General features: G+C 42.2%; 3 protein-coding genes and 1 pseudogene across 3 annotated transcripts; all 4 read right to left on the reverse strand.

Annotated features, from left to right (window-relative positions):
• Positions 1-13,294: 13,294 nt before the first annotated feature.
• On the reverse strand, positions 13,295-14,266 carry LOC148101024 (odorant receptor 131-2-like; annotated as a pseudogene).
• A 4,598-nt stretch (positions 14,267-18,864) lies between these two features.
• LOC148101025 (uncharacterized) lies at positions 18,865-19,895 on the reverse strand. Its single transcript, XM_087846752.1, has 2 exons — positions 19,102-19,895; positions 18,865-18,988 (listed from the first exon to the last, which is right to left on the reverse strand). Exons 1-2 carry the CDS (start codon positions 19,893-19,895, stop codon positions 18,865-18,867), a joined length of 918 nt encoding a protein of 305 aa, XP_087702878.1.
• Positions 19,896-24,756: 4,861 nt separating this feature from the next.
• LOC148101026 (odorant receptor 131-2-like) lies at positions 24,757-25,695 on the reverse strand. The gene has a single exon (XM_087847623.1). It carries the CDS (start codon positions 25,693-25,695, stop codon positions 24,757-24,759), a length of 939 nt encoding a protein of 312 aa, XP_087703749.1.
• Positions 25,696-51,869: 26,174 nt separating this feature from the next.
• On the reverse strand, positions 51,870-52,841 carry LOC148101027 (odorant receptor 131-2-like). The gene has a single exon (XM_087847614.1). It carries the CDS (start codon positions 52,839-52,841, stop codon positions 51,870-51,872), a length of 972 nt encoding a protein of 323 aa, XP_087703740.1.
• Positions 52,842-53,889: the final 1,048 nt, after the last annotated feature.

The following is a 53,889-nucleotide window of genomic DNA, read 5'->3' on the forward strand; positions in this document are numbered from 1 at the left end:
TATGTGTATGACATTGCCCCCAAAATTTTTCGCAATCTGTGTATAACTCTATGTTGCCCCCTAGTGGAAGTGTGTGAAATTGCAAAAATTTCCACTGTCCCCAAAAGTGACATTTCTTGGATTTTTTTGTGTGTGTATTACCTCTCCCTAACCCTTATATTATTATAATGTAAGATTTCTTTTAATATACTGATCTTTTTTTGAAAATCTTATTCAACATTCTTTTCTATGAATGGTTTTATATAAACAAACATTTGTTCTCTTGACTAAATAATAGAAATCAGTAGACTATTTGTTAGAAAGTAGATTATATTTTCAAAGGGTAAAGAAGACACTAGAAAATACAAAAGAGTCATATTTCACATAATTATGATATAAATAGTTTTAATATTTTTTAAAGAATTATTTGGCATGATGTGAAGTAGATGGTGAAGCAGCATGAAATAATGGAGCACTTTAGGTTCATATTTGCTTTCTGAACTGCAGCTTGACATATATTACTCTAAATTCTTGATACTTGTATTGCAACATTTTTAAGATGTTTCTTGAATTCCTGTTGAATGGTGCAGGGATCCAAAATTTGGTGAAACAGCTGAGCTAAATTTAAATTTCAATGTTAATACCTCTTAGGCAGTATGTAAAATACTGCTTAAAAAGCATAAAAAGTCACAAGCATATGGCATAAAACTTAATTCTCACCAAAGTCTCTTTAAGAGCTGATCAAAAACTGTGTAAGACTATGGTCATTGAATATGGATCATGACAGAAAAAAAATTATATCCTGGATACAAGCGGGAAAGATTAGCTTCTGTAGCATGGTTGACTGGGCCTTAGAGATATGTGCAGAGTTTGACTCAAGTCAAATTCAAAGTCAGCTTTATTGTGAAAACCCATATGTACAGATGTTATACAGGAATTTTAAATTGTAATGCTTCCACCGTCTACAGTGTACAGTGAACAACTTAAAGATAAAAACAAAACAAAAGTCCTATGTACAACATAATACAATAAACACTAGTGTCATAAAATCAGAGTACTTTCGGGAAAGAGTTTGTGTGCAAATGGGGGTGGGGCAGTCAGTCAAAGGGCGATGTTTAGAGTTTTGTATGTCTGTCAGGTGGGGGGGATCAGAGGAAAGAGATGAATGCAGGTCTGGAGTTCGTGTGTTTGAGAGTGAAGAGGGACAACGCAGGGACAGCCTAAAGGTAGGGGAGGTGAGGTAAGACCTCTATGTCACCATAGGCCTTGATTGCAGCCATGGAGGTGTGTGCAAGCAGCAGCATGTAGAGCAGCTTTAAAGGTATGAAAAGTGATTAAAACTTTTTTAGTTTCTTATACCTATATCTTAAGGTTTCTGCTGAAATGTTTCAGCATTTTCTGTTTGAATGTAAGAAAGTTATTTAGTAATAAATGCTAATACTGGTTTGCTAGATGTGCCCTTGATAATTTGGAAAAAAAGACTTGAGCTAATTAGCCCGAAAAGGCTAGCCACGTATAAATTACACATTCAGAGATGTCTTGGATAAAAAATCAAGGCATGTTTGAATGAACCAAACTTTCAATATTTTAGGGGATTTCATTTTTTTTAATGCTTTTATGATTCTAAAATAAAAAAGGATGTTTATTAGCATCCTTAAGTTTTTCATGTGCAAGCTAACAATGAGGATTATCTTGTTAATTAAGAGAGGCTAATGAAATGGAAAACAATAAATAAGCTTCATAAAGAGGAATATTATGTTATTTGTTTAATTAATTTATTTATTATTCTGAAACAAAGAAACATAAATAAGCTGCAGGATTTTGAATGTCCCCATTTAGGTTAAAGTGGAGTGTATTTGTGTTAGAAACATCCCCAAAAGTCTTAAGAATATGGCATACTAGTGACTATAGTTGGATATGGTTTTGTATTTTTTTTTAAAAATTGGTATCATGTCCCTATTTTCTGTATAAACCTACCCATGAAGTCGAGAACAATTTATCAATGATTCCCACACTCAAGTAAGGGTTATGTTGTAAAATCCTTCATTATGTCTAAGATTTGGAAATATGAAACAAATACCAATCAGAATGAGAACTAAGATAAAGCAATCCATCCCCCAAATCATTACACATACCTCAACATATGCATATGTTTAATAATCAGAGTTCATTGTATTTACCAGTTCCCTAAGGAAAGTTTCCCATTGAATGTCCCCATTTAGGTTAAAGCGGAGTGTATTTGTGTTAGAAACGTCCCCAAAAGTCATAAGTGTATGGCATACTAATGACTATAGTTGGATTTTATTTTTTGGATTTTCTTTCTAAAAATATTATCATGTCCCTTTTTCAGTATAAATCTATCCATGAAGTCTGTAAACAATTTATCAATGATCCCCACACTCAAGCAAGGGTTATGTTAAAAAAAAACCCTTCATTATGTCTAAGATTTAAAAATACAGAACAAATACCAATCAGAATTAGGACTAAGATAAAGAAATCCATCCGAAAAGTAGTTACACATACCTTAACATATGCAGATGTTTAATAATCCGAGTTCATTGTATTTACCAGTTCCCTAACGAAAGTTTCCAAATGAATGTCCCCATTTAGGTTAAAGCGGAGTGTATTTGTGTTAGAAACATCCCCAAAAGTCATAAGTATATGGCATACCTATGACTATAGTTGGATATGTTTTTGTATTGTTTTTTTAAAAATAGTGTCATGTCCCTTTTTCAGTATAACTCCATACATGAAGTTCGAGAACAATTTATCAGTGATCACCACACTCAAGTAAGAGTTATGTTGTAAAATCCTTCATTATGTCTGGGATTTGGAAATATGAAACAAATACCAATCAGAATGAGGACTAAGATAAAGCAATCCATCCCCCAAATCATTACACATACTTTAACATAAGCAAATATTTAATAATCAGAGTTCATTGTATTTACCAGTTCCCTAAGGAAAGTTTCTCATTGAATGTCCCCATTTAGGTTAAAGCGGAGTGTATTTGTGTTAGAAACATCCCCAAAAGTCTTAAGAATATGGCATACTAGTGACTATAGTTGGATATGGTTTTGTATTTTTTTTTAAAAATTGGTATCATGTCCCTATTTTCTGTATAAACCTACCCATGAAGTCGAGAACAATTTATCAATGATTCCCACACTCAAGTAAGGGTTATGTTGTAAAATCCTTCATTATGTCTAAGATTTGGAAATATGAAACAAATACCAATCAGAATGAGAACTAAGATAAAGCAATCCATCCCCCAAATCATTACACATACCTCAACATATGCATATGTTTAATAATCAGAGTTCATTGTATTTACCAGTTCCCTAAGGAAAGTTTCCCATTGAATGTCCCCATTTAGGTTAAAGCGGAGTGTATTTGTGTTAGAAACGTCCCCAAAAGTCATAAGTGTATGGCATACTAATGACTATAGTTGGATTTTATTTTTTGGATTTTCTTTCTAAAAATATTATCATGTCCCTTTTTCAGTATAAATCTATCCATGAAGTCTGTAAACAATTTATCAATGATCCCCACACTCAAGCAAGGGTTATGTTAAAAAAAAACCCTTCATTATGTCTAAGATTTAAAAATACAGAACAAATACCAATCAGAATTAGGACTAAGATAAAGAAATCCATCCGAAAAGTAGTTACACATACCTTAACATATGCAGATGTTTAATAATCCGAGTTCATTGTATTTACCAGTTCCCTAACGAAAGTTTCCAAATGAATGTCCCCATTTAGGTTAAAGCGGAGTGTATTTGTGTTAGAAACATCCCCAAAAGTCATAAGTATATGGCATACCTATGACTATAGTTGGATATGTTTTTGTATTGTTTTTTTAAAAATAGTGTCATGTCCCTTTTTCAGTATAACTCCATACATGAAGTTCGAGAACAATTTATCAGTGATCACCACACTCAAGTAAGAGTTATGTTGTAAAATCCTTCATTATGTCTGGGATTTGGAAATATGAAACAAATACCAATCAGAATGAGGACTAAGATAAAGCAATCCATCCCCCAAATCATTACACATACTTTAACATAAGCAAATATTTAATAATCAGAGTTCATTGTATTTACCAGTTCCCTAAGGAAAGTTTCTCATTGAATGTCCCCATTTAGGTTAAAGCGGAGTGTATTTGTGTTAGAAACATCCCCAAAAGTCATAAGAATATGGCATACCTATGACTATAGTTGGATATGTTTTGGGATTATTTTTCTAAATGTAGTGAAGTAGATTCTGGGGTAGGATTGTACATGATGTCCATGAATGCGCCACTAACATCCACACCTTCCCAGTTGACAATTAGCAGACTTATAAGAAACAGCTGCGCTTCACTACCAGAAGGAGGCATTTGGCAGTCTTGTCCATCCAAGGTGGCTGAGAGTATTAGGCAGCTAAGCACTTCAGATCTCTCCAGGAAAGCTACTCAGTTTAGTATTGCCCTTTAGAGAGTTTTAAGTGGGACTCTTGCGTTCATCATAACGTGGCATAGTAGGGTGGACTTGACGACTGTTTGCCTCTTTTGTTGCAGGATTGTGCTATACTGCTGCTGTCTTGTGTTATGCTGTTTTGTTTGTTATGCGATGCTTTTATAAAGAACAGTAATTTGGGGTGTATTTGTTTTATGTAGATCTTTTACTAATTTGTTTAACGTTTTATGCTTTGTTTTATTGCTTTAGTGGAGGTGCGGCCGCTTGTTGAGGGGCTAGGCACGTGAGGTGGAATCCCCTCCCCGATGCATGCGAGTGTACACACCGGGCATAGGTAGATTGCACCATTTAGAGCAGGGGTGGGCAATCTCAGTCCACGAGGGCCGGTGTCCCTGCAGGTTTTAGATCTCACCTTGGGTCAACACACCTGAATCACATCATTAGTTCGTTACCAGGCCTCTGGAGAACTTCAGGACATGTTGAGGAGCTAATTTAGCCATTTAAATCAGCTGTGTTGGTTCGAGGACACATCTAAAACCTGCAGGGACACCGGCCCTCGTGGACTGAGATTGCCCACCCCTGATTTAGAGTTTAGTGTGAGTGACAGTGAGGTCTGCAGTGAAATTACACGGGTGAGTAATTGGTGGCACCCTTGGGCACTCCTCCCTGTAGGTTGCCTCCTCAAGTGGGCCGGTCTCCACTATTTTGTTTAGTTATTCTTTTATCATGCTGTGATTGTTTTAGGGTAGCATTGTGGTAGGGAGTCTGGTCGTTTTAATCATCTGTTGTTAATTAACTATTTTGCCGTCTCAACCTTGCTACCTTAGGTGCCTTTTCGATTTTATAATTCTATGTTTTTAGTAGTTCTTCTTAATAAACTTTGATTTGTAAAATTCATCTGTCTCACCTCTACCGTTAATAACCAGTTTGTGGGCTTTGGTAGCCAGTGTAACACTTACATTGGCTAGAGAAATCTTTCCTGGGGTGTAACTCCCTCCCCCAGGTGGTGTTGTCAACATCTAAGTTACCGTCCCCGGTTACCCCTCATTCGCGCCACCACATAAAAATAGTATCATGTTCCTTTTTCAGTATAAATCTATCCATGAAGTCTGTAAACAATTTATCAATGATCCCCACACTCAAGCAAGGGTTATGTTAAAAAAAAAAAAACCTTCATTATGTCTAAGATTTAAAAATACAGAACAAATACCAATCAGAATGAGGACTAAGATAAAGAAATCCATCACCCAAATCATTACAAATACTTTAACAAATGCAAATATTTAATAATCAGAGTTAATTGTATTTACCAGTTCCCTAAGGAAAGTTTCCCATTGAATGTCCCCATTTAGGTTAAATCGGAGTGTATTTGTGTTAGAAACGTCCCCAAAAGTCATAAGAGTCAGGTGTACCAATAACTATAGTTGGATATGTTTTTGCAATTTTTAAATGGAGGTATATTTCTGTATTTAGTATTAATCGACCCTTGAAATCAGTGAAAAAACCGCTAATGGTCACTGATCGTTAATGACGATCAGTTAATGATCACTGTACTCTGGTACTATATCAATTCAATTCAATTTCATTTATGTATATCCTTTTGATTGTCCTCATTCAGGTTAACACAGTGCATTTTTTTTTTTAGAAATGTCCCCGGAAGTCATAAGAGTCATCTTTTTTTGCAGTTTTTAATTGTCTCTTGTCTATTTCTTATTCATGTTAAATGTACTCGTAACATCAGTGAAAACTAAACTTAAGATATCCATTCTAAAATCGTACAGCTTGTCTTATCACTCACAGATCTTTAATACTGTACTTATTGGTGCCCTGAGGTAAAGGATAATTTGATTGGTTCTAATGTAGGTTAAAGCAGTGTTTATTAATAATTAAATTAAATCTTTTATGATAGGTTTGCTTCAAAGTTTGGATAGTTTCTGCAAATCAAATGAACCCTTAGTAATTGTGTACAAATTATCTGTGTTAACAATTCATAGTTGAAATTAGAAATTTCTTTTTTAGTTTAAATAGAATATAAAAACTAGGTTAACTGTCTAATGTTTGCCCATTTAACTTATGTTTATCTACTCAAGACTAACCAAACTGAAGCAGCATCATGAGAAATGCCTGAAACGTAAAAAAAAAATTGATCTGCAAAATCTGGATTCCTCAAGCAATGAGATTGAGTCTCTTCTTTCAGGTATGGAGACAACAAAAACACAATATAATAAGAAAACAGATTAAGATGAAGACAGGGGACCAGGGACTTCTTCCCAGTGAACATATTTGGAAGCAAAGTTCTTGCCTTACAATTTGCTGGTAACAAACACTCAATAGTACAGATGATTTTTTTTTATCAAAGTTTCTCTGCATTAATGATGTGCATATAAACTCCCAAAACAACACAGTAGTAATAAATGCAGTCAAAAATGTAAATTGTTCTGTGGCCGAGACGTTGGACATAGTTTTGATTTCTTCAAGATAAACGGAGACCTTAATTATTGTTTAGATTATTGTTAGATTGGGTAGTTAACCTTACATTGTACTTTGAAGGAATTGCCTTTAAGGGAAGTATGGTCCCCAAAACTGACATAAAATAACTTGTGTGTGTTGCTGAAGACCCCAAATGGAAGTAAGGTCCCCAAAAGTGGCATAAAATAGTTTATCTGTGTATTGCTGAAGACTCTACTCATTAAACATTCCCAGTCCCCAATGGGAAGGTAAAAATACTGTCTGAACAAATGTTGCTTAAAATGAAAATCTCAAGTGATTTTTTTTTTAATTTTCTTTCTGTGGTCTTGGAGGAGTAAAACTGAGTTGCCAGCTTGCTTCTAAACCATACAGAAAGTGGTGTCCCCAAAGTGTGGGAGTTGAGATATGCGACCCCAAATGGGACTTAAGCGGGTGTGTGTGTGTGTCTGTGCGTGTGTGAGGGTGTGCGTGTGCGTGTGTGTGTGTGAGGGTGTGCGTGTGTGTGTGTGAGGGTGTGTGTGCATTGAATAGTCCATTTTCTCGGTCGTCCATGTGAGTGAAGTTGCACCTTCCTTAATTGATAAATCAATCATCCACCCCTAGTCTATACCACACCACTGTTTGTTTGTCAAACTTAGATTCAGGAGGAACAATGCGGTTTTTGTCTTGGGTCTAGATGCTGAGACCAGAGAGTTTCTCTCTGAGCCTTTTAGATTCAGAGAAGGCATTTTACTGCATCCCTCAGGGGATCCTTTGGTGTGTCTTTTGGAAATATTGGGTTGTTAGACTTTTTCTGCGAGGAGGTCGAAGGTCAAGATGGCGCCTGTGTTTGGCTGTGCCGCTGGCTTCGTCCGTGTGTTTGTTTATTTTTTATGCTATTCATGTGTTTTTGTTACAGTTTTTTCTGGTGTCACCTCCCTTCGGATTTATGATCGTCATGCGTTGCTAGCGATCAAATCTGCAATGGATAGCCTTCAGAGTCAACGAAACGAGGCTGTTTTCCTACCGCCGTTAGAGCGCGACGCAGCACCAGGTCTACCTCCACTCTTGCCGGTCAGCTCACTTTTGCTTCAGAGGCCTCGTCGGAGAAAGCGAGGGAAGCGAGCCGGCTTTTACGTCCTGCTCCGTCGTCTTCGGAAAGAGATGGACCTTCGGGGGCTTAATTCCTGGGTCGCTACCGGTGAGATTCGGCTGGAACTTGTCGGAACTGGATTAATCCCCACAGCCCACTATGTTTACCACCCAGGCTGTCATCTGAAAGCTTGGAAAGCCAAGCCTCATCGCAGCAGGAACCCTGCTTTGCTGCGCGGCTTACCGCATAGCGCGGACTCTGTCCTTGGAAACTCTACCCCTGTCCTGGTGAGTCGCAGCCTTAAATGGATGTTAATTAATGCCCGCTCAATCACCAATAAGTCCTATATTTTAAATGACTTGTTCTGCTCTGAGAAGCTTGACTTCATGTTTATCTCTGAGACGTGGCAGCGTGAGAATGAAGTCTCACATCTTTTAGAGCTTTGTCCCGCTGACTGCTCATTTCTCTGTGCACCTCGGATATCTGGACGAGGAGGTGGAACAGCTGTAATTTTTAAAAATACTTTTTTATGCCAGATGATTTCTTCAAGCTGCTACAACTCCTTTGAGATGCTTATGATAAAAATTGGAAGAGAACAGCCCATATACGGCATTCTTATTTATCGTCCACCTGGGTCTGCTGCATCTTTTTTGTCAGACCTACAAGACTTTTTAACTTCCACTATTAAAATGGGCAAGGTCATCATTGTTGGAGATTTCAACATTCATGTGGATGACTTAACAAACAGTACCACTAAGGAGTTCCTGAGCATTATGGACTCTTTCAACTTTGTTCAGCATGTAGCAGGGCCTACTCATACGGCTGGGCACACTCTGGACTTGGTCTTCACCTATGGTGTTTCCCTTGACCACATGAATTTAAATGAAGTTGTTTTTAGTGACCATAAGTCAGTTTCCTTTACTGTATCTGTTAATTCAGAGTCCCATCCTTAAGGTTCTACTAGGCGCAGGCGCTTTATTGATGACTCTGTCATTTTAAAGTTTTCTTCTCTTTTTAATTTTAAAAGTTCCTCTAACGAGGTTGAGCTTTTAACTAATTATTTTAATGAACACTGTCTTGCCATTCTAAATCAGGTTGCTCCTCTCAAAACCAGTTATTGCTCTGTTAATTCCCGGACACCATGGTTAGATAATCAGACTCGTGGTCTTCGACGCTCCTATCGAAAAGCAGAGCGTCTGTGGAAGTCCACCGGTCTGACTGTCCATCGTGATCACTTCAAAGAACTACTTTACCTATATAATGAATCAGTCAAAGAGGCCAGATCCTCTTACTTCAATAAGCTTATAAATCGTCACAAAAATAATTCAAGAATTCTATTTGATACCATCAACAGTATTGTTTCTCCTCCAACCCAGCATGCTCTGTTGCTTTCTGATGAAGATTGTAATACTTTCCTTAATTACTTTGTAAATAAGGTGATGGACTTGAAATCCAAAATTTCCTCCAATGCCTCCCCTTATGAAGATACCCCTTGCTGTCTTGGATCATTTACCTCCTTTTCTCAAATCACACTAAATGACCTAATTATAGTTTTAGGTAAAATGAAATCCTCATCATGCTCTGTAGATATATTACCTCCCTCTGTCCTGTCTGGGTCTATCACCAGCATTGGTCCTACATTACTATCCATCATCAACAGTTCACTGAGGCAAGGCTGTGTTCCATCTTATTTTAAACATGCTGAGGTAACTCCTCTGTTAAAAAAACAGAATCTTGATCCTACCTCTGCTAGTAATTACCGACCTATTTCAAAATTGCCATTTGTAAGTAAAGTACTTGAAAAAATTGTTGAAAATCAGTTCAGGTCTCTATTATGTAAATCACACATCCTTGACCCTTTTCAGTCTGGCTTTCAAAAGCAGCACTCTACAGAGACCGCTCTCTTAAGAGTCTATAATGATCTGTTAATGGCATCTGACGCAGGGAACTGTTCTGTGATCATTTTGCTTGATCTCAGCGCTGCCTTTGACACCATCGACCACAAAATCCTACTTAACAGGCTCAAGGTTTTGGCTGGTATATCTGGCTCTGCCCTAGACTGGTTTTCTTCATATTTATCAGACAGGACCTTTTCTGTTAGGACTGATAGGTTCTCCTCTAACACTGCTGCCCTGACCTGTGGTGTCCCACAGGGCTCAGTTTTAGGTCCATTACTATTTTCTTTTTATATGCTTCCTTTAGCTGGTATCATTCAATCTTTTAGCGACCTGTCTTATCATTTTTATGCTGATGACATTCAGCTCCATGTGTCCTTTAAGCCTCATCAGCTGGATAGGCTGTCCACCCTAGTCCAGTGCTTAACCCAGGTTTCTGATTGGCTTTCAAGCAACTACCTCGTTCTAAATACTAACAAGACCGAGACTATGATCATAGCTCCTCCTGAGCTACATTCTAAAATCAGTCAGGTTCTTGCCTCTTTCTGTCCATCTGTCAAGTCAAATATTCGAAATCTCGGTGTAATATTTGACTCTTCTCTGGGCCTTGACTCTCATGTAAAATCTTTGTCTCGTTCCTGTTTCTATCATTTAAGAAACATATCTAAACTGCGACACATGGTTTCCTCAGCTGAATTGGAAAAACTCATTCATGCTTTTGTGTCATCACGCTTAGACTACTGTAATTCCCTGTTTACTAGCTTGGATAAATCATCTCTTTCTCGCCTCCAAGCCATACAAAACGCAGCAGCCAGATTACTGACTCGCTCTACCAAGCGTGTTCACATTACTCCCATCTTATATTCTTTACATTGGCTCCCAATAGAGTTTAGAATTCACTTTAAAATTCTTGTTTTAACATACAGAGCATTAAATGGCCAGGCTCCAGATTACTTATCCAAGCTTCTTATAAAATACACTGCTGCTCGTCATCTTCGCTCACAGACTCAGAGTCTCTTAGTTGTTCCCTGTACACGACTGAAGACAAAAGGGGACAGAGCCTTTCAGTCTGTTGCACCAAGGCTGTGGAACAGTTTGCCACTACAATTACGTTTGCTTGACTCTGTGGATTCTTTCAAAAAACAGTTAAAAACTCTTCTGTTCAAACAAGCCTTTTGTTGATCTACATATTTTATATTTTTACATTATTTACATTTGATCTTTTACATTGTATATAATGTTTACTGATTTTACTGTTTATTTTAATATTTGTGTACAGCGCTTTGTGATTGTCTGTCTGCGAAAAGCGCTTAATAAATAAAGTTTACTTACTTACTTACTTACTATTAAAGCTGTTTTAGGTTATTAGCTCCCTAGAGAACCACAATGAGACCTTAGTTTGCATTGCTGGCAATAAGTCAGATTCATTCCTGGTGGGTATCTGCCAGTGCTGTCCCGTTGTGATTGTTAATTATTTCCTTGTCTAGAATCCGGCCCAGGCGTAAATGGTGTTTAGCTTTACGACCTCAGGATTTTGTCTCTGCTTTTTGCAGGGGTTGTTGACTTTCTTAATAATGCCCTCCAGTTTTATCTAGGGCAATTTTAAGCCAATGTAAAGCAGCTGGAACAGGAATTGGGACCTGTGGGTCTGAGGCCATGGTTCTCATTTGAAAAAGAGTAGAGTGTGTACTTTGTGATGGGAATGAGTTTCTATAGGACAGGGTTGTCCAATCCCAGTCCTCAAGAGCTGCCTTCCTGCAGCTTTTAGATGTATCCTTGTTCCGACTCACCTGAATCAAATGAATGGCTTGTTATCAGGCCTTTGCCAAACTTGATGGCATGCTGAAGAGATAATTTGATTCAGCTGTGTTGGAGTAGGGCTGCATCTTAAAGCTGCAGAATTGTAGATCTCGAGGACTGGGATTGGACACCCCCACTCAGTTTTATTTAGGCAGTACGAAATGACAACAAGAGTTGGCTCAAGGCAATTCATATTGAAAGGTAAAGGCCTGACAATGATACAGTGAAAACATAAAAAGACCAACAGCTGTATGACCCCCTTTGAGCAAGTTCTTTGGTAACAGGGAGAACCTAAAAAGAAATAAGAATGACAAATGATTGTTTTAAAACTCATGTAATGAGTTTCATAATTTCTATTTTCTGTCCTATTCATCACATATTTCACAATATAAGCTTATATAAGCAGAGAGAGAAGATATGGAAACTGTGGAAAACTTTAGAAAAGGACTGTGCTGTAACTCAGATGGTGGATACATTATTGAAATCTAATAGGTAACATTATTGTAATGTTGTAAATGTAATTAAGTTATGTACCATCATTATTTAATGTGAACATATGTTAAGCCCTGCAAAGTTAGCACATTATAACTTAATTTTCCACCTCATCCAATGGCAGCAACCTTTCTCTCGTTGTTTGTTTGTTTTTGTTTTGTTTTTCAATGTTGAATCCATAGTTTTCATTCACATGACTGACTCACACATGGACTGTCCAGTAGAATAAAAATCTCACCTGTCCTGAATCAAGACCACTCAGATCATCTGTTCATGGAAAAAAGCTACGATATAAGGAGAAACAACACATTTTGGGGACTCGTGATCCATATTCTCCCCCAGCCCCTGTTTGGTGACATCTACATGTATCTTGCAGAGAATCCTTCACCTCACGCTGCTGCCTGAATAAAAGCTTTCAACTGCAGACCTGTAAAGCTGGGTTATTTAAGGTATGCTCACATTTTGCCAGTATGCCATTTTGGCAGCTGTAAAAAAGCAAAGTGCAGCTATATATATATCACAAAGTCACAAAAGTCACCTCAAGGCGACTTATGTAATGGGGTGAACACCATACAATATACAAAAAGTCTGTGATCAAACTATTTAAGACTTTTTGTTGATATAAAATTCACCAAATGATTCAAGACTGATAGCAGAAAACAACTTCACCAACACAAAGCACCTTTAGTTTTCCAAAGTGCTGAATTTATTTGCACAACTTGGAACGCAAAGAAAACCCTCTAGGACACCTACAGTAATTCCAAGGCTAAACTGCAGGTTTAGAAGTAGCACAAATGTAGGCCAATTACATCTAATTAAAAATTGCTGCAATGTTTTTGCCCGAGCAGTGCTTGAGATAGAGTGGCTGTACACACATTACGGGGTTAAACAAATGTGACGCTCTTTCCTGTTTTACCAAAGCATGTAATAATTTGAGAGAATTATAAAGAATTATGTTCCTTTGGTAAACAGCAGCAAATAATTCCTCACTTGTGTCATTTGACAACTGTATGGTTTTCAATAAAAATTCAAAAGTCAAGTCAGTAACAGAAGGAGTTATCCAGAATTGCAGTACGGTACTTTGAGGTTTGTATGCTTGTAAGCGTGGTGTATACTCTGACTAACACTCTATTTCACAGCCTTCAGTCTCGGCTGCATGACTGAGTATTTCAGTCGACAGCAAAGATAATATATGAGCACAGTTCTGATGCTTTGATCTCTGATACCATAAATCAGTGAACTCAGACATCTGGGGAAAATGAAAATACAAACATAAAAAACAACCTGGATGCGCACAAACACTATCCTTGTTAAAACTCTTGCAAGTGCTGTGAGTAGTGGGTTAAAAATGGTTGAAGAAAGACTGAGACCCAGCTGCACCAGATGTAGCAGCAGTGTGTTACAAGCCTTACGGGTTGAAGCTTTATCTGTGGAGGCCGACCTGGCTGCTACTATAACACCAATATAAGAGCATGTGATTGCCACACTTGCTGAAATAAACAGAACACATGTGAAGGCTTTGTTGTAATCATCAGACATAGACCCACCAGACATTGCTATTTCAGAGCAAAAGTCTTTCATCTGCAGACTATCAAGGGCTTCAAAAGGAAACTCTAACAGCAGAAGAACTCGAGTCAATATATTTAGTGAACCGATGGCCCAAATCACAATGATGGCCACACCTGTGTTGGTGATAGTGATGATGCTAGCATGCCTCAGTGGGTAGCACACAGCGACATATCTCTCCAGAGACATCACCACCAGCGTGACAGGAGAGACCACAGTTGTAAGATTGGCAAGCATGGTGAGAAAACCACATACAGGATATGTTAGTGTCATCCTACAAGCAGCAATAATATACAATAACTGACTCAGTGCCATCTGTACTGTGTCTGCAAACAGAAGGTTATACAGGAGAATGTATCGCGACGTCTCACAGAACAAAGCTTTACTCCTTAAAGTAAAAAGCATGATTCCATTAATGAAGAGAAATAAACAACATGGCAGTGTAGTCAGAGTGGAAAATAAAACTCAATCCAAAACCCCTCGATACTGCTGGTTAGCAGCAACATTGGTCAGAGACAGATTTGCAAGTAACATTTCAATAAAGAAATTCAGTTTTTAACATCTTCAGATTAAAATAAAACACAAAAAAGTATTCCAACATTTAAAACAGAAAGACTCACAAAGCTCTTTTAAGCTCATCCTCCTCCTGCAGGAAATTAATAGGTTAGAGGGCTGTGGTTGTGTATATACGCTCTGTAGTCACACCTTTTCATGTGACTATCACATGTCTGCATTATTTTTTTCCAATTTACTTACAACCCCCCTCCTCGCCCCAGGGACATTATAACTTGAACATTATAGTATAGGAGTAATACATTAATAGCCTATAGTTGATTCCATATTGTTTAAAGTCAAAGGAGCTTGCAAAGAAAAGCGTCTGGACTTCTTTAAGTTGCTTGAAGACGTTTCACCTCTCATCCAAGAAGCTTCTTCAGTTCACTGGTGGAGAGTCCCAGATTTAAACTCAGTGGGTGTTTCCCCCCAAAGAGGGACAAAGGACCCCCTGATGATCCTCTAATCACATGAGCCGAGGTGTGGAACTGGGTATGGGTCCCAATCAGCCAGGGTTTCAGGTGAGTTCATTGTGAAACCTGGCCCCACCCTATCATGCGAATTCCTGAGGTCAGGTGGCCCAGGATGTGAGTGGGCGTTAAGGCGTCTGGGGAGGGAACTCAAAACTGGATTATAGATGGCAGACAGTTGGTGTCGTAAACCACCGCCTCTGTTCAAAGATGGTCGCTCACAGTGGACATAGATGCTTCTTTCACTCCTCTTTCAAACCATCTGTCCTCTCTGTCCAAAATGTGAACATTGGCATCCTCGAAAGAGTGACCTTTGACCTTTAGATGCAGATGGACTGCTGAGTCTCTTCCTGTGGAGGTGGCTCTTCTATGCTGTGCCATGCGCTTGTGAAGTGGCTGTTTGGTCTCTCCAATGTAGAGGTCTGGGCATCCCTCGCTGCACTGTACAGCAAACACCACATTGTTAAGTCTGTGTTTTGGAGTTTTGTCTTTCGGGTGAATCAGTTTGTGTCTGAGTGTGTTGCTGGGTCTGAAATGCACCGGGATGTCATGCTTGGAGAAAACTCTCCTGAGTTTTTCCTGATACACCGGCTACATAGGGGATGATAATGTTGTTGCGTCTGTCCTTCTTATTCTCCCTCACTGTTGGACAAATTTTCATGGAAACATAATATTGCCTTCCATTGCTATGCAGATGATATCCAAATCTATTTCCCCCTGAATTTGGATCTCCAGTCCCCTCTATTGCTTTTGCTAAACTGCCTGTGTGATGTTAAAGACTTGCTACTGCACAACTCTCTCACCCTTAATGAAAACAAAACAGAAATTAGCATTTTTGACAGTCACATCCCCGTGGAACAGCTATCGGATATCCTGGGATCCTATACCAGTCATCTTTCCTTTACTGTTAGAAACCTTGGAGTAGTGCTGGATAGTTCCCTCAAATTAGACAAGCAAGTGTCTGCAGTGGTGAAAACCATATTTTACCAACTACATCAAATTTCCAAGGCAAACCCTATATACAACATAAAGACCTAGAAAAGCTCATTCATGCTCTTATTACTTCGAAATTGGACTATTGCAATTCTCTTTATCTAGGCCTTCAACTTTCCTACATCCAACGCCTGCAACTTGTCCAAAGTGCCACAGCATGTCTTTTAAGCGGCACCAGAAGACATGATAATATTACACTTTTAAATTTTAAAGTTATTTTAAATTTTTAAATAACTTGGCACCCAGCTACTTAATCAACCTCCTTGACCTATAGCACTTAGATCCTCTAATCAGTGGCTCTAAGTGCAACCAATGTCCCGATGGAAGACTAGAGGGGATCGTGCTTTTGCTTTTGCCGCACCTCCATCCATCCATCCATCCATCCATTTTCTTCCGCTTATCTGCGGTCGGGTCACGAGGGGAAGCCGACCAAGCAGAGAAGCCCAGACCTCCCTCTCCCCAGCCACCTCCTCCAAGGTGTTCCCAGGCCAGCCGAGAGATATAATCTATCCAGCGTGTCCTGGGTCTGCCTTGCCTCTACTCTGAGCCCCTCCCGAATGGCTGAACTTCTCACCCTATCTCTAAGGCAGAGGCCAGCCACCCTTTGGAGGAAGCCCATTTCCAACGCTTGTATCCGCGATCTCGTTCTTTCGGTCACTACCCACAGCTCGTGGCCATAGGTGAGGGTAGGGACGTAGATCACTTTCACACTCAGCTCTCTTTTCACCACAATGGACCGGTACAGCATCCACATTGCTGCGGCCGCTGCACCAATCCGTCTGTCAATCTCCCGCTCCCTTCTCCTGTCACTCGTGAACAAGACCCCGAGTTACTTAAACTCCTCCACTTGGGGAAGAAACTCGTCCCCAACGTGGAGTGGGCACTGTTGGGATAAAATTATTTGAAGTGCCTCAATTCTACAATTCTATGCTTTATATTGACTAAAATGCCATATAACCATATAGGGTAGTATTAAGTGGACACGGCCCTGAAAATAAAGGCATTACTACGTGTCCTTGGGGGGTAGAATGCTGTAGACTCTCGCTCACGCTAGCCTGGGAGAAAGTAGATGACAGGGGACCATGTTCTAGTGGAAAGTTACTGAAAAACTGTTGTTTAGACATACTTTTAAGTTTGAATGAAACCAAGATGGCGCCAGTATGCACGGCAAGCCGTCTCCGCTTCCCCGAGTTCTATCTGTTGTTGGCTATTTTATTTTCTATATGTTTCCTGGATGTTACCACACTAATTGTTTATGATCGTCAAACACTGTTCGATCTCCGACCTCTGAAGCATCAATCAGCAAACCCGTACTGGAAACCGGGAAATTTCACCCCGTTTTCCCCAGACACGACTGCATGTGTACGCTGCTTGCCTTTTTTCCTCCCCGTTAAGAAACGCTCTAGACGACGGGGAAAACGGAGCAGCGTCCGGACTCGCATCAAAGCCTAACTAAAATTACATAGAGTAATCAACTACCATGCCATTTCGGATATCTTTCAATCCCTATTTTCTTCTCATGACCAGCACACCATCAGACTATTCTGTCATCGATGGACCCGCCAAGTCGGACAACATGCTCACTCAGAGTTACCGGCCGATCATGTACCTACTAGAAGCTGGATGTGGGCTTGTGGAGGTGGCGTGAACCATAGCAACTTACGCCTGCTGAGGCGTGCTCCGAACAACAATGAGATGACGACGATCCAGATGGCTGTGCTTAATACCAGATCGCTGGCGAACAAGTTCTTTGTCCTGAATGATTTCTCTCTCTCATCCGCGCGGGACTTCCTATTCCTAACAGAAACCTGGATTCACCCCGGTGAGTCCGTCTCTCTATCGGAATTTCTTCCACCGGAATGTACGTTTTTTAGCACCCCTAGGACCTTGGGCAGAGGTGGAGGGCTAGTATTAAACCCCGATTCTTTTGTCCCCATGAAAGAACAGAGAAAACCCGGTAAAAACATTTTATATCTCTTTTTATTCAATCATCTTCAAGAGAGAGACCCATGCACAGCCCAAACGTCAGTTGCAGAATCTCTCACATTAGAATCTAAGAACGTCTCACATATAGGTGTTATTTTGGTACTTTACACGTCACACAATTTCGATACAAAAATTCCTTATATGGTACAAGTTCCTCTTTTCTGGCTGGTTTATTAATATGCCTGTGCACTAAAACTTCCTGTGCAGCTTGCAATAACTTCCCCTTTCTAAGGTCTGTTACCAGGGCAACCTGTCTGAACTTAGTTTCACTCTGTCTGTGTCAGGTTAGGGCTGTGTGCAGGCAGGAGTGGAAGTAGAAGGACCCAATGTGCAGACACTCGGAGGCGGAAAGTAACTCAAAACTCAGCTTTTATTGCTGGATGGCAAAACGTGGCAAAATGTAACAAAAATCCAAATAAACTTACATGAACAGGCAGATGGAACACACAGCATAAATGAGAGTAGATCACGACACAGACAGAAAGAAACACAGGGCTTAAACCCTAACAGTACCCCCCCCCCCCCCCCCTTAAGGGCTGGCTTCTAGACAGCCCAAACCAGAACACCAAAAACAAAAAACAACCCATCCAGGGTGGGCGGTGGGGGAAACAGGACGGAGGGCACAAAACAAACAAAACACAAGGAGCCAGAAACCAAAACACAGGGAACAAAGTCCAAAACAGAACAAAACAACAGCACTGAGGCCCAGGAACAGTCCAAAAGAAAACAAACAAAAGGGCCCATGAAAGGCGCAGAGGCCCAGGCAACAGTCCCGAAAAGGTTCAGGGGGCTGGCCCGGAGGCTGACGGAACAATAGTCCAAACCTGGGCAGTTCAGGGGGGCGGCCCGGAGGCTGACGGCCCAAGAGCCCAGAAAACAGTTCAGGGGGCCGGGCAGTTCAGGGGGGCGGCCCGGAGACTGACGGCCCAAGAGCCCAGAAAACAGTTCAGGGGGCCGGGCAGTTAAGGGGGGCGGCCCGGAGGCTGACGGCCCAAGACCCCAGAAAACAGTTCAGGGGGCCGGGCAGGCGGGAGGCACCGGCGGCGACAGAGCAGGTCAGGAGGCCGGCCGGGAAGGAGGCACCGGCGGCGACGTAGTTCAGGGGGCCGTCCATGACGGCGGTGACGTAGTTCAGGGGGCCGTCCATGACGGCAATGACCAGGCGACACAGAGGCTGAAGCTAGACCAGGCGAAGCTGAAGACCCGGAGGCTGGACCGGACGGAGCTGAAGGTTCGGAGGCTGGACCAGGCGGAGCTGAAGACTCGGAGGCTGGACCAGGCGGAGCTGAAGACTCGGAGGCTGGACCAGGCGAGGGTGGCGCTGCAGGCGACGGCGTGGGAGCCGCAGGTGGTGGCGCTGCAGGCGACGGCGTGGGAGCCGCAGGTGGTGGCGCTGCAGGCGACGGCGTGGGAGCCGCAGGTGGTGGCTGGACGGGCCCCTCGGACCCCCCAGTGGAGGCAGACGAAGGCTGGACGGGCCCCTCCGACCCCCCAGCGGAGGCATACGAAGGCTGGACGGGCCCCTCGGACCCCCCAGCTGACGAGGCAGGAGGCTGGACGGGCTCCTCGGATCCTCCAGCGGGAACAGACAGCTGAAGCGGTTCCTTGGACCCTTCAGCGGAGACGGAAGATGGCTGGAGCGGTTCTCCAGAACCCCCAGCGGGAACAACAGGTGGCAGAACAGATGATTGAGGAGAGGAGCGACGGTGGCGTCGTTTCCTTCTGGATGAGGGAACTGAAACTGGTGGAGAAACGGAGACCTCTTCATCGTCCGACCACATAGCTGCCAGGAAAAAGGCAGGTGAACAGACAGGTGAAAGAGGTCCCGGCTGGTGTGTGAAAGGAGAGGAAGTCTGTGGTAGCCTTGAGGAAGGTGGTGAGTGTGTGTTGTCCTGGGGCGGCGGTAAAGAAGTGGAGGTGGAGGTAGAGAGAGCAAGCTCGCCAACCCTGACTTGCTCCCTCCAGGCAGCTATGGAGCTGCCCAGCACAGTGTCCGTAGAAAGCTGAGTAAGCCGAGGGTTGCTCCAAATGATGGCATCTACAGCGCTTAGCCCAACTGCCATGGTCCTCAAATCGTTGGCCTGAGCAATGCGGTCAAGGAGCTTAATCATCCGCTCCATCTCAGCGTTGAATTCAAAAGCTGAAGAGTCTGCGGGGTCCATGTTCTGGTCATGATCTTCTGTCAGGTTAGGGCTGTGTGCAGGCAGGAGTGGAAGTAGAAGGACTCAATGTGCAGACACTCAGAGGCGGAAAGTGACTCAAAACTCAGCTTTTATTGCTGGATGGCAAAACGTGGCAAAACGTGGCAAAATGTAACAAAAATCCAAATAAACTTACATGAACAGGCAGATGGAACACACAGCATAAATGAGAGTAGATCACGACACAGACACAAAGAAACACAGGGCTTAAATACAGAGAGAGCAATCAGGGAATGGGTAACAGGAGGGAAACACAGCTGGGGCAAATCAGGCCTAACGAGACAAGGGGAAACAAAACCAGACACATTAACATCAGACATGGACTTTCAAAGTAAAACAGGAAACATAACACAGACTCACAGGTAGGCACTATAACAAAGGGAACAGAGACGTGAGACCAGGGCAGACACAGACACAGACACTGACTGGACGTGGGGATACTGCAGACAGGGGAGACAGCAACTATGGAACACAGACAGAAAACCAGAACACTAAAACTCTAACCAAACCCCACCCAGAGAACCTAAACTAAGAATAATCCTAAAACCCATAAAGCAAAACTAGACTATAATGAAATAACAAAATCAAAGAACCAAAAACACAAAACACTGGTTTGACGACCCAGGGACCCTAACAGTCTGTTGCTCATACTCTACAAAAAACATGCAGTTTCCTGTCAGCCTGGGACCTAGTCTCAAAGCTGGCCTTTTATACATAAAACAATCTAATGAGCAGATACGCATTAAAAAAATATTTCTCTATTTCTTAACACTAGTCACGGTTTTTAAAAATAAATTCCATGTACGACAGCTTCCCCCTGCCATATTCTCTAGCTTTGAGGTGCAGCTTCTTGAGCTGGTCTGCTCCTCCCTGATTCTCTGTGCTGTGTTGTATTGTCCACCGAAACTCAATAAGGATTTTATCTGTGGGTTCGCTGACTTTCTAGGAAACCTCTTTGTTTGTTAAGGTAACCTCTAAGTTATGACTGTATTCTCATCACTGGTGATTTTAATATCCATGTTTGTTGTGAGTTGGACCCGCTGGTCAAGGACTTTCTTTCCCTTATAGACTCTTTTAACCTTACTCAGTGGGTCAGCAAACCAACTCATATTAAGGGCCACACGCTTGACATAGTACTGTCCTACGGCCTGGACATTTGCATCACGGACATTTACAACCCTGGGATTTCTGACCATTTCCCAGTTATGTTCAATGTCAAAACGTGTAATGTGGAGCTGAAATGTGAGGGTCCTGTGCAAAATGTGCATATGATTAATTTGGAGACTATTGTCCAGTTCTCTACGGCCCTGACCAACTCCGCCTTCTACGATGCTAACTGTAATAGAGCTACACCGGTTAACGAACTCATTAACTCTTTTATCGCCACTTGTACTTCTATCTTAGACCATGTGGGCCCCTTAAAGACTAAATGCCTCAAACCGTCCCGTCAACCATGGCTGAATGACTGCACCCGTACTCTCAGACGTGAATGTCGCCAAGCTGAGAGGAGATGGAAGAAAGACAAACTTCCGATCTCCTTGGACATTCTTCATAATTGCCTGAAGAAATATCAGAAGGCTGTTAAAACCACAAAAGCGTCTTTTCTATCAGAGATAGATTCCTTCTCTCACCCAACTGGTCGCAGCAGATGGACTCCCCTCCCTGAGCCTGGTTCTGCCGTAGGTTTCTTCCTGTTAAAAGGAAGTTTTTTCTCAACTAATTTTTCTCAAAAATTTTCGGGAGAGCAAATATAAGGTGACCTTTTCCAGATTACAATGGGCTGAGGAGAAGCCATCTGTGGGAACCTCGGAGTTCCTGTCTAAAAGGATTGCCGCGTGTCAATCCAGACCAAAAATGATAAACAATTGTTTTTCTTTTGTGTGAATGAGTGAATGTGTGTGACTGAACTGCGATGGACTGACGACGTGGACTAAAGGTTTGACTGACTTGACACACTTGTAAAAAATACTTGCAGAGAAACATAGCAGGAAGTTAAGACACGGTTTGCTTGGAAACTTTGCACTTGCAGAGCAACAGTTTTTTGTACAGGATGTTCATGATCAGATAAGAGAAGAAGAGAGCTTCTTAAAAGGGTGTCAAAAGTGTCGCTTACCCAAATGAATAACATTGAAAATTATTTATATATAAATGATTTTTTTATACACACATTGCAATTGTGCTCATAGGAGTTGTCACTCGGTCAAGTGAAGGTCAAAAACGTTGTTCAGCGTGACTGACTGAACTGATATATTGTAGGGAGGACCTTGAGTGCCGATGGATAAATGCCAACACGCTTATTTCATTTCATTTCATTTATTTATTTATTTTACGCTTGGTACAACAGTTTCCACAGTTAGTTCTTTCAGACAAACCAACCACACTTTCTATCAGTAAAGCACTGCAGGCATGTGTGAAAAGGAGCAGGAAGAAGAAAATATTCTTATTAAACCCTGCCTCCTATCTACAGTCCAACTTATATTGCAAGTGTGCACCAAAAGTCAAGGAACAAACTAACATTAACATTTATCTCCAGTCCTAACTCAAACCAAACAACAAATTTACAATCAGAATATACCACTCCACATAGCAACAAGGAGAACAGATAAGTAAATAAAATAAATGAGGCAAAAAAATAATGGATCCTTTTTCAATTAACTCCAATTTATACACATAATTAGGCTAATCCTTTTGATTAGAGAGTCCCGAACATGACAGGTTGAACCAAGTTTGAAGAATTGAGAGAACAATTGATGAACATAATAGGTTATGGAGGCGTAGCAGGGAAAGGTGTTTTGTTTCTTTTTTTTACAGGAGATTTCAGGACCACAGCGACCACAGGGGTTGGCGAGAATCCAGGAAGCCCCCGACCGAACGGAACCAACCAGAGAAAGGGGAACCCGAAAAAGAAGCACAGAGCACAGAGAACCACAGTTCCAGAAAGTGTGTTGTTTAGGAGATTAAAAGAACGGGAGTAAATTTTTGAAGAGGAAACAGGTTAACTTTATAGAGGCTGTTTCCAAAGAGTGACAAAAGTAATGTAGGACCTTTTACCAGAAAAGCTGAGTATATCTGTTTTTAGTTAACAGTAGTTATTGAGGGAGTCAGTTAGTTAGGTTAATTAATAGAATTAGTTAAAAAGGGGAAACTGTTAAGAAAAAAATATATATATTCTTAATGCTTATTTGCTGATTAGATTGTTTTATGAGAGGCCCAGACTTGAGTGTAAAACTAGGTCGCAGGCTGAAAGGAAACTGCATGTTTTACAAAGAATATGAGGAGCAGACAGAGAGTGAAACTAAGTTCAGAAGGGTAACGGGTTGCCCTGGCAACAGACAGAAAGGGTAAGTTATTGCAAGCTGCACAGGAAGTAAGACACAAAGAAAAGAGGAACGGAGTGAAAGGAGCTGTTTGCATCAAAACTGTGTGTGACGTGTGAAGTACCAAAATAAAACCTATATGAGACACATTTTTAGCTTCTAATGTCAGAGATTCTGCAACTGGCTTTGGGCTGTGCAGGGCTCTCTCTCTTCCAGAAGATGATTGAATAAAGAATTATAAATGTTGTGACCACTCCTGGGTCGGGTTTTCTCTGTTCTATCATGGGGATAAAAGAACCGGGTTTAATATTGGGCAGCGCTGGTTAGCAGAGTTTGACTGAACTCAAAAGCAATTTATTCGCTCGGTGTTTGCAACCTTGTCACATGATGATCACTAATGAGTGATGTTAATTTCTCTTTCACTGTTACCCACTAGTTTGGTCTTCTGTTGTTCTTAGTGAATGAAGTAATGAATTACATTTCTAAAGAACTCCGTTATAGAAAGTAATTAATATACTAATATACTTTACAACATAGTTACCAGGTACCTGACATGAATTCTTATTTTAATGAAAACACAGACAGGGAAAGTGGGATTTTTTTTAATTAATTTTTTGGGGGTGCATAACATTAGCTGGCACAATGTTAGCTTGGATTTGACCTCTGAATTCAACCTTGTCATGCGATGACTTCAGAAGATCAGGGTTGAGGTAAGGCAGTATAGGATGAGATTTTATCCAGGTGCCAGTCATGCACCCTCTCTTCTTGTGTTTTCACTTCTTTGATGAAGGAGATTTCTTCTCAGATGATAAAATATAGATATGATTCATATCTTGAATTTGAAGGTGTACACACAAATTCAAATTGGTTTCTAACGGTTCTATGATTTCTCCTCCAGCTTTATATATGAAAATGTGATTAGGCAGAATGTGCATCTCACATCTCTGGAGTACGGGTTGGCCAAGGGGAATGATTAGCTGAGTGGAAAAATATAAGTGACTGTTGAACTGGGAGTGGGGAGTGTAGATATATTTGTAGCCTCAGTATCGCTCTGCGTTGGTTGAAAAGAGTGACACAACACATGACCAGAGTGACACCTGATGATGTCCCTCATGAAAATGGCAAGTGTTTAAATCATGCTTGTTAAGCATGATGGTGTTATGGAGGTGAAAACTGTCTATATATAGCAAATGACTATATTAGGCCCGGTGGTATGATGGAAACACTAATTCTGAAAAAAAAAAAAGGTTAGTCATTGGTCTGAGTCAAAGTCAAGGTATGTGACAGTTTACTTCAGCAATGACTTTAATTTTCCGATCAGCAGCAAGATCAAGAACAAGAAAGAGTTTGGCAAAAAGTTGGAATTTTATATTTGAAAATAATTAACAGTGTACTCCAGTCTGGATCAGTTTAATATGAGAGGTGTACAACTTGCAGAAACCCAGCAGATAATCTGAGTCTTACTTTTATTAAACCATTTCAGATTCCAGGTGAAATATTGCAAGTTACTGACTTTGTTTCTGATGACAGCATAGGTGGTACATGAGGACAGGTCTGATGGTCTGATCTCTTAGCCCATAGACTAGAGAACTCAGGCATCTGGGTAAGATAAGAAAGCACAAATAAAATACATTCTGAACCCATGAAAATATTGTCATTGTTACAGTTCTTGAAAGGGCTGTGAGCAAAGGGTTATAAATAGTAGAGGAGAGACTCAGGCACAGCTGCATCATATTCAGCAGTAGAGTGTTTCGAGCTCTATGTGCTAAAGCTTTGTTTGCAGAGGCCAACCTGGCAGCTATTATCACACCAATATAAGAAAAAATGACTGCCACACCAGCTGATACAAACACTAAACTTGTGAAAGCGGTGTCATATTGATCAGACCTTGTCCCGAGTAATAGAGCTATTTTAGAACAACTGTCTTTCATCTGCAGGTTTTTCAACACTTCAAATGGGAAAAAAAAGATGAGTCGAGTGAGATTATTTAGTGAACTGATAATCCAAATCACAATGATAGCAGCCCCTGTGTTTCTGATGGTGATGATGGTAGGATACCTCAGTGGGCAGCACACAGCTACATATCTCTCCAGAGGCATCACCGAAAGGGTGAGAGGGGAGATCCCAGTGGTGAGATTGGCCAGCAAGCTGAGACATACACATACAGGATATGGCAATTTTACTCTAAAAATAGAGAGCAGGAAAAGAACCTGACTCTGTGCCAGCTGCACAGTGTCTGCAAAAAGGAGGTTATACAGAAGAATGTAACGGGGAGTGTCACGAAACACCGGCTTACTCCTCAGTGTGAACAACATGGTCCCATTAAGGAAGAGAAAAATAAAAGATGGAACTGTTGACAGAGTGGAAACAATAATTACCCTCAGTAGGTCCTGATACTGCACTTCAATAGACATGTTAGTGTAAGACTGAGATACATTTGACATTGCAGAAAATTTATGACATGTAAAACATAAATCTGTTGAAGTCAATGTAGCACAGAATCCCAATAATTGCTGTATTCATAAAGGAGAAAAAACATTAAAATATCTCACAAAAGGCTGGTGGTTGATAAAAATCCCAGTCCCACAAAAAGATTTTACTGTTCCTACTGGCAGTCATCAGGTCAGGATCTGTGTTTGCCCATTGTTGGCAGAGCTCTTCTACAGAGTTGGTCTGACATTGCATACAATTTATTTGTTCTGTCCTCGCAACCTTACAGTGTCATGTGACACTCAGTTGCAGTGTCACATGACAATGATCACTAATGAGCAATGTAAACATTCTTCTTTGTTTTTGCCCATCCCGTTTGGTTCTGTAGCCATCAGAATTTCTGTCTGAAGGCCAAAGAAGATGCCCAACAGATTTACTTTGGCAAGTGGATCATCACGGCCTTGCCATATTGGTCCAACTTTGTTATTATTATTAGTTTAGTTTATTTTCAGTTCTTACAGATTGGGCAGATATGACTGGGGGATAGGAAATGGAGAAATAAAGTAAGAGAGGGAGGGAAAGAAAAACAGAGGGGAAGAGGGACAGTGAGAAAGTGCACATAAAAAAAAATTAACAGGATCACTTGATGAGAAAAGAAAAAAGAACAAAAGAGAAAACAAGCAAAAAAGCGATCAACATAAACACAACACCATTACAATAATCTAGCTAAGTGTAAATTACAGTAAATACTAATAATTTTACTCAATGAGAGTAACATATTCTGAATACTTTGGATGCGCCAGAGTGGACCGAGCCCCAGGCTCAGAGGCCGGAGGCCAGAGGGCCCCCCCACCCCCTGGAAGGGGCCCAACCGAGCCACAGGTGCCAGGCCCCGCCAAGCAGCCACCAGGTGTAAGTTGGTACACACCTGAGCGCCCAGTCCAGGACACCAAGAACCACCAACGTACCGACATCTGAGGGCATCAGAGTGTGGAAAGGAGAGAAAGGCCTACATATCTTGGAGGGCCTGAGGTCTTCCCAGAAGTGTAGAGTCTTTTTTTTTTTTTTTGCCTGTCCCGTTTGGCTCTTTTGCCATCAGAATTATTGTCTAAAGGCGAAGAAAGATGCCCAACAGATTTTCTTTACCAAATTGACCATCCCAGCTTTGCCGTAATGGTCCATTTGATTCACCTTTTATTATTTATTTTATTTTCACTTGCTGAATACGGGACAGACTCGACTGGGGGAAAGAAAAGGGAGAAAGAAAGAGGGAAAGAAAAACAGTTGAGAAGAGGGACAGGGGAGAAGGGCAAAAAACAAAAACCAACAGAATAAGCAGAAAAAAACAAAAAACAAATATCAATCACCTGGATCACCTGTTGAGAAAGAAAAAAGAAAACAAGCAGAAGAAAACGAGAGTAATAGAATAAACAACATCACAATGATCTATGGGAATATGACAGTAAATACTAAATATTAAACATTATTGTGCAGCACAAAAGATCGACAGCACAGTGTGCTTTGAGGTAGGAGCCAAAAAGGGTGTACTTTGTGTGTGTGAGCACCCGTGTGTACACCTGTGAGCATGGACGCGCTTGTTTTTTAAAAGGTTCCTTCATGTAATGATCTGCTAGAGGGTGTGGGGGGCCACTGCCCCGTCCTCCAGGGCATGAAGCAGGTATGGAGGAGATCCAAACTCCAGACATCCAGAGGCCCCCAGAACACAAGAGACCAAGGAAGACCAACAGAGGGGCAGCTGAGCCACTGTCCCAAAAAGAGCTGAGGAGAGTCCCAGATGACAGGGACTAGAAAGAGAGAGCAGATTTCTCCTGTTTTGGCTTCCTGTTAAATCCAGAATTCAAAATCCTGCTCCTCACATACAAGGTCTTAAATAATCAGGCCCCATCTTATCTTAATGACCTTGTAGTACCATATCACCCTATTAGAGCACTTCGTTCCGGCTCTGCAGGCCTACTTGTTCTTCCTAGAGTATTTAAAAGTAGAATGGGAGGGAGAGCCTTCAGTTTTCAGGCCCCTCTTCTGTGGAACCAGCTTCCAGTTTGGATTCGGGAGACAGACACTATCTCTACTTTTAAGGCTTAAAACTTTCCTTTTTGCTAAAGCATATAGTTAGGGCATGACCAGGTGACCCTGAATCCTCCCTTAGTTATGCTGCAATAGATGTAGGCTGCCGGGGGATTCCCATGATGCATTGAGTTTTTCCTTTCCAGTCACCTTTCTCGCTCACTATGTATTAACAGACCTCTCTGTATTGAATCATATCTGTTATTAACCTCTGTCTCTCTTCCACAGCATGTCTTTTATCCTGTCTTCCTTCTCTCACCCCAACCGGTCGCAGCAGATGGCCGCCCCTCCCTGAGCCTGGTTCTGCCGGAGGTTTCTTCCTGTTAAAAGGGAGTTTTTCCTTCCCACTGTCGCCAAAGTGCTTGCTCATAGGGGGTCATATGATTGTTGGGTTTTTCTCTGTATCTATGAAGCGTCTTGAGGCGACTTTTGTTGTGATTTGGCGCTATATAAATAAAATTGAATTGAATTGAATTGAATTGAATAGATGAGGGGTCATTCAGCAGCCACGGAGCAGAAGCCAGGGGGGGTTGCAGTGACGTGCCCGTGAGCTCCGCCGGCAGCCAGCTGTGCCTGAGTGACCGAGCCCCAGGCCAAGAGGCCGGGGGCACCCCACCTCCGAAGTGGCCCGAGCGAGCCCCAGGCTCCAGGCTCCGATAAGCAGCCGCCAAGGAGTGAGCCGGTGTGTACCTGGACGCCCATCCCCGGACACAAAGAACCACCAACGCACCGATGTCTGAGGGAGTCCGCCCCCGGCAGGGGAAGTGGTGGGGGGAGATAGGCCTCCAAACCTTGGAGGGCCTGAGATGTCCACAGAGAGGTGGCGTTTGATACCCAACCTGACATATAGACACAGACATACAGGCACACACAGATACAAACATCCATTCCCACCCTCATGCTCTCATATGCACTTACTCCACACTCAACCAACGTGGAGACAGACATAAAGAGACGCTGTACACACAATCACACTCCCCAAGCGTACTCTACAAACCGGGTCTAGGTACCCTTGCCCCTGGAGGGGGGAACTGCACCCAGACCCAGGTGGTGCTACCCTTTTCCCTGCGGTGGGGAGAAGCAGACCGCCCCGACTCCGCAGCAGCAGGGAGGCCCCACATTCCGGACCCCAGTCGGACGGCCAACTCCTCCTCCTAGCCCCCCCGCTCCAGCAGGTCGCAGAGAACGGGGGGTGAGAGAAGACTCCTAACCTCCCTCCACCCGCTCATTGTAGTGTTGATGTATGTATGTTCTAAGGTGCATTTAAAACCCAGGAGGGCATGGAGCTACCTGCCAGAGAGCAGCAGGTAAGCGCATAGCCCCTCCTGCTAGCCCTCAATGTCTACGTGTATTTAAAATCGAGAGGTGGGCAACGATGCCAGGGGTGAGGTGTACACCCTGATGGTAATTTGGATTCCGTGTAGCGTGCCCACCCCCAAGATCCTATATGTATGTGTAATGAGAGTGTGAGTAATGTGAATGTCTAAGTTGTGGGATAAAATTGAGGCAGAGGCAGCCAGAAGGGGACAGAGTGGGGGGGGTTACCTCCTCTGCACCCTGGTGACACACCCCTACTCCAAGGCCCTGCATGTGTGGGTGGTTGTGGTGGAGCGGGAAGAGGGAGGCAGCTGGAGATGGGGAGGGAAGGAAGGGAGGGGCAAGTGACCCCTCCCTGGGGCCAGCTCCCCCGCTGACCCCAGTAGGCACCCCCATACTCCGCGACCCGCCAGGGAAAGGGAGCCCAGGCCCATCCGAACCGGGGCCCAGTGCAGCGGTGCTGCCCGGCCCCACAGAGCCCGGGACAGCCCACCTGACCCCACCACAGAGAAAACTGCACCCACCCCATCATCCACTCATTTTCCAGACTACATAAGACAATAGACGCCCAGGCTGAGATCTTCCTCCACCTCTCCTGTATCTCCCCCTCTTGCAGAGAGAGTTCCTGAAGAGAGGAAAGCTCCTGCAAGATGTGACAAACCCCCCCCCCCCACCAGTTGAAGAGCCCCCCAGGTGGCTCGACGCACCGGCGGCACCCCGCGCCAGGGCTGGGCCCCCATACACCCACCCGCCCACAACCCCGGCAACACACCAACCAGGACCCAAGCCCCCGAGGCCCGGCCAGGGCCCCAGGCCAGAGCCGGAGCGCCCCCAGAACCTCACGCCAGTCCCGGACCCACCCAGGGGCAGCCAGGCTACCAGGTCAGTAACCCCCGTCCATCAGCACAGACCCTCCCCTAGCCCCGCTGCACGCAGCCACGAGGAAACCGTCACCTAAGTGCCAACAGAGCCCCTACTTGGCCATGACCGCTACCCCGGGTTGAGCCCCCCAAGGAAGATGCTCCCGGGGAACCTCTCGACGCCCTAAGCCCGACCCTACCCCCACACCAATCACAACAGTGAAGGCGAGACCAAACTATGACCCCCCACCCCCACTAGGTGATGGAGCTGATCAAAGGGGCCCAGAGCGATTTATCTAATGTGGTGGCAGAGGCTGTATCAAGACTAATGTAATCTAATAGATAATTTCTGTATTGGTTAGAATTAAGATTGTTTTTATTTTTCCAGTTCATGAGGACTGTTTTCTTGGCTATGCATAGGGCAGTAAAAACCATATGGGCTATATTCTTTTCTGAAGTGACATTATCTAAGCTGCCCAACAAACACACTAAGGGGGAAGTTGGAATGTTACATTTCAGACACTTTGATGAGTCTTCACATATCTCGCGCCAAAACTTCTGAACTGGTGGACAGAACCAAAGAGCGTGGATATAATTGTCCGGTGAATTGGTTTGGCAGTGTGAGCAGTTGTTGGTAGACGTAAAGCCCATGTTGAACATCCGATGACCTGTATAGTGCACTCTATGTAGTATTTTGTATTGAATTAATTGAAGACTGGGATTTCTGATTAGATGAAAGGTTTTTAAGCAAATCTGAGACCAGAAGTTTTGGTCTAAGTTAACTGATAAATCCGCTTCCCATTTTGCAATAGGAAGTGATATTGATTCATCTGTTTTAGAAAGCATTCTGTATATTTTGGATAGTAATTTGGGGGTTTTAAGAGTAAGAAATTGAACCACACTTGGTGGTGTTTGTAGTTCAACTTGACCCGGTTTAAATTTCTTTTTTATTATGGATTTAATTTGTTGATATTCTAAAAATCTTGTTGATCCCATATTGTGTAACTAGTCTGTCAAATGAAATAAATTCTGTTCCTTCTAGTATATGTTCTACATATTTGATTCCTTTACCACTCCAATCTGAAAAGTTTATCATATTATTGTTTTGTAATATGTCAGGGTTGTTCCAGATAGGTGTACGTTTGCATGGGATTAATGAAGACTCTGTCAACTTCAGAAACTCCCACCATGCTGTCAGAGAAGAGCTGATGTTGATGCTTTTGAAGCATTCATGTCGTTGGATGTTTGAGCTGATAAATGGTAGATCTGAAATCTCTAGATTATTGCAAAGTGCTTGTTCTACATCTAGCCAAGGTTCATCTAAGAGGGTATGTTTTAGCCATCCTGAGATAAACTGAAGCCTGTTGGCTAAGAAGTAGTGCTGAAAGTTAGGTAGTTCTAATCCTCCTTTATCCTTGGTCTTTTGTAGTGTTTTTAAGCTTATACGTGGGGGCTTATTTTTCCAAAGGAATTTGGACATATATGAATCTAGAGATCTGAACCAATCTTGCGGCAGTTTAGTTGGGATCATTGAGAATAAATAATTTATTTTTGGTAATACCATCATTTTTATAGCAGCAACCCTTCCCATGAGTGATATGGGTAGACATTTCCATCTATCCAGATCACCTTCTACTTTCTTTAAAAGTGGGGTATGGTTTAATTTAGTTAGATCTGCAAGCTTGGGAGAAATATTAATACCTAAATATTTTATATTTTCCGATTGCAGTGGAGTAGAAGAGGAATTATGGAAGGAGCAATTAATCGGAAGGACTGTAGATTTTGACCAGTTAATTGAGTAATCTGATATTCTTGCAAAAGAGTTTATCAATTCAATCACCCCAGAGATATTGGTTTGTGAATTTTGGAGAAAGAGTAACACATCATCCGCATAAAGGCTGATTTTATGTTCCAAGTTCTTGCATTTTATGCCCTTAATTGCTGAATTCTGTCTAACTGCTGCTGCTAGTGGTTCGATAAAAATTGCAAACAGTGAAGGGGAGAGTGGGCATCCCTGCCTGGTGCCCCTCAGGAGACATAAGCTGGAGGATGTCTGGTCATTTGTTCTGACACAAGCTGTTGGGGAATTATAAACTATTTTTAACCAGTTGATGAAAGAAGATCCAAAACCAAATTTGTGTAAAGTTGCAAATAGAAATTTCCAGTTAACTCTGTCAAACGCTTTTTCTGCATCTAAGGAAAATATTGTAGTTTCAAGGTTTTTACTGTATGAGTAGTCTATCAAATTAAGCAATCTACGTGTATTTGTTGATGAGTGCCTACCTTTTATGAAACCAGTTTGGTCAGGATGAATTAAGAGGGGGGTTATTTTCTCTAGTCTCTTCGAGAGAGCTTTTGCAGATTATTTTGAGGCCTACATTTATAAGGGATATTGGACGATAGCTTGAGGGATATACAGGGTCTTTGCCTGGTTTTAGCAGGAGATTAATGTTTGCAGAATTCATATTTGATGGAAGTCTGCCCTTTTCTTTGATTTCTAACAACGTTCTGTAAAAAACTGGTGCTAGAATCGTCCAGAATTCTTTGTAGAATTCTGCAGGAAAGCCGTCTGGACCTGGAACCTTATTATTGGACATACTTATCAGGGCTTCCTGGAGTTCACCTGATGTGGCGAATCCAGTGCCATTGCTTGAGAGTCTAATAATTTTGGGAGAGTTATGTTGTCTAAAAACTGATCAATTTCCTTTTTAGATGGGTTTATTTGTGGTGAATACAACGTTTTATAGAAATCCCTGAAAATGTTGTTTATTTGTTTCGGTTCATATATTGTGTTCCCAGATGAATCTTGAACAGCACATATAGTTGTTTTTTCTTTATTTATTTTTAGCTGGTTTGCTAGGAATTGACCGGATTTATTACTATGTTCATAATTTTGTAAGCGTAGTCTTTGTACTAAGAATTTTGTTTTTTTATCAATTATCTCATTTAATTCTAGTTTTGTTTTGCGTATTTTGTTCAATGTTTCCTGATCTTGGTGGGACGCGTAGGCTTCTTCTAGTGATTTGATGGTTTTTTCTAATTCTTGAATATTTTTGTTTTCTTTTTTCTTTTTATGTGATGAGAAAGAAATTATTTGACCTCTCATCACAGCTTTCCCTGCTTCCCATAAAACAGAAGCTGATGTTCCGGGAGTGTCATTAAAGTCTAAATATGAAGTCCACTCTCTTTTAAAATATTTAATAAAGTCTTCATCTTTAAGCAGTGATGTATTAAATCTCCAGTTTTTACTTGGCGTAGTGTTATTCTTGTGCATTAGTGTTAAAGATACAGGAGCATGATCGCTGACAGCTATAGGGTGAATCTCAGTGTCTGAAACGTCACTCAGCAGAAGTGTAGAGTCTAAGACCCAACCTGACATACAGACACAGACGTACAGGAACAAACAGACACAAATGTGTCCCACCCTCATGCACACATATACAAATACTCGACACTCACCCAAAGCAGAGACAGACACAAATGGACACTGTACACACAACCACTCTCCCCAAACACACCCTATACCCCAGGGCCAGGTAGCCTTGCCCCCAGAGAGGGAAACTGCACCTAGACCCAGGAGATGTTACCCTTTTCCCTGGGGTGGAGACAAGCAGACCGTCCCCGGCTCCACAGTAGCAGGGAGGCCCCACATCCCAGACCTCTGTCATGGTCCGGGTGAGTGCTCAAACTTTTCTGCGTCCTGGTGATTCCACCTCAGGGGGCGGCCCTATTTCCTTGTCATCATTACGCCTGAGAGTAATTAGGCTGCAGGCTTTTTATGATCAGCGTTCTCAAGAACTCATCGCCAGAACGTCTGCTAACTCACGTTGGTGAAGGCTTCTATAATCAATGAAGAAACATAGTCATAGATATTCTCGTGCTAACGTTATTTTCTGTCCTCACAGTAATCCACTGGATATTGCTGCTCCCCACTGCAACACTGGCCCATTAATCCGCTGATCAACTCGCAGATTCTCCGCACCTCTTTACCTACCTGCCCCCTTGCCCAGCCTCAGATATTCACGGAGTTATTCTCTGGACTCTCCTGTTTTTATATTCGGATCACTTACCCCCCTCCACGCCATTTTTCCTCCAGCAAAAAAGTAAGACCGGTTACATTTCACCACACTGTTGTAATGGCTGGAACACCTCCTCACACCTGTCTCCCTCATTACAGTGTTTTTGCCACATAATTCCTCTCTGGCTTCATTTCACGGTTGCTGCTCCGCATGTTATCTGGTGGCGGGTTCCCCTCTTTGGTCCACGACAACTCAAAATCTCCCTCTTGGACCTCACCACCCATTTAACCGATTAACTAGTACCTCGTTTTCAGTTCGTGTTGTTGAGCCTGTTAGAGTCTAAAGTCTCTTTCATGTCTTCGAAGTGTTTGACTGTGTGTCCATAGGAACACATTGTATTTTCGTTCATAGTGCCTTCAAAGAAGAAGTGTAGTTCCCTTAGTATTGTGGCTAAATGCTCGCTCATAGTGGTTTTTAATAGGAAAAGTTAAGTTGCACTCTCAGCATGGTAGCTGTAATCTCATCTCCTGCGTCTTATTTAAGAACTTCTAGTTTAGAATCTTTTGCCACCTAAGTCGCTTGCTCTTAGTTCATAGTGGATGTGTCTGACGTGTTTTTGCATCCTTGTACATTTAGTGTTTCCATGCCAGACCATCTTGATTGAATGTAACTTTGCTCCACAGAAGTTTTATGGTAGACATATTCATATTGGTATCTAATAAATGATTAATTCTTAGATTTTATCGAACGTTAATTTATAAATTGTTTCTGTCTTTATGTGTTTGTTTCAGATTATGCAAGATGAAATTATTCAGTCAGCAAGACACTTGCTGCAGTTGCTGATATCATCCAACCGAACTGCTGCTGTGATGAATCATAATACAAGGTTTTCTTTAGCAAGACTTATGAGTTAATGCTACATTTAACTAAATTGTTATATATTTTTTGTGTCCAATATTGTCTCCATATGATTTTGTTTTTTGCAACATCTTGCAGAGAACAGAGTCAAGGTGGCCAGGGTACCAGCTTGGTCAACCCTGAAAGACCATCCGTTCATCAAGAAATGACCAGGTGAAAAAGTCATAAACTAAACACTCTGCGTGCAATTTAGGATGCAACTTTATCTTACCTGCTCTACACTCAGGGCTTGAATTACAACAACAGTCAATCACATAAAAAAAAAAAACTTTTGGTAGTTCTGTGTCTCTGTCTCTCTCCTCCAAACCCAGATGGCTGCTGGTACTGAACCGGGTTCTGGTTCTGCTGGAGGTTTCTTCTTGTTAAAGGGGAGTTTTTCCTCTGCACTCTCACTTCATGCTGCTCAGTGTGAAGGATTGTTGAGGTTGAGTCCATATGTCCTGCGAACAACTGCTGGGCAATGACACCATGCAATCTTCTGGGATTCCTTAGATAGAAAACCTGTGAACTGCACTTGTCCTTGGTCTTCACAGCTCACCTTTTTACTGTTTATTGAATCAAAATGCTCCAGTGACATGGATTCTACATTGTAACTGATGTGATGTTCTATGAAGTGGTTTTAATAAAAAAAGGCAAAAAATAGTTTGTTTCTTTATTTAATTTTTGAACAGTGAGACTCAGTCAGTACATATTCAGTAAATGCATATTATTTACACGGCAGTGCACTACAGGCACAAATCTAGACCCCTAGATAAAACATTATGGCATTATAGCAGTGACAACTCCTCCACAGTAGCAGGTGGGATTTTTCTTTTTTGAGGACGGCTCCTTTTACCTGTCACTACAGATGGTCTGTTTATGTTTTGATCAAGAGCCTTTTTTTTGGGCAGCTGAAGAGAAGTCTATCTTACGGCCAACCACTGACTGTATCTTGGTCATATTACCCAGCAAAACCCAGCATGCAGGCTCATCTGTAACAGTCCTTGTGCCACAGATCAACACTGTTGCTTCTACTTTAAACAGAAGAGCAGTGACGTGGGTGCAGGTCTCCACGACTCCGGCCTTACAGGTGCAGTGGGCGGCTTCAACCTTCCCTGTGATGCTCACAGTGACCCATGGCTGCAATGCTGGTTCATTCAGTCTTTGAGAGTGCAGGACCTGAAACACACACAAAGTTAATTTGAAGACAAGAACTATGAGCCAAGGCCGACATAAATGTGTTTAATCTACTTAATCATAAATGTAACAAAGTGTTTAGAAAGTTAGCACATACATGTAATTTTTTCCATTTCTTTATGTGTCCATCTATAGAACGCTGCAGGTTAGAGTGTAAATCTGCCTGTTCTCTCTCAGAAACCTGCCTGCAGAAAATGAACCTAAAGGATGTTATCACTGTAGAGATGGAGAAAGCATAAAGTGACAATTATGAATCACTTAATATGATAAGGAGATTCTGCAGGTCATTAATCAATGTACAAAATTAAAATAAAATGTATTTTTAGTGACACAAGATACAAATATGGAAGCAAGATGTATAATCGCTCAGTTTGGGGAAATTGTGGGTAGCCTGCAAGGGCCTCAACTTCTCCATTCCCACAATGTGCAACAAATGGGCAGCTGATCTTCAACAGTGGAACATCGGCCAGTTACTTCCAACTTTAACACAGCTTGTAGTCTTGGAGAGCAGCACACCAAAACTGCATGCACAACTTCTGCTAACAGTGGAAACGGATTAAGAAATCCATGCAAACAGATTCATAAACCGAAAGAATATTATTTTACAGGATTAATTATCATATGAGCCGCTGGCTGATCACAAACCCTGAGGGTGTATACGAGAAGCAGAAGAAGCAGAGGGAATATGCCGTTTAAGTTTAGATAGTATTTGTAAAGATATTGACCATATCCTTTTCTGAAAGTGTGGATATAATGGATGGGGTAAGGTACTGGCATGCTACAACTTTATAGTTGTTAAATTCTGGGTACAAGTATACATGCCCATCTTGTACATGTTTTTTAATATTATTATTATTATTATTATTATTATTATTATTATTATTATTATTATTATTAATATCATCCTACCCAATTACATGTTTCTTTTAATCAGAGTATGCTGTTTTAATGACTTTGCAATATCATTTACATTGTGTTCCTTACATTTTCCCTAATTGTATGTTATATTAATCCTATATTTCCGTTTTAATATTTCTAATGTTTGCCTTGTTTTCTTCACTGTCTGGTCTGCCTCTGTCTCGCCTGTATGGATGCATTTACACCTAAATGTCCCCAACAAAGGATGTTTTAATTCACCACTATTCCAGTGAAACACGAGTCTCCCATCTTCCTGCTACCGATCTCGAGTTTTTGTTCACCAAAGCACACACCAACTTCATACTGACGGACAGATCACTGCCCTTTTCTGTTCTGTGTTCTGAGTAGCTTATTTGCTTAGCAGTTTAATTAACAACTTTTAAATACATTCTTTTTTTTCACAGTATAATCTTCACGTGCTTCATCCGAAGCACACTTTCTGTGTACTCACTACCTAATTTATAGCCAAAGTATTCACTCACTGTCTCTGTACTGTTTCGCTAGCTTAGCTCGTAGCCACCTGTCCCTCCTGCACTTTCTTGCTCATTGTGTCAGATGTTTAGTTACTCCTCGGCCTCCTTTAGCAGTAATGATATCTGTAACAAATGTAGCATATTTGCAGCTCTGGAGGCCAGGATTACTGAACTGGAGATTCGGCTTCGCACCCTTCACTCACCCTTAGCTAGCCAGGCCCCTGTAGCTGGTGCAGCCGAAGATAGCGTAGGCCCCGCTAGCTGTTCCCCGGCAGATCCCAAGCAGCTGCGGAAAGAGGGCGGCTGGGTAACGGTGAGGAGGAAGCATAGTCCTAAACAGAAGCCCCAGGTACACCACCAACCCGTTCATGTGTCTAACCGTTTTTCCCCACTCGGTGACACACCCGCTGGGGGTCAAACTCTGGTAATTGGTGATTCTGTTCTCAGACATGTGAAGCTAGAGACACCGGCAACCATAGTCAATTGTCTTCCAGGGGCCAGAGCAGGCGACATTGAAGGAAATTTAAAACTGCTGGCTAAGGGTAAACGTAAATTCAATAAAATCATAATTCACGTCGGCAGTAATGACACCCGGTTACGCCAATCGGAGGTCACTAAAATTAATATTGAATTGGTGTGCAACTTTGCCAAAACAATGTCGGACTCTGTAGTTTTCTCTGGTCCCCTCCCCAATCAGACCAGGAGTGACATGTTTAGCCGCATGTTCTCCTTAAATTGCTGGCTGTCTGAGTGGTGTCCCAGAAATGATGTGGGCTTCATAGATAATTGGCAAACCTTCTGGAGGAAACCTGGTCTTGTTAGGAGAGATGGCATCCATCCCACTTTGGATGGAGCAGCTCTCATTTCTAGAAATATGGACAAATTTATTAAACCCCTCAAAATATGACTATCCAGAGTTGGGACCAGGAAGCAGAGTTGCAGTCTTACACGCCTCTCTGCAGCTTCCCTCCTCCTGCTACCCCCCCAAAAACCCATCTCCATAGAGACTGTGTCTGCTTCCAAAAAGACAAAAAACAAACTAAAAACCAGCAACAAACAACTTAAACATTTACAAAGAAAGAACAATACAGTATCCACATCTGAACCAAAGAGTAAAACAGTGAAATGTGGATTATTAAATATTAGGTCTCTCTCCTCCAAGTCTCTGTTAGTACATGACTTAATACTTGATCAACAAATTGATTTACTCTGCCTTACAGAAACCTGGTTGCAGCAGGATGATTATGTTAGTTTAAATGAATCAACACCCCCGAGTCATTCTAACTACCAGAAATCTCAAAGCACAGGTCGAGGGGGCGGTGTGGCAGCAATTTTTCACACCAGTCTATTAATTAATGAAAGACCAAGACAGACTTTTAATTCATTTGAAAGCCTGATGCTTAACATTGTCCACCCCTGCTGTAAAACTCAGAAACCAGTCTTACTTGTTATCATCTATCGTCTACCTGGGCCTTACACAGAGTTTCTGTCTGATTTCTCAGACTTTATATCTAATTTAGTTCTGAGCTCAGATAAAATAATTATTGTGGGTGATTTTAACATCCATGTTGATGCTAAAAATGACAGCCTCAACATGGCATTTAATCTGTTGTTAGACTCAATTGGTTTCTCTCAAAATGTAAAAGAACCCACCCACCACTTTAATCACACTCTAGATCTTGTTTTAACATATGGCATAGAAACTGAACATTTAACAGTGTTTCCTGAAAACCCTCTCCTGTCTGATCATTTCTTGATAACATTTACATTTACAATAATTGATTACGCAGCAGTGGAGAGTGGACTTTATCAAAGTAGATGTCTTTCTGAAAGCGCTGTAACTAAGTTTAAGAATATAATCCAGCCACTGTTATCATCGTCAATGCCCTGTACCAACACAGAGCAGAGCAGCTATCTGAACGCTACCCCAACAGAGGTCGATTATCTTGTTAATAATTTCACCTCCTCACTACGTACGACTCTGGATACTGTAGCTCCAGTGAAAACTAAGGTCTCTAATCAGAAGTACCTGACCCCGTGGTATAATTCTCAAACACGTACCCTAAAGCAGATGACTCGTAATTTGGAGAGGAAATGGCGTGTCACAAATTTAGAGGATCATCATTTAGCCTGGAGAAATAGTTTGTTGCTTTATAAGAAAGCCCTCCGCAAAGCCAGAACAGCTTACTACTCATCACTGATTGAAGAAAATAAGAACAACCCCAGGTTTCTCTTCAGCACTGTAGCCAGGCTGACAAAAAGTCAGAGCTCTCTTGAGCCAACCATCCCTTTAACGTTAACTAGTAATGACTTCATGAACTTCTTCACAAATAAAATTTTTATCATTAGAGAAAAAATTACCAATAATCATCCCACAGATGTAACATTATCTACAGCTACTCTTAGTACCATTGATGTTAAGTTAGACTCTTTTTCTCCAATTGATCTTTCTCTTCTCTTCTGTGGAACCAGCTTCCAGTTTGGATTCGGGAGACAGACACTATCTCTACTTTTAAGATTAGGCTTAAAACTTTCCTTTTTGCTAAAGCATATAGTTAGGGCTGGACCAGGTGACCCTGAATCCTCCCTTAGTTATGCTGCAATAGATGTAGGCTGCCGGGGGATTCCCATGATGCATTGAGTTTTTCCTTTCCAGTCACCTTTCTCGCTCACTATGTGTTAACAGACCTCTCTGTATTGAATCATATCTGTTATTAATCTCTGTGTCTCTTCCACAGCATGTCTTTATCCTGTCTTCCTTCTCTCACCCCAACCGGTCGCAGCAGATGGCCCCGCCCCTCCCTGAGCCTGGTTCTGCCGGAGGTTTCTTCCTGTTAAAAGGGAGTTTTTCCTTCCCACTGTCGCCAAAGTGCTTGCTCATAGGGGCCATATGATTGTTGGGTTTTTCTCTGTATCTATGAAGCGCCTTGAGGCGACTTTTGTTGTGATTTGGCGCTATATAAATAAAATTGAATTGAATTGAATTGTTTCGAGAAATGGACCAATGGAGAAAAACTGTAAGGCAGGAGTAGCATCTTTCATGGCACCCGAAGTTCTAATCCCCATAACATATTGTTATACTAGGAACCAAAACTTTTCTGTGATTAATCTGGCAGATTTAGGTTTTTTGTTTAGTGATAGGTTGATTCTGCCAGTTAGGTTTGGGTTGTCTTCTTATTTTAACAGAGAGAGTTTTTCTATACATGGACATGTCCAGAACTGGGCCCAATATTTTTGTAACAGTGCACTTAGAGGAAACCTGTCAGGTGTCACCCTTATGGCGAGGATGTTTTATGTTTTGACGATTTAATAATCAGCTCTCTCTCTCTCATTTTTGTTCTAAGCAGACCTGCAAGATTGAGTAAACAGCGCTGTAAAACATTTTTGTGAGAGCAAATATAAGGTGAGCTTTTCCAGATTTCAATGGGCTCAGGAGAAGGCTGCCTGTGGGGACGCGATCAGAGTGTGAGTCCCTGTCTAAAAGGATTGCAGCGAGTCAATCCAGTCCAAGATCATAAAGAATTGTTTTTCCTTTTAAAAATGATGACGTGATCTTGCTGGTGATGGAGGCTGGAATAGCTCGCGCACGGGACTCCACTATCAGCAATATCTAGTTTGAATGCAGGTGAATGAGTGTGTGTGACTGGACTGTGACTGGACTGACGATGTGGACTAAAGTTTTGACTGACTGGATACTGAGACAAAGACTGGCTGTGATTGGGTCATTGTTGGGAAATGCTAAAGAAAAAGAAAAAAGGGGTTGCAAATGTGAAGTTCATATTAATCAACAGGTTTTGTATTCAGGCATGGGCGGTGTGGAAGAAAGCTCGAGAAGAGATTTTACATGATAATTAAACTGACTTCATTTCTTAACACAGGTTTGCAGGCCCGGAGCAAGTTTACTCTAGAGGAGAATTTCTGAGGTTTTCTGAGAAATGATATGACTAACCTTTTTCTTTTAATTTCCTAGATGTGGTGAAGCATTTTCCTTCTGTTTGACACATGAAAATGTTATTTTATGACATTTTAGGTTTAATTTGAAACAATGGGTTCCATGATCAGTGTATGATCTTTTCTGTGTTTGATAATTTAGGTATGATAAAACTATTTTCATGTTTAAGCTTAACTGGTTAAAAATAAACTGAATCCCGTTTAGAAGATAAAACGCATGTGTTCATGAGAAGCTGAGTACCACACTGAAGGGGAAACTGTGGGACAGCAGGCTGAATGAAACATATGCTTTTGTGAAAGAAGGGAAGATGTTAAGATTGAAAATGTTTGATTTCTTTTTGATTTCTTTTACTAAAATAAGCGGTTGTAATTATTTTCATACACACATGACAATATTGAAGGACTTAGAGTGCAGAGCGGTAAATGCAAACACACTTACACACATTTATAATAATTAGACTAATCCTGTAGATCAGAGAGTACCAAACATGATATTCTGAGCCAACTTTGAATAGCTAAAAGAACAAGGAATGAACACATTAGATTATTGAGGCTTCACCGAGAGGTGTTTGCCTTTTCTGTCCTTTACAGAAGGAGCAGATTCCAGAACCACAGCAAAACCACGAAGGGGTTGGCGAGAATCCAGGAAGTACCAGACCAAACGGATCTGGCTAACAAAGGGGGACACAGTGATCTAAAAGAAGCATAGATCCCAGAGAATCGCCCGTCCCAGAAGATTAGTTGTTTAAATTGTAAAGAAGGCCGAAAGCTCGTTAGACAGAGGTTATGGTGTGAGCACAAAGTAATAAAGTACTGGGAGGATTAGCTTTAGTAATAGTCTGTAGGATTTTTATGTTATGTCAATTGCCCGAACCCAGTGGTCATGCCTGATATGGTCTAGCCATTAAAGGGGGATAGAGCGACAATTAAGAGAACTGACAGGTATGGGGTATAGAGATAGCAACCTGGGGATTTAGTGGTGTGCTGGAAAAAAACAGGAGTGCTGTTTAAAGAGGAAACTGCTGAACTCTGTCGAGACTGTTTCCAAAGATTGACAATAAGACTATTCCAGGACCTTTTACTAGGAAAAGCTAGTTATACTTGGTTGGATTTTACAGTAAGCAGTGAGGGAAGTCAGAAGCGGGTTTAAACTACTTAAACTCATGTAATGAGTAATGAGTTTCATAATTTCTATTTTCTGTCTTGTTCATCACATATTTCATAATATAAGCTTATATAAGCAGAGAGAGAAGATATGGAAACTGCGGAAAACTTTAGAAAAGGACTGTGCTGTAACTCAGATGGTGGATACATTATTGAAATTGAATAGGTAAGATTATTGTAATGTTGTAAATGTAATTAAGTTTATTTATATAGCACCAAACCACAGCAACAGTCATCTCATGCATTGACAAACCATCATTATTTAATGTGAACATATGTTAAGCCCTGCAAAGTTAGCACATTATAACTTAATTTTCCACCTCATCCAATGGCAGCAACCTTTCTCTCGTTGTTTGTTTGTTTCTGTTTTGTTTTTCAATTTTGAATCCATAGTTTTCAGTCACATGACTGACTCACACATGAGCTGTTCAGTAGAATAAAAATCTCACCTGTCCCGGATCAAGACCATCATCTGTTCATGGAAAAAAGCTACGATATAAGGAGAAACTACACACGGGTACGACGGAAGTGACGGGTAAGGTAAGCAACCCATGTTGTAGGTGACGTCTGACGCCGGAGATTTGGCGGAAAAAAAAGCGAATGGTAGCGTAGAGTTTAATAAAGTTTCCTTAAGCTTCAGTACTGCCAAATAAACTAACCAACTGTCATATAACTAACAACATCTGTCTTATCATCTCTAACACCCTGGAGGACAACGGGGAGAGTTTAGACGCTCTCCAAGAATACATCGACCGCTACTTCCAAGAGTTAGTAATGAAGAAAGCCCAGAGTGCATCTTCCCCGGTCAAAACCGAGACGCCGTCATCGAAGAGATGTCGCCCGGCAGATTCCCCCGGCACAACATCGCCTGCCGGCAAAGACATCGCAGATATCCTGGAGTCAATCGACAAGCGATTGTCCAGTTTCGATGCGAGGCTGTCCCTGGTGGAGATTTTACACCGGGAATTTAAATCTCTGAGAGAATCCCTGGAATTCAGCCAGCAGCAGGTGGAAACGCTTGCCGCTGAAAATGCCACGCTACGGGAGTCGGTCAAATCTCTCGCTGATAACGTGACCCAGCTAAACACTGAAAATAAAAAAATAAAAGAGTCCATTATCGATCTACAAGCCCGTAGCATGAGAGATAATCTTGTTTTTTCTGGTATTCCAGAATCTACCGGAGAGGACGCGGAGGCAACGGTGAAAAGCTTCATTAAAATCCACCTGAAGCTGCCGGAGGACACCGTAAAGAACATCGCCTTCGACAGAGTGCATCGCTTGGGGGGCGTGAGGTCGCGGACCGGGAGACCACGTCCTATTGTGGCCAAATTTGGTCATTTCAAACAGAAGGAACAGGTGAAGAGTCGCGGCAGGGAACTGAAAGGAACGGACTTCAGCGTGAACGACCAGTTCCCCAAAGAGATCCTGGAACGACGCAAGGTCCTGTTCCCAGTCCGACGTAGCTTCATCCTGAAAGGCTCCCGTGCTGTCATCGCCGTGGACCGGCTCTACGTGGACGGACAGCTCTACCGCGACCCCGGCACCACACCGTGGTTATATTGACTGCACTCCAGATAAGAACCCGCTACATTCTTTTCTTACTCATTCACACTTTTTCCTTTAACATGGGTTTAACCTAGTAATATCAGTATGATGTCATAGCAGATATAACACCGTCACCCTCCGTCATTACTTTAATTGGAATGTTTCCGTTTATTTTCTTTTTTTTGTTGTCGCTCACAGTTTATGTGGTTTCTTTCTTTCTCTTGTCTTTCACTGCTGTGATCACCTACTTCCCCACTCACCCACAAACAACACCCTCTATTTCTCCATATTTTCACACCACGATCACGCAAACACATGCGCTCAACGGCAGCACATTTACAACAGCCTCACAGCAAGCACAGACTTACAGGACACATACACAAGCCACGCTTGTTCATATTAGTGAATAGTCACACACATAGTCAGACTTATGGAGCCTATCACCACACTTTTTTCTCTTTCTATTTACAAACAAGTGATGTTTCCACATTCTCTCCACCCGTCTAAACGAAACACCCAGCTTACATCATTAGACATACACACACAATTATGGGCATGCTGAGGTTTGTCACATGGAATGTAAATGGGGCTGGCACCAGAGGAAAGAGGTTAAAGATATTTAACCAGCTTAAAAAACTACAGGCTGTTACAGGTTTAAACGAACTTAAAACACCTGAGTTTCCTAATGTGTTTGCAGCTTGTTATAATTCTAGACAAAGAGGAGTAGCAATTTTAATACATAAAAATGTTAATTTTACAGTACTCGATACAGTTATAGATCCAGAGGGTAGATTTCTAATTATTAAACTATCAATATTGAACAAAAAACTATGTATTGTAAGTATATATGGTCCAAATGTTGATGAACCCTCATTCTTCCACGGATTTTTTAGTGCACTCTCTGAACACCTTGATTGCACACTCATTCTCGGAGGCGACCTCAACCTTGGACTAAATGAAGAAATGGATAGGCTCAACACAACAGGAACTCAGCGCAATTGGCAATCCACAAATATAATCAAACAGTATATGATCGACTATGGCCTTTGCGATGCATGGCGCTCCCTTCACCCCAACAGTAAGGAATATACTTTCTTCTCACATGTTCATCACTCCTACTCTCGTCTGGATTATTTTTTGGTCAGCAGCTCACTGCTGAGTGACATTTCAGACACTGAGATTCACCCTATAGCTGTCAGCGATCATGCTCCTGTATCTTTAACACTAATGCACAAGAATAATACTACGCCAAGTAAAAACTGGAGATTTAACACATCACTACTTAAAGATGAAGACTTTATTAAATATTTTAAAAAGGAATGGATTTCATATTTAGACTTTAATGACACTCCCGGAACATCTGCTTCTGTTCTATGGGAAGCAGGAAAAGCTGTGATGAGAGGTAAAATAATTTCTTTCTCATCACACAAAAAGAAAGAAGAAAACAAAAATATTCAGGAATTAGAAAAAACCATCAAATCCTTAGAAGAAGCCTACGCGTTCCACCAAGATCAAGAAGTAATGAACAAAATATGCAAAACAAAACTAGAATTAAATGAAATTATTAATAGAAAAACACAATTCCTTGTACAAAGACTTCGCTTGCAGAATTTTGAACACGGTAACAAATCAGGTCGATTTCTAGCAAACCAGTTAAAAATAAATAAAGAAAAAACAACTATATGTGCTACTAAAGATTTATCGGGGAACACAATATATGACCCTGGAAGAATAAACAACATTTTTAGGGATTTCTATGAAACTTTATATTCACCACAAATAAACCCGTCTAAAAATGAAATTGATTTGTTTCTTGACAACGTAACTCTTCCAAAATTACTAGACAGTCAAGCAATGGCACTGGATTCACCACTGACGCCAGGTGAACTCCAGGAAGCCCTGATAAGTATGCCCAATAACAAGGCTCCAGGTCCAGACGGCTTTCCTGCAGAATTCTACAAAGAATTCTGGACAATTTTGGCACCAGTATTCCATGGATTGTTGCAGGAAATCAAGAAAAATGGCAGACTACCACCAAATATGAATTCTGCCAACATTAGTCTCCTGCTAAAACCAGGAAAAGACCCTTTATTTCCCTCAAGTTATCGTCCAATATCCCTTATAAATGTAGACCTTAAAATAATCTGCAAAGCTCTCTCAAAGAGATTAGAGAAAATAACCCCCCTCTTAATTCATCCTGACCAAACTGGTTTCAAAAAAGGTCCGCACTCCTCAACAAACACTCGTAGATTACTTAATTTAATAGACTACTCATACAATAAAAACATTGAAACCATAATATTATCTCTAGATGCAGAAAAAGCATTTGACAGAGTTAACTGGAAATTTTTATTTGCAACTTTACACAAATTTGGTTTTGGAAACTCTTTCATAAATTGGATAAGAATATTATACAATTCCCCAACAGCTCATATCAGAACAAATGACCAGACATCCTCCAGCTTTTGTCTCCTGAGGGGCACCAGACAGGGATGCCCACTCTCCCCTTCACTTTTTGCAATTTTTATCGAACCTCTAGCAGCAGCATTTAGACAGGCTACAACAATTAAGGGCATAAAATGTAAGAACGTAGAACATAAAATCAGTCTCTATGCGGATGATGTGTTGCTTTTTCTGCAAAACTCACAAACCAACCTCTCTGAGGTAATTACTCTAATAAACTGGTTTTCAAGAGTTTCAGATTATTCAATTAACTGGCCAAAATCTACAGTTCTTCCCATTAACTGCTCCTTCCATAATTCATCTTCTGCCCCACTACAATCTGGAAATATTAAATATTTAGGTATTAATGTTTCTCCTAAGCTTTCAGACTTAATTAAATTAAACCACATCCCACTTCTAAAGAAAGTAGAAGGCGATCTGACTAGATGGAAATCTCTACCCATATCACTCATGGGAAGGGTCGCCACTATAAAAATGATGATCTTGCCAAAAATAAATTACTTATTTTTAATGATCCCCAACAAACCATCACAAGATTGGTTCAGATCTCTGGATTCACATATTTCTAAATTCCTTTGGAAAGATAAACCCCCGCGTATCAGCTTAAAAACGCTACAAAAAACCAAGGATAGAGGAGGATTAGATCTGCCTAATTTTCACCAATACTTCTTAGCCAACAGGCTTCAGTTCATCTCAGAATGGTTAAAATGTACCCTCTTAGATGAGCCCTGGCTAGATGTTGAACAGGCACTATGCAATGATCTAGAGATTTCAGACCTACCATTTATTAGCTCAAACATCAAAAGACATGAATGCTTTAAAAGCATCAACATCAGCTTTTCTCTGACAGCATGGTGGGAGTTTCTAAAAATAACGGAGTCTTCATTAATCCCATGTGAACGTACACCTATCTGGAATAACCCTGACATATTACAAAACAATAATATGATTAATTTCCCAGAATGGAGTTGTAAAGGAATTAAATACTTAGAACATATATTAGAGGGAACAGAATTTATTCCATTTGACAGACTAGTTACACAATATGGGATCAACAAGAAAAGATTTTTAGAATATCAACAAATTAAATCCATAGTAAAAAAGAAATTTAACCTCAGTCAAGTTGAATTACAAACACCACCAAGTGTGGTTCAATTTCTTACTCTTAAATCCCCCAAACTATTATCTAAAATATACAGAACACTTTCTAAAATAGATGAATCAATATCCCTTCCTATTGCAAAGTGGGAAGCAGATTTATCAGTCAGCTTAGACCAAAACGTCTGGTCTCAGATGTGCTTAAAAACCTTTAAATTGATTAAAAATCCCAATCTGCAATTAATACAATACAAAATACTGCATAGAGTGCACTATACAGGTCATCGAATGTTCAAGATGGGCTTTACATCCGCCAACAACTGCTCACACTGTCAAGGCAATACACCAGACAATTACATCCACGCTCTTTGGTTCTGTCCACCAGTGCAGAAGTTTTGGCACGAGATATGTGAAGACTTATCAAAGTGTCTGAAATGTAAAATTCCAACCTCCCCTTTAGTATGCTTGTTGGGAAATTTGGATGATGTCACTACAGAAACTAATACAGTCCACATGGTTTTTACTGCCCTATGCATCGCCAAGAAAACGGTCCTCATGAACTGGAAAAATAAAAATAATCTTAATTCTAGCCAATATAGAAACTATCTAATAGATCACATTAGTCTCGATATAGCCTCTGCCACCACATTAGATCAATCCCTCTGGGCTCCTTTGATCGGCTCCATCACCTAGCGGGGTTGGGGGGTCGTGGTTTGGTCCCGCCTTGGCTATTGTGGTTGATGTGGAGGTTGGGATGGGCTTAGGGCACCTGGAGGACCCCTAGAGACGTTATCCCTGGAGGGCTTAACCCGGGGGTTGTGTTCATAACCTGGTTAGTGGCTCTGGTCGCTCTCAGAGGTTGTTCCCCTCGTGGCCGCGTGCAGCGGGGCTGGAGGATGGTCTGTGCTGGCGGACGTAGGTTACTGGCCTGGTGGCCTGGCTGCCCCTGAGTGGATTCGGGGTGGGCGTGGGGGTTTGGGGTTCGGGGGTGCTTCGCCTCCGTGCTGGGGCTCTGGCTGGGCCTTGGGGGCTTCGGTCCTCGTCGGTGTGTCGCCGAGGTTGTGGGCGGGTGGGTGCACGGGGGCTCAGCCCTGGCGCAGGGGGCCTCTTGTGCATCGGCCTAACCGGGGGGCTCTTCAACTGGCAGGTTGTTCCATCTTTGCAGGAGTCCACTCTGCAGGTGGGGGAGAGACATAGGAGAGATGGAGAATAAACTTAACCTGGGTGTCTGTGTCTTGTGTAGTCTGGCAGATGATTGAATGTTGGGGTGGGTACAGTTACCTCTGTGGTGGGGTGGGGTGGGCTGCCCCAGGTTCTGTGGGGCTTGGCGGTGCTGCTGCCGTAGGCCCCGGTCTGGATGGGCCTGGGCTCCCTTGCCTTGGTGGATACCAGAGGACGGGGGTGCCTATTGGGGTCAGCGGGGGAGCTGGCCCTAGGGAGGGACACCCTCCCCTCCCTTCTTTTCCTCCCCATCCCCGGCTGCCTCCCTCTTCCCGCTCCACCACACCCACCCACACAGGTAGGGCTTTGGGGTGCGGGTGTGTCACCAGGGTGCAGGGGAGACATTCCCCCCCCCCCTCTGTCCTCTTCTGGCCACCTGTGCCTCAATTTTATCTCACAACTTAGACATCCACATTACTTACACTCTCATAACATACACACACATATATATATATATATAGGGCCTTGAAGGTGGGAACGCTAACGGCATCCAGTAGACGGTCTGTGTATTCAAACCTACCTCTGGCGCCGGTGCCCACCTCTCAATTTTAAATCCATGTAGACATTGAGGGTTCTCGGGAGGGGCCGTGCTAACACCTGCTGCTCTCTGGCAGCAGCACCATGCTCTCCCTTGTTTTAAATACACTTTAGAGCAACACGCAGCAACACTACACTTGAGCGAGAGGAGGAGGGTATGGGGTCTTAACACACCCCCGTTCTCTGCTAGCCATCGGGGCAGGGGGGCTGGGAAGAGATGCTGGCTGTCCGATTGGCCTCCCTGCTGCTGCGGAGCCTGGGGCGGTCTGCTTGCCTCCACCCCGGAGGGAAGGGTAACATCTCTTGGGTCTGGGTGCCGTTTCCCCCTCTGGGGGCGAGGATACCTGGACCCGGGGTATAGAGTATGTTTGGGGAGTGTGATTGTGTGTACATGTCCATTTACGTTTATTCCTACGTTGGGTGAGTGCTGAGTGTTTGTATATGTGTGCATGAGGGTGGGAATGCATGTCTGTGTCTGTGTGTGCCTGTTTGTCTGTGTCTATATGTCAGGTCGGGTCTTAGACTCCACCTCTCTGGGAACTCCCAGGCCCTCCAAGTGTGGAGGCCTATCTCCCCTCACCACACTCCCTGCCGGTGACTGATGCCCTCAGGGGTCGGTGCATTGTTGGTTCTTGGTGTCTGGGGCTGGGCGCTCAGGTCATGTGCCAGCTCACTCCCGGTGGCTACTTGGCGGGGCCTGGCGCCTGCTGCTCGGCCAGGCCTCTTCCGGGGCGCGGAGGGCCCTCGGGCCTCCGGCCTCTGTGCCTGCGGCTCGGTTCACTCTGGCACAGCTGGCTGCCGGCAGAGCCGGCGGGCACGCCGGTGCAGCCCCCTCTAGTTTCTGCCTGGTGGCTACTGGGTGACCCCTCGTCTGGGGATCCTCAGCCCTTCCCATGAAGGTGGCACGGATGCCCCTCCGGTGGTCCTCCTTGGGCTCTTGCACTCTGGGGCCTCTGGATGTCTGGGGCCTGGATCTCCCCCATGCCTGCTTCATGCCCTGGGGGACAGGGCTATGGCTCTCTACATCCTCTTGCAGACCATTACATGGGGAAACCATTTGAATACAAGCGCGCCGATCCACACAGGTGTGCACACAGGTGTTCGCTGTTCGTAGACTTGAATCACACCTTTCTTGGCTGCTACTTGAAAGCACATTGTGCGCTGTCTGTCCTGCGTGCTGCACAACAACGTTCAATATTTGGTATTTGCTGCTGTTTACACTTAGCTAGATTAATGCGATGGTGTTGTGTATAGTATGTTGCTTTGTTTTGTTTTGTTTTTTTGCTTGTTTTCTACTCTTTTTCTCCCAACAGGTGATCCCGGAGATATTTTTTTCCCCCCCTTTCTCACTGTCCCTCTCCCCTTCTGTTTTTCTTTTCCTTCCTCTTTCTTTCTCCCTTTCCTATCCTTCACTCATGTCTGTCCCGTCTGTAACAACTGAAAATAAAATAAAATAAATAATAAAAACAAAGGTTGATCAAATGGACCAATACGGCAATGCCATGATGATCCATTTGGCAAAATAAATCCATTGGGTATCCTTGTTGGTCTTCAGACAACAATTCTAACGGCTAAAGAACCAAATGGGACAGGCAAAAAAAAAAAAAAAAGGAGAAACTACACATTTTGGGGACTCGTGATCCATATTCTCCCCCAGCCCCTGTTTGGTGACATCTACATGTATCTTGCAGAGAATCCTTCACCTCGCACTGCTGCCTGAATAAAAGCTTTCAACTGCAGACCTGTAAGGCTGGGTTATTTAATGTATGCTCACATGTTGCCGGTATGCCATTTTGGCAGCTGTAAAAAAGCAAAGTACAGCTATATATATATCACAAAGTCCCAAAGGTCACCTCAAGGCGATTTATGTAATGGGGTGAACACCATACAATATACAAAAAGTCTTTGATCAAACTATTTAAGACTTTTTATTGATTGAAAATTCACCAAATGATTCAAGACTGATAGCAGAGAACAACTTTACCAACACAAAGCACCTTTAGTTTTCCAAAGTGCTGAATTTATTTGCACAACTTGAAATGCAAAGAAAACCCTCTAGGACACCTACAGTAATTCCAAGGCTAAACTGCAGGTTTAGAAGTAGCACAAATGTAGGCCAATTACATCTAATTAAAAATTGCTGCACTTTCTTTGCCTGAGCAGTGCTTGAGATAGAGTGGCTGTACACAGATTACGGGGTTAAACAAATGTGACGCTCTTTCCTGTTTTACCAAAGCATGTAATAATTTGAGAGAATTATAAAGAATTATGTTCCTTTAGTAAACAGCAGCAAATAATTCCTCACTTGTGTCATTTGACAACTGTATGGTTTTCAATAAAAATTCAAAAGTCAAGTCAGTAACAGAAGGAGTTATCCAGAATTGCAGTACGGTACTTTGAGGTTTGTATGCTTGTAAGTGTGGTGTATACACTGACTAACACTCTATTTCACAGCCTTCAGTCTCGGCTGTATGACTGAGTATTTCAGTCGACAGCAAAGATAATATATGAGCACAGGTCTGATGCTTTGATCTCTGATACCATAAATCAGTGAACTGAGACATCTGGGGAAAATGAAAATACAAACATAAAAAACATTCTGGATGCGCACAAACACTATCCTTGTTAAAACTCTTGCAAGTGCTGTGAGTAGTGGGTTAAAAATGGTTGAAGAAAGACTGAGACCCAGCTGCACCAGATGTAGCAGCAGTGTGTTACAAGCCTTACGGGCTGAAGCTTTATCTGTGGAGGCCGACCTGGCTGCTACTATAACACCAATATAAGAGCATGTGATTGCCACACTTGCTGAAATAAACAGAACACATGTAAAGGCTCTGTTGTAATCATCAGACATAGACCCAACAGACATTGCTATTTCAGAGCAAAAGTCTTTCATCTGCAGACTATCAAGGGCTTCAAAAGGAAACTCTAACAGCAGAAGAACTCGAGTCAATATATTTAGTGATCCGATGGCCCAAATCACAATGATGGCCACACCTGTGTTGGTGATAGTGATGATGCTAGCATGCCTCAGTGGGTAGCACACAGCAACATATCTCTCCAGAGACATCACCACCAGCGTGACAGGAGAGACCACAGTTGTAAGATTGGCAAGCATGTTGAGAAAACCACATACAGGATATGTTAGTGTCATCCTACAAGCAGCAATAATATACAATAACTGACTCAGTGCCATCTGTACTGTGTCTGCAAACAGAAGGTTATACAGGAGAATGTATCGCGACGTCTCACAGAACAAAGCTTTACTCCTTAAAGTAAAAAGCATGATTCCATTAATGAAGAGAAATAAACAACATGGCAGTGTAGTCAGAGTGGAAAATAAAACTCTTTCCAAAACCCCTTGATACTGCTGGTTAGCAGTAACATTGGTCAGAGACAGATTTGCAAGTAACATTTCAATAAAGAAATTCAGTTTTTAACATCTTCAGTGGAAATAAAACACAAAAAAGTATTCCAACATTTAAAACAGAAAGACTCACAAAGCTCTTTTCAGCTCATCCTCCTCCTGCAGGAAATTAATAGGTTAGAGGGCTGTGGTTGTGTATATACGCTCTGTAGTCACACCTTTTCATGTGACTATCACATGTCTGCATTATTTTTTTCCAGTTTACTTACAACCCCCCTCCTACATTATAGTATAGGAGTAATACATTAATAGCCTATAGTTGATTCCATATTGTTTAAACCATTTTTTCTGACATTGCCATGAACATCATTATTACAATAACTAACATTTACTGTATGAAATGATATGCAACAAATAAGAATATAGTTCATAATTAAGAGTAAGTGTTAAGAGTAGGAATTGCAGCTTTCCTACTGGTGTGTGTGTATGTGTGTGTGTGTTTGAGGGTGTGTGTGTGTGTGTGTGTGTTTGAGGGTGTGTGGGTGTGTGTGTTTGGTTGTGTGTGTGTGTGTGTGTGTGTGTGTGTGGGTGTGTGTGTGGGTGTGTGTGTGTGTGTGTGTGTTTGAGGGTGTGTGGGTGTGTGTGTTTGGTTGTGTGTGTGTGTGTGTGTGTGTGTGTGTGTGTGTGTGTGTTTGAGGGTGTGTGGGTGTGTGTGTTTGGTTGTGTGTATGTGTGTGTGTGTGTGTGTGTGTTTGAGGGTGTGTGTGTGTGGTTGTGTGTGTGTTTGAGGGTGTGTGTGTGTGTGTGTGTTTGAGGGTGTGTTTGTGAGGGTGTGTGTGTGTGTGAGGGAGTGTGTGTGTGAGGGTGTGTGTGTGTGTTTGAGGGTGTGTGTTTGAGGGTGTGTGTGTGTTTGTGGGTGTCTGTGTGTGTGTGTGTGTGAGGGTGTTTGGTGGGTGTGTGAGGGTGTTTGGTGGGTGTGTGTGTGTGTGTGTGTGTGTGTGTGAGTGTGTTTGTGAGTGTGTATGTGTATTTTTTTGTGTGTGTGTGTGAGGGTGTGTGTGTGTGTTTGTGGGTGTATGTGTGTGTGTGTGAGGGT

This window comes from Neolamprologus brichardi, chromosome 10, assembly GCF_056152115.1.
Source record: "Neolamprologus brichardi isolate AB-2024 chromosome 10, ASM5615211v1, whole genome shotgun sequence".
NCBI classification, from domain to species: Eukaryota; Metazoa; Chordata; class Actinopteri; order Cichliformes; family Cichlidae; genus Neolamprologus; species Neolamprologus brichardi.

What these genes read in the sequence shown, in the direction of transcription:
- LOC148101025 (XM_087846752.1), bottom strand. Translation starts at nt 19,895, where the DNA reads ATGGACCCCGCAGACTCTTCAGCTTTTGAATTCAACGCTGAGATGGAG. An exon ending in CCACCTGCGGCTCCCACGCC is followed by an intron (nt 18,989 to 19,101) that starts GTCGCCTGCAGC and finishes CCGAGTCTTCAG; the next exon opens with CTCCGCCTGGTCCAGCCTCC.
- LOC148101026 (XM_087847623.1), bottom strand. Translation starts at nt 25,695, where the DNA reads ATGTCAAATGTATCTCAGTCTTACACTAACATGTCTATTGAAGTGCAG.
- LOC148101027 (XM_087847614.1), bottom strand. Translation starts at nt 52,841, where the DNA reads ATGTTACTTGCAAATCTGTCTCTGACCAATGTTACTGCTAACCAGCAG.